We start from the raw sequence: 54,787 nt of genomic DNA, 5'->3' as shown, positions 1-54,787 counted from the left end.
TAGAAAACAGGCCGGCTTTCGGGCAAAAATTTTTTGGCCCGGGCCCGGCCCAAATATACATTTTCCATTTCCCTAAGCCCGTATATTTTGAAAATATTTTTTATTTTTATTTTAAAATTTTTAATTTTTAATTTTTATATTTCAAATTTCAAATTTTAATTTTAATTATTAGTATTGTTAAATTTGTTGATATGATATTTCATGGGCAAGAGTTCTACTCTAAAATAAAAATAAAAATTCTTTTTTTTTAACTCTTTATAATTTATAAAATTTTAAAATAGTAATGGTAAAATTACACTTTGCCCCTCAAATGACAAAAAAGTTACTTTAATCTTTTAAAAACGGGCCAGACTCGGGCTTAGTATTTTTTCCCCGGGCTGAGCCTGGACAAAATTTCAGACCCATATTTCGGGCTGGGCCGAGGCCTAGAAAGTGGACTGAAATTTTTTCTGAACCCTACCCGGCCAGACCCATAATCACCTCTAGATCAAGGTCCCTGCAACCCCCTTAACATCGTATTACCATCTGTTCTTATTCTTACAATTCGACCCAATAATCGTTGGAGCATATTCCCTCTTATCACGGACTACATAAATTTTATGATTATTTTGTATGATGCTTAAATAATTTTACATAAATTTTGATATATTAATATGTATATTTTTTTATTTCATGTAAATAAATGAATTTTACTCGACTTATTATCGAAAATACATCAAAGAATCAATTTGATGGGTGTACACATGGTTATAGGAAGTTTCTGAGAATTGAATTGAAAATAAATATATTTTTCTAAAAAGCAGAGAATATAATATAAAGAAGAAAATGTAATGGAACAAAAGTATGAAAGCTGATCAGCCATGTTCCTTTAATTTTTAAAATATAATAATATCACGCAAAATTTAAAAGATTAATTTTATATCAAATTGATACAGACAAAGCCAAGCTGTTTAATTGTACCTAATGCTATGCTCGCCATGATTGTCGCTGTATAACATATATGCTTTCTAATGCTAAAATATATATAAATATGAATTATTGATATGAAAATGTACATAAATATAATATATTATGGAGTCGAATTATATTGTATTGTCTTTACTTAAAAAATAAGTAAATTAATCATTGTACATTAGATTAAATAGTAAATCGATATTCTAATAAAAGTTTCATTCATTTGGATTGGGTAGGAATTATGGGTAATTCTAGGTATTGTGTCAAAAAGTGCAAATATGATCTGAACTTATAATGAGATTGTTTAAAAAAAAAGTTTCATTCATTTCTACTTTAAAAACCGATCTCATGTGTATCTATCTGATTATTTTGTTATCTACACCAATTTTAAAAGTAAAATGAAAAATATATTAAATAAAAAGAATAATTTACTCTTTGATCTAATATATAAAAGATTAATTTGCATATCTTTGAGTAAAGATGCAAAATATAATACGACTCTTGGTATAAAGCGCTGTGGTACTTTTACCTATACTTTACATCCTTATATAATAGCATAAATGTAAATATAGTTTATACTAATTATGAATTAAGAGAGTAAACAAGATCAAATTATCTAATGATTTTCGTAATACTTTATTTAATTTAAACTTGTTTGAATTTGAGCATAAATACTCGAGCCTCAAGTTGAGTATAAAATTAAATTATTTTTACTAAAAAGCGATTAGAGAAAACATAAATTGACTTATTCCTAGTACATTTATATCAAATTTGAATCTTAAAATAATCATTTTTAGGAGAATTTTATTTGAATATCCTCTTCGACTCGAAGGACTAAATGAGCATAACTGAACGAGATCAAGCAACTTAATCTTTATGATTCGAACTCAAAACTTTTAAAATACAACTTAATTAAATTCAAGTAATGGAGTTTTAATATTTTATTTTATTTAAATAAATTTGAACATTTTACTACTATACTCGATTTGGCTCAAATTGCCGCTAAAAGAATGCACATGGTGGCCATAGCTGAAAAGTGAGAACAAAGTCCCGCGTTTCCCGGCAACAGAGAAAAAGAGCAGAGACATGAGGCGCACCACGTGACTTTTCTCCTTTATCACCAACATTACACCCCCTCTCAATTTGTCTATAGCCATATGCGCGATTTTTCTTCCACCACATTTATTAACTTATAGTTATTACAATAAATGATTTCTGCCATAAAAAAATTAGTTTTTAGTATCTATAAATTACATTCAATATCATTAAACTATTAGTAAATTTATGTTTTAGTTATTTGACTTCAAATAGTTATAAAATGGTTATTAAATTATTCAAAAATTTTTATTTAAATCACGGACCTATTTAGAAGTTTTTATTTAAGTCACAGGGTCATTAAGTCTTTTTTTTTAAGTTCAACTTGTGAGCTCCAAGCAACAGTTCGATGATCGATATAGTAGACGACTAATAAAAGAACATACATTAGATCCAACTCGATATGGTGGTCAGTGTCAAAGATTAAAGAATAAAATTGTTTAAATTTTAGTTCAAAAATTCGTGACGTTCAAAGTTGTTTCATAAAAAATTTAAACTGTGGAAGAGAATAGGGAGGAGAGCTTTCGATTGATGCAAGTTGTGCGAATAAAAAAGGGCATACAACGTCGATTTTAACATGCTATTGACTTATATGAAAATTTTAGAATAGTTCAATATTTATTTTATAACTATTTATAGTCATTACTTGTGGTCTTATTCTTGTGTTTAGGGAATATGTCCTAACTTTATACAATAGGACGAGACATGATTAAAATGTGTTAATGTAACACTCCTAACCCACATCCGTCACCAGAATAGGGTTTCGCAACATTACTAAAAATTTACCGATCAAATAGACATAAATTTCCAAGCATTTCATATCATATAATTTTCAAATCAGAACCAATTAAATTCATACATATTGTCCCTTATTCAAGTCATCGAAGCCCAAAATACGCATTAGAAACAAATTTAGACTAATTCGGAAATTCACAGAATTTTTCGAAAAAATATTAAAATTTTCAAAGCTGTAGGGTTCACATGGCCGTGTGAGCATTCGAAGTAGGGACACACGGCCGTGTCCCAGCCCGTGTTTGTACCCGTGTAACTCTCTGATTTGGGTCACACGGCCAAGTCACACGCCCGTGTGCCAGACCGTATGCCCTTTCTAAATGGCCTCACACCCCCGTGTGGACTCAAAATGTACCTTAAATAACAAGTTTACCATTCCCTACAAGCTTGAACACAAAGCAACTCAAAATTTACTCATTTAACCAATTCAAAACACGATCAAACACATTCAAAATATGTCAAAACAATCATCCTAGGTACCTAACCAATGTACCCTCATTGGTACCACAATTATGTTATCAATACAAAACATCAAAGCATCATTCAAATCCGAATTTCAAACATACCAAATTCAATCCACTTTTGCCTAATTCATAAGCACCTAATCATCAACTTAATTTCACATGATTATATATTTAACTAACATTATATTTATAACCTCATTTACAATCAATTCACAAAATAATTAATAGTCCTAGGTACATATCGACACAAAAGAGTAAATATTACCACGTTTGAGTTTGGGATCGTTGTTGGATGTTGGATCGGTGATCAAAATTGAAGTACCTAATCTGCACACGAAAAACAAAACCGTATGCTGAGTAAAACACAGTAGTATTTCTATAATTCGAATATTTAAACATAAAAAGATTTCAAATGTATAATTAAAATATAAACACATATTAATATTTAAATATTACAACAACCATATTCCAACTCTTTGAATTCATACATATCATATTTAATTTGTTTCACAAATATCTCAATTCTCAACACTTGCTATATAAATAACTTTTCATAATTTAATTCACATTTCATTTATTAACTCAAAATTATAAATACAACAATTATAATTTTCCTTTTAGTATTAACTCAAAATACAAGAATTAATAATTAGATTCAGATTATAGAAATATAAATCGAAATTCGAGCTATTCCTCGTCGACTTTATATTTTCCTTTTTAGTCGAGGATTCCAATACGATGTTAGCTACGGAATTAAATCATTTAAAATTCATCAATACAACACAATTTGATCTCATATTTAATATTTCAATTTTTACACAATATTTACCTAAATTCCAATTTAGTCCCTAAATCGATACTAACTTTATTTCTTTACATTTAATTCTATATTTTCATTTAATTTCCACTTTAAACTAGATTTAACTCCTATTTTTCTTAAATCCCTAAATTTCAAATTTTCATAATTTAGTCCCTACTACTCAAAATTTACAATTTATTCTACAATTTAATCCTTTTCATTTCTAACTTAAAACCTATCAATTTAATCTCTAATACTAAATTTATTCAATATTAACAACATTTAAAAACTAAAAAGCTTCTAAAATTTCAACATGGGTCGGGTAGTATTGTCACAGCCTATTTTCAGTGAAATCAGAATAGTGGTTTCAGGACCACAAATCCGAGTTAGAAAGAAAATTTATTTTTGCTAGGAAAGACGTATGAAAATTTTGATAATTTTTCTTACCAATTTTATGTTTAATTAGGAGGAAATGACCAGATTGCATAAAGTGCAAAAGTTGAATTCTAGTAGCTAAAAGGATTAAATAGCTATGGAATTCAAAATTTGATGTCCTTATATGACAATTAGACCATTAAATGGAGTTAGTAGATATTGATGATGATTCATCCATGGAAATTTAAGATAAGAGAAGGACTAAATTAGAAAGATAAATAAATAAAAGATGATATTTGAATTAAATAGAAAATATCATCATTTTATATCATCTTCCCAAAATGTTCTTCTTATCATTATAATATAATATATATACTTAAATATTAAGTAAATCTATTATAATATATATTTTAACTTTAAATTTTATATTAATTTTTACTTTATGTAGCCTCATTTTAAGACAATGGCATAATTCCTTCTTTAGTCCATTTAATTTTTCTTTAATCTATAATTTAACTTTCACCCTTTATGCAATTTAGTCATCATACCTAATTACTCTTAATTCATGCAAATTCACTTAACCAAAACTTAATTAACTACACAATTAGCGTCGTAAATATTTTTAATAAATATTTACGAATTCGATTTATGAAAACGAAATCCTAAAAATGTACTTTACAATACTCATGACTATTGGATCGTTACAATTAAAAGGTTTGATATAGGATTACGAGCGGAAGCTGAGATGGTGGGTAAATGAACGCATTTAATGTGATATGATTGGTGGTTAAACAAGTATTGTTGTTGTAATGGATTGACCTACTGAATCGAAATATAATGATTCAATCAATTCGGCTAATAATATATAATATAATCATATCTAAAGTAGAACACTATAAATCAATAAAAAAGGTAAAATAGGGAAAAAATTGAATCTATTGAATCGATTATAAGAATTATTATTAACTTTTATTTAATTATTTTAAAATAATTATTTCATTGATTAAATTAGTTGTATGAAAAATTGATGTAGGTCTATCACTAAAAATAACGATTATCTGGGGTGAAGTCAAAAAATTTATTTAGGGTCGAAATTAAATTGTAATTTTATAATAGTAAAATGCAATTTCACTATTTTAATAGCCTATATCTTTATAATTTTTAAATGATTAAATCAAATTTTATGATTTTTATAGGGCTAAAGTACAATTTTACTTTTACTAAATGAAAATTTTAAAAGACTTAAATAAAAAAAATCATTTTAGGTGGCCAAGCCCTTACCAACCCCTAGCTATGCCTTGCGATTATATTTATGAATACAAGGTTAAAGGTGTTGGAGAATAAATATATTTTATTAATGAATAGTACATAAATAAATAAACACTAGAGTATTTTAAACTTGTCCCAATGATAATGATAAACTAAAGATTTTATAATTCGGAATTTGGTAAATGAATTATAAAAAATGGGTAAATTAATTCTTTTACGTTAGATCAAATAGTAAAATAATCATTTTATTAAAAATTTCACCTATTTTTACGATTAAAAACTTATCCCTGTACCTCAGCATAAATTACACGTGGCACATCATGTTAGAGGTGCTCATGGGTTGAGCTAGGTTCGGGTGAGCCTATGCATGATATTAACACACTTTATACTTGTTCAAGTCTAGTTCGGCTCGACTTAAAATATGTGTCTAAACTTTTGCTCAAGCCTATCCATATTTATAAATGGCTAACACAAGCCCATTTTAGGCTCGCCCATATTTAAAAAAAATAAAAAAAATATTATTTTCAATTTAATATTTAATAATATTTATATTTTTTATTTATTAAAATTTGTTATTTAGTCACCTTAATAATTTTTAGTGTTTATATCATAGTAGTATATAATACTACTATAAAAATAACATAACATAAAATATTATTAACTTAAAAACGGATTGGGTTTGGACCCTAAATGTTCAAACCTAAGCCTGACTCATATTTTAAATGGACCTAATCTTTTTACCTAGACTCTTTTCCGAGCCTAATATTTTTGCTCAAATCCTCCCAAATTTCAAGCAGGCCTTCGAGCTCGGGCAGGTAGTTCGACCCATGGACAAGTCTACATCATATGTAATTATCCAATTATTTCATCAGCTACGCTGGTTTTTAACAATGGAAATTGATGAATTTTTTAACAAAAAAGTCTAGTTTTCTATTAATTTACCCATTTTTTGAGTAAATGGGGGTAAATTAATGCAATTTGACTCTTGGTACAAGGCCTCCATAATACTTTTACCTTCAAAATTTTGAATATAAAACTAGAGTAATTTAAATTCAAAATGTTTAAATATATTTATTAATTTTTTTTTAAAAAAGGCTTAATTTACGATTTAGCTCCTAAAGTATACCCATTTTCTCACTTTGCTCCCTAAATTGTTTTTGTCGCAATTTGGTAACTAAAGTATGCCTCTATTATACTTTATAGTCTATTTTTCACAGATGTTAAAAATTCTTATAGCTAATCACAAAGCATCACATTGCCCTTAATGTAAAAACAAATATTTTCTTTTATTAAATGTATATATATTAAAATAAAAAATAAAAAATAAAATTAGAATAGAACATATAGATTGTAGAAAATTATAAAAATAAAATTTACAAAAAATACCATAATTGAAAATAAATTAGTTGGAATTAAAATATTATTACAAAATTGTAAAATGGTTTAAAAATAAAATTTTATAAAATTTAAAAGGTATTTAAATTTCAAGTTACTTTTTGCAATTACTTGAAATTTAAATATATATTTTAATTTTATAACATTTTTAATTTTATATATTATTTTGACTTTTAAAATTTATAATTATATATTTTAGAACTTTATAAAAATATTATTTTTTAAAATTACCTATTATATGTGATTTTTATATTTTTAATCGATATGATATATATAATACTAAAAATAAATAAAGGGACACAAAACATGTTCTAATAGCACTTCGTGGATGGTCAACGGTCAATCAACTGATCAGCCAAAGTTAAAATTTTTTAATATTTAAGTATTTAATATTATAATTTCTTATTTATATTTAAATATAACATTTTTAATTTAAATAAATCTAATTGCCATGTGGCATTTTTTCATTGATCAAAACATGTCAAGTGGCATTTTTCATTGGTAAAAGTTACTTAACAATTTCTTTTAATGTCAAGTGAACAAAAATATAAGAAATTGATACTTTAGATATCAAATTAAAATAAAAAAATTAAATACTTAAGTGTGAAAATGAATATATTTTAAAGATTATACCGTGAATTAACTTTAAAAATTATTATAAATATTTTTGAAACCTAAAATTCCGATCCAGATTCGGGCCCAACATAGAGTAACCGAGAATGGGTTAGTCACGTGAGTCAATTTGGAGTATGATGTTCGGGGAAATCTAGGGTGGGGCTGATGGGCAGCTGGCTACGACCTACCTTCACATGTTATGTGAAGTGGCACAAAGTAGAACAATCTCTGTGCCTAGTCTTAGCCTATCCCTTAATAGATCCAGACTTTACAAGAATGGGCACCATATGATCACATACAAGGTTAATTACATTGCATATTTGAATCGTAACGAGGAAGCTAGACAAAGATGTCTCTACGATTACGAGCCTATTGGTGGTACTTTAGCGGTTTTGGTATGCTTGTAATTTGGAGATTACCCAAAGCAAGGTGATAGTCGCACAGGATGCACTGATTAGGGTGCGGACGTTGCAAAAGGACTCTAAGGTGAATAACTTGTTACATGTGCCAATGCTACCTATCCACTCCTTTGTTATGAAATGGGAAGCACTCATTGGAGACATGCTTAAGCTTAATGCGGATGCTGCTTGGAGATTGATTGGGAGGCAAGGTGTTTGTGGTGTGAATGTGCATGGCTCAGAAGTCATGGTGTGAGTTGGTTGTGCTAGTCTTATGGCTCATGCCTTTATCCTCTTTCTATAAAGGTTAATATAATTGTCGAGGAACTTCTTTTACTAGAAATCACGACTTTCGTCAATTTATTATTGAGAGTAATAGTTATTCTCTTATTTCTAGATTTAATATTCAATCTTTGGATTTAACTTTGTATGACAAAATCTTTGAGGTTGTCGATGGCCATTGTGTTGATTTTAATTTTGTTTATTTTTATTACATTCCTAATCTTCAGACCAATCGATAGAATTACTTATAAGTTTGTCGTGCATTAATCTCTAGATGAAATTTATTCTCTTGATTTTGGTTTCAACTATCCAAATGCCATTCAACAATTAGTATTAGATGACACTAGTGTAGTTTAAGTTATGAGTTTTTTCTTAAGAAAAATTCACATCCCAAAAGCCGACTTCATCATACATAGAATTTGATTTATTTTAATTAAATAATAATTTGTTGTTATATCTATTTTCCTAAAAAAATCATATTTATAAAAAACCCATATTTTTACTCCACCAAATAAACAAATAATAAAAATTTAATCGGGATTGCCAAAAACATTAAAAAAATTATAAATAAAAATGCATAAATATTATTAAAATCATTGAGTTCCATGATCCATAGAATGCCACACCAAATTACCCAAAAAAATAAATATTTAAAAAATTCAAATGAGGCCGTCAACTTTTAGCCTTACCGTCGTTAACCCAGCCGCAACGCCGTTACTTCAACGCCGTTAACAAAACCAGTCTATATTAGTATATAAAAAGAATTAAAAACGCGAAAAAAAGTATATGAAAGGAGAAAAGAGCAACCGAGAGGTTTTCATTTTACTACGAACACAAAAAAACCTCGTAATTAGCTCAAATTGATTCGAATTAAAAGACTCAGTTGCTGCATTGTTACACGATTATTGAAATCGTTGGTTCAAATCTTTCATTTCGCTGAAAATTCCAGGTTGAAGTAGTTTTAGTTCAGATCAAAGCAGGTACGTAGTTCATTTTTGTTTTTGTTTTTGTTTTTTGCTGCTATTGTTTGAATTAGTTAGCTAAATTTTATGTATAATTGAATTTCATTTTAGCTTTTTTAGTTGAGTTTTTTTTGTTCTTAATTTGTGAAATTTTTGTGGTGGTATTCGGTCAGTTAAACGAGTGGAGAAGATCTCTCGGAGCAGTATTTTGTCGAATTTTCTCGAGGAAATTTTCTGGAATCTGAAGTCGATTGTTTGAAAAGCTTTCGGAATTTGAATGCTATGTTAATGTGGCTCCGATCTCAGCTGTAGGCCGGAAATTTTCCCGTCGGAAATCACTTTCTCGAAGTGTAGTGGATCTGATAAAGCAATACGGATTGAAGAATTTTCCCTTTTTCGTTTTCCTCCTTCAAATTCTACAGCTCAAGCACTTCAAAAATTCATTGAATTGCTGTATACTTTTGAATTTCGCTATATTTTCTAATCCAAAGTTTCACAGTCAAAAGAAAACAAAAAAACACTGAAGTCATAGATGGAGCTTCCTCAATCCTGGCCATTGGGAGCAGAAGGTAATTTACTTTACTACGCCGTTTATATATATGATTTACTTTCACTTTACGAGATATAAAATTCACAAGAAATTTATTAAAAACAAGTGTGAATTAAATACTTTGATTAATAATTGTGAAAATAATAGATTTGGTTTTGAAGAACAGGAAGGAAACCGACGCATGATTTTCTGTCACTATACAGTCATTCAAGCGTCCTACAAGATCCAAGGCCACCTGCTCAAGGTGATTCTCTTGTTCTTACTTTCAAGATCCCAAGAAAAATAATAGTTAAATAGTATCCTCTCTCAACTTTTTTTTCTTTTCAATTCTTCCCTAATTTTCATTTATATTAATATTAATATTATTTTTATTTCAAAGTAATTAAAAAGAGACATCAAAATAAAATGAAAATTATTTTAGCCATAGACAGTATAATATTTAGATTTTATAATTAATATTAATAATATAAAAAATATATTTCAGAAATATTAACTAAAAAGAATATAAGATAATTTGATTGCTTTCTTAATTTTTTTGTTCAGGATTTATTTCTTAATCAATGAAATAAAAAGTTACCGTTAATAAAAGAACTAGTTCAATATTATATATAAAACCTCTTTTCGCTTTACAGTTTGTTTTTTATGTTATTATTAGAGTGTTTCCGCCATCTTTAGAGTTTTATTACGGATCTGGATGTGGAGTGGTGCACGTGACTGCCTTTTTTCGCGAACGAATGGGCCAATTGATAGTTTATTTTTGACCCATAAATTAAATTAAATATTTGGTAACTGTTCCTATGTTATATTTGAGTTCGGTTTTTTATTCTTCATCATTATATTTTATATCAATTTGATTCTATGTTATAGTGGTTGGAATATGTATTTTTATAGTTATATTATTAGGTAAATTTAGAGTTTTTAAACCCAAATTGAATTATGAAAAAAGTCAAAAGATATTTTCATTATGTATTACATTATTTTCAGGGTAAAAATATTAATATTAATATTAATATTAATTTTAAACAATTTTTATATGGTAATTTTGTATTTTTGGAGCTAAAGTACTTACCCTTAAATTCATTGGCTGTATTATGCTAGTGAAAATACTTTATTTGTATTATAATAGTAACACTTTAAAAATTATAATATTCATCAACCTAAATTTTTAAAAATTAATACTTTAATAATTTGATTATTCATTTTAGCAATAAAATTATACTAGTTATGCAGGTGAAATTTCGAAAATATTTGATATATTTATAGATATTAATTAAAACAATATTTTTACTATATGAAATATAACGTTTAATTTATTAAAATATAAACACTATAAAATAGAATATACATAATAGTATAGACTTTCAATTGTGTTTCCTTATCCTAAATTTGCTTGCTTTGGTTTCTAAATGAGCAGATGGGTATCGTAAAACTCATGACTTCCTACAACTGGAAGCATTAGGGAAGGCAATTGCCAAGGAAGAAACAACAGCTGAGGAAGCAATGGCTGAAAAGCCACTGCCACCACCACCGCCGGCACCGCCACCTCGTTCTGCGGAACATGTTCTTCCGGGTGGAATTGGAACTTACAGTATAAGCCATATTTCCACTAGAGCAGAGGGAGCATTATTCACCGTAGCTCGAAGGAGTATTAGTGAGAGGAATGATGAAACCTCCAACAGCAGTTCTTATACTGGAAGTGGTTTCACTTTGTGGGAAGAATCTGCAGCAAAGAAGGGAAAGACAGGGAAGGAGAATACCGGCGAAACACTGGCTGTGAGAGGTAACAATTTTCTTATGGTATTGCAACACTTAATAGTTCATTTACCGGTGATGACTATCAATCGAGTCTGAAATCAATCGTGAATTTATTAAAAGAACTCTTTTATACAGAATAATAAGTATTGAAATCAATCGTGAATTTATTAAGAAAACTCTTTTATACAGAATAATAAATATTATATATTTTGAGTGTATTTTTATTTTTAATATCAAATTATATATATATGATGAGTAAAAGTAATGTCATTATAGTAGAAATCAAATTGTATTTTATATTATTTATTTATAAAATAGGTAAATTAATTCCTAAATGTTAGATCAAAGATTAAATTAAGTTTTTTGTAAAAATATTATATTTGTACTGTTAAAAACTAGCGATTAAGAAAATAATCAAACAATGACAAATAGCGTGTCATATGTACCTCATGTTTATGTACATAATTAATTTTAACAGTAAAAATAAATAATTTTTTAATAGAATAATCAGTTTATTCTTTGATTTATCGTACAAATACTAATTTATCTTTTTCAAGTGGAAAAACAAAATACAATCCATTTCTTAATACAAAGAATTTTATGATATTTTTATTATATATAATGATATTTGAAGTTAAAATATCATAATTTTTAATTATTAATTTTACTATTTTGGGCTTATATCAAAATTTTAAATACATTTATTACATAATTTTTACCATAGATATACTCTAATCTAATAAGTAGTAATGGACATACTCGTTATGTTAGAGTTGCTATTTATCGTAATAGCATTTATCGCAAAGAAATGCCCGATAAATGCGATGTGGTTGAATTAATCCTTTCTGCATGCATGGCTAACATGCGCTTGCATTACAGTTTATGGACTTTAGGTTAAGTAATGACCTTACGCTTGTAGTAATCATAAAGGCGGCTAAGTTTAAGTCGTACTTCAGTCATTCGAAAAAGTTGTTTATTAATTAGTTTTCTTTGTTTTATAAAAACCATAATAATAGTTAATATTTGCAAAAAAGAATTTAAATTATAAGTTAACATTGAGGTTTGAACTTTAGTAATCAAGACAGCCATGAAGGTTTTATCCAGCCCTGCCCATTCGGCATAAAAGCCGTTGTGTTCGTTCAACTGAATGTAATTTTGGCGGCTACTTTTGACAGAAGCAGCGGGGAAGGAGAGGCAATGGGCCACATCATCGTTGGAGAGACCATCGCAGTCATCATCAACAAACAACCACCGCAACAGTTTCAGCTCTCTCTCTTCATCTCGGTTAGTCAGTTTCCATTTCGTTTATTTTATTACTTTATTTCTAGGTTAAAAATTAAGAGTATATTTGTGATCTCATCAACAGGCCATCATCAAAGCAGAAAAGCTTCATGGAAATGATGAAATCTGCCCAATATAGTGATTTTGAAGAAGATGAAGATTTCAATCTCAAGAAAGAGAGTTCTACTACTACCCGTAGTAAAGGTATAATCTTTCTTTTTGGATTACACTACTACATATGTTGTATCTATGTATCCCATTCTTATTTCTTTTTTGGAACCATTTTTGAATATTATGTCCGAATAACATTGTGCTGCATATTATTGTAAATATATACTGACCTTAAATAAAAGTGTTCTTGGTTTTGTAAAGGGTATTAGGAATCGGGGCAGTAATAAATTTTGATGGTTTTGCGAGAGTTACTGTAAAATTTCGATGGCCTTATTATTGTTGTTGATTCTTTTTGCAGGAGAATTGAGAGTAAAAGTGGATGGAAAGAGTGCGGCCAATCAGAAGGCTAACACCTCAAGATCAAAACATTCTGCCACTGAGCAGCGGCGGCGGAGTAAAATAAATGACAGGCAATAACTATAACTTTTTTTTTTTTAATCAGCAAATACAATATTATTGAGTAGCAAGTCCCATCAAACTACAATAAGACGTCCATACAGCAACTGAAGTGCACATAAGTAATAACACGGTAAACACCAGTGCACATCAGGGAAAAAACATAGTGAAACAGATACACGCCAACACAGCCAAATGTGCACATAGAACAATATATCAGACACAAGTGCACATCAGTGAACATCAGAACTATAACCTGCTTCACATTTAATATTCTTGAAATACTTTGACAACCATGTTTGAATCATGATTGGATGAAAGTATAGACATATTTATGAGCATCATAAATACTAAATCGTCATTGGATACTAAAATCCAGCAATTCTTTTGCAGATTTCAAAGGTTAAGAGGTATCATTCCTAATAGTGATCAAAAGAAAGATAAGGCCTCGTTCTTATTAGAGGTACCTAAATTTCTTATAATAGTTATGATTTATTCTTTTCCGATCTACAAAATTTTCAAAACTTTTAATAAATGGTGTGTTCAATCTACTCGCAGGTTATCGAGTACATTCAGTTTTTACAAGAAAAAGTACACAAACATGAGGGAGCATATCAAGGATGGAATCATGAACCATCAAAATTGATGCCATGGGTAAATTTTGGTACTTAACTCTATTAACTAAGAATTGCTCTCAATGACTGACCATCGACCTAATCTGAAACAGAGAAACAACGAAACACCCACAGAAAATCATGCCGATCAATCTCGAGCTATAAATAGCATGTCGACTCCTTCTGCCTTGGTTTTTTCCGTCGCCCCAAACATTCCTGGAACTGCAATGAACCCTGTAGACTCTGATATGAGCACAGCTACTACGTTGAGACCAGTAGACCTTGGTCCTGCAATGATGAATAAGACAATGCCCTTTGCGATGTCACCACAGACAAACTCCATTACCTCTGCCCAGAGTACACCCTTGTTGCCATCTGATGCAGAAACCAATGGTGCTCTTCCTATTAAAAAGCTGAAAGAACAAGAGTTGACAGTTGAAGGTGGAACGATTAGCATCTCAAGTGTATATTCCCAAGGGTAAGCTTTTACTTACTTTTTATTTGATGAATGATCTAATAATTCTTTTTAAATGCTTTGTTCCGCATGTTTTTGGTTTTCAACTGCTTCTATAGGTACAATTAAGGCTCTTATATTAAGAGTTAGATTACATTTCATCATTTTATTCAAAAAACAAGTAAATTAATTTTTGTACGTCAGATCAAAGAGTTATTTGGTCCTTTGATTTAATGCATTATACCACGTGCACTTCATTTTAACGTACAAGAATCAGTTTTTAATAGTAGAAACGAATAAAAATTTTAATAAAAAAATAATTTACCCTTTGATCTAATGTATAAAGACTAATTTATCTAATTTTGAGAGAATAGATCAAAATGCAATCTGACGTCTGATACAAAAGTAGCCATTGTACTTTTACCCTGCTTCTTTTCATATTCAAGTGAAATGACCATATTTATCACCTATTCATATCAAGCTATTTCTCCCTGATTTTTACTCACCATTTCTTGATCTTTCCTTTTGTGAATGAGGGGTTAACCTATGTTATTTGGATCTTAATGTGAGTAGCCGACATGGGTATATTTAATAATTGATCATGATGTTCGACAGGTTGTTGAATACACTAACGCAGGCACTGCAGGCATCTGGAGTGGACTTGTCACATGCTAGCCTCTCGGTGCAAATTGAGCTTGGGAAGCAATCTAGTACTGGTTATACTGCTCCAACTTCCACACTTAAAGGTTGTTTTCATTGCCTTTGCCGTCTTTTTCCTCTTATGTTATCCGGTCTCACGTGTTGGATATGGGTACGAATATGACATAAATATACTTCATTCTTGTTTAATTTTTTCATATATTTGACAAATCATATTTTTAAGATATGTGTTTGAAGCAATAATCGTACACATAATCAACTTAGTTTATATATAGAGAGAAAAGTACACACTCTGACTTTCATATTTGTATGATGAAAAGTTTGGATTAATAGAGCTTTCCTTTTCATACTGCATTTTGTCATCTTTACTAAAAGATAAGAAATTAATTTTGTATCTTAAATTAAAGAGTAAACTGGTCTTTTGTTAAAAAACTTATCCATTTTATTGTAAAACCTTGCTCATGTATATTAGCATGAGGTACATGTGACACTCCATCCATCACTATTTGATTATTCTATTAGCTATGTTAGTTTTTTACAGTAGAATTGGATGGAATTTTTAATATACAGAACCAATTTGCTCATTTGATCTATTGCACAATGATTAATATGTTTATTTTTTGAGTAGAGAAGGCAAAATGCAATCTAACACCCAGTACAAGAGTCTCTATGGTATTTTTACCTATTTAATTTTAATATTTTAATAGTAACCAATGAAACTTTGGAAAACGAAGGTTTTGGATATTTAAGTTCGAGTTCATGTAAAGATTTTGTTAGAAATTTTTTGTTATTATCTGGTTTTTTTTCATACTTGAAACTAATTTAATTTTATATTGTAATTACTTTGTATTAATATTATATTTGTGAATATACTCTATTTGTAATAGTAAAAAAAAAGCCCGAATAAATTTAACCTAATTCTTCACTATTTTACTCTGCTCCAGGGCAAGGAGATTCCATCCACAATTCAAGGGGCAACACATTTAAGCGTTGGGTTTGTTGATGATTCTGATCGACCTATAAAGAAACTTAAGACCTAAAGAAAAATTAAGGTATAACTTACACATTTTAACAATATTATTGTTCATTTTATTAATTAATTATTTTTTTAGAGTAGTCTGCCTTTGTTAACTTTAGATTTAGATATTGAAATAAATATGTTGAATACAAATATATATTCTATATGAACATATAAAAATCATACACTTGTGTCTAAAATAACAGATTATGTATTGTTTAGCAGTAAAATTTTCAATATCACAGATTTCACCACTATTTTTACAAGGAAAAAGAATTAATCTTTTGATAAGTTATCATATCTTATGTCTTGTATTATAACTATTTCTGATCATGCTGTGCATCAAATAATTATCATTGAAAACAAACTATTTAAGTGAATCCTTGTTTGCTAACTGATCTGGCTGAAACAAAATTAGCTTATTAATGAACATGTAAAATGCCTTTCAATATTAATATATACTAATCATTGTACTTATAATCCATATTAAAATGGTTTTTTCTTTACAAAAAATAAAAGATAATCAAAATTCTATGGTCATATAATTTGACAACTTGATGAAAAACTTGAAATTGTTTTTCAATCTAATTTGGTCGCACATTTCACCACTACGTGAAATTGATTCATTGATCTAAATTGTCAATCTACTATCTTTGTACTACTTATATTGTTTACTTTTTCAATTATTTGAAATTGAGTTATTTTAAGTTAGAAATTTTTTAATTTAATTTAAAAAAATATTTATACCCAACTCAATTTAAAACCATTACTTAGGTCTACAAAATTATGTTTAAATTTATACATACAGAACTTAATTAATCACGATGTTTTATAAATTTACATTCATTTCGTTTTATCATTTTCACAATCAAAATAATAAAAATATTAAATTGATTTAAAATTTTACAAGAATAATTAGTTTAATAAAATTAAAATTTGAGAAAGCCTTGTTATCTAATGATATGGGACAGAATGCTGCTTTACAACAATGGTCCACCTTTTAATTTACTGTTTTGACAACTGTTTTTGGTTGTTACCTTGTAGTACAAGGCTTGTACCCATCTTTTGTCTCTATTTGAGTTAGATTACTTTTTATTCAAAAAAACAAGTAAATTAGTTTTTGTACGTCAGATCAAAGAGTTATCTGGTCCTTTGATTTAATGCATTATGCCACGTGTACTTCATTTTGACGTACAAGAACCAATTTTTAATAGTAGAAACGAATAAAAATTTTAATAAAAAAAATAGTTTGCCCTTTGATCTAATGTATAAAGACTAATTTATCTAATTTTGAGAGAATAGATCAAAATGCAATATGACTACTGATACAAAAGTAGCTGTAACACCCCTTACCTGAGACCGTTGCCGGAGTCGAGCATGTGGCATTACCTAACTTAACTTGTTGGTTCGGAGCATAAAAATTTGCTTTTAAAATTAATTCACTCACGTTCATTCAATATGTCCCTAAAAAGGAATCTCAATACCCTAAATTATGCAATAGAAATGGTTCGGGTCTAAACCGGGAACATTAATAATTTTCTAAATACTAAAACAAATCAAAACAATTCATTTCACTATTCACAATAAAACTGTCCACCTGCGCAATAGTCACTAATTTAATTATAACTCAAGTTACAAAACTCAAAATTTAGATTCGTAAATTTTCCCTAGAACTAAACTTATGTATCTTATTACCATAAAATTTTTAGAATTTTTGGTTTAGTCAATTAGTACAGTTTATTCTTTAAATTATTCCCTGTTTCACTATTCGATAGCTCGACCCTCTTCACTAAAAATTAATTATCTCAATGTACAGAATTTGGATAACATTATCATTTGTTTCTATTGAAAATAGACTCACTAAGGAATCTAAAATATAAATTATAACTCCCAATTCTGTTTGTACAATTTTTAATGTTTTTCTAAATTCAGAATAGGGATTTTAAAAGCTATTCGATCCTATCTCACTAAAATTCAAATATCTAAAATATACAACTCTTTTGCTCATCTATTTCTTTCATGTGAAAATAGACTCATCCAAATTTAATTCTATATCTTATTCACTCTCTAATTCAATTTCCATCATTTTGGTGATTTTTCAAAATCATGTCAATGTTGCTGTCCAAAAACTGTTCCATTGCAAATTTTTACTCTTTTATAATTTCTTTGTATTAACTATCATTTAAGCATACACAACACCAAATCATGTTCTTATATAACCAATTCAATAGTTAATCATTATAAAAAATTTACTTGCTACTCCTTAGCCATATCATAAGAATACACACAAAACGACCAAGTCCCAATACATGCCATATAAATCAAAAAGTTGTTTAACAAAATCTACCGGAGTAAATCTGGATAGTGTGATCGTTGATGTAGATCCGATCCTCCGAATATATATATATATATATATATCAATCTACAAGAAACAATAAACACACACAAGTAAGCTTACAGAAAGCTTAGTAAGTTCATAGGCTCATAATAAAATTTTACCAAAATTTCATTAAAAATATATATAATCAAATAAAAATTCAACATTTCCTGCCAACCACAATCTTAAACAATGAATTTATTCAATCGAGCTCAATATCAGATGTCAACTTATATTCCAACATTTAGCTTCAATTTCATTTTTAAATACTTGTCTAAAATAAGGATCATCTTACGGATTTGAGTACATCGTTTGCCCGGTGCCACAATTTGCTTGAATATTTTACAATGCTATAACTCAGTATAGTTTCCTTCACTGAAATACCATACCTACTTTTCATAACTCAGTATGGTTTTCTTTACCGAAACACTATACCTACTTTTCACAACTCAGTATGGTTTTCTTCAATGAAACACCATACCTACTTTTCACGATTTGCCATGGATTCACCATGGACTTATTCGCCAATTCATCGTTGATTACCGAACGTATGTACTCAATCCTGCATATCCCTTAATTTGAACTAACAATCTCATTTTTTTTCTCATTTTTACCATAGTCATAATTCAACAAAAATATACGAATTGATGCAATATATCATTCCCACATTAACAATTAATCATAAAAATTCAGCCGTATGAACTTACCTGGGCCAATTTGTAGGAGTTGTAAAAGTTTAGAGACTAGTTTGATACTTTCTCTTTTCCGCGTTTTTCTTCAGATTCCCGATCTATAATATAAATTTTTCCACTCATTAGCATATAATTCAATAATAACTCATTTCACAATTTATGCCCTTCAATTTTTGAAATTACACTTTTACCATAAAATTTATAATTTTTACAAATTAGTCCCTACTTAATTAACACTTTAATTGAACAAATTTTTCCTCAAATAACACTTTATATAATCATTTTAGACTACTATAAAGCCTTTGATATTCATAATTTCAGTACAAAACCCCAATTCCTAACTCTTTCACGATTAGGTCCTAAAAATCATTTTATGCTAAAATCACTTAATAAAATCATAATATAATGAAATTAAAACTTAAAATATATATTAATTCATCATAAACTTCAGAAATTATTCATAGCAACTTACAAAATCACCCATGGAATCAAAAACTAATTAATTCAATAGTTGGACCTAGTTGTAAAAGTCACAAAACATAAAAATTTCAAAGAAAAAGAAAGAATTGAACTCACATGGTATAAAAATATGAAAACAATCTTGTTTCAGACATCCTATGGCATAAATCTCTTGATTTTTCACTTTTATCTTTGTTTTATATATATAATTTGCAAAATTTCTAATTTTGCCCTTGTTTCTCCTTACTTTCTTGCTGATTTTTCTTGCGCAAACCGTCCAGCCCATATATCTTAGGCCTAATTTCATTTTAAATCCCTCTTTATTAGTCACTTAAGCTATTTAATCACAATTTAACAAATTTTGCACTATTTTTAATTTAGTCCTTTTTAATTAATTGACTATCCAAACGTTAAAGTTTTCTAATGAAACTTTTATACTAACTCAATGACACTCCATAAAAATATTTATGGCTCAGCTTATGAACTCAAGGTCTTGATACCTCGTTTTGAACCCAATTTACCTATTAATTTTTTTTAAATCACAAAATTCAACAAATCACAAAATTCACTAATTCAAAAATTCTTCTAAATTCACACTTGACCCATAATTATTAATTTATTAAATTTTAAGACTCACTGGTCAGATTTAGTGGTCTCGAATCACTGTTTCCGACACTACTGGAAATTACGCTGTTACAGTAGCTATTGTACTTTTACCCTGCTTCTTTTCATATTCTAGTGACCATATTTATCACCTATTCATATCAAGCTATTTCTCCCTTATTTTTACTCACCATTTCTTGATCTTTCCTTTTGTGAATGAGGGGTTAACCTATGTTATTTGGATATTATAATCCATATTAAAAATGGTTTTTTTCTTTAAAAAAAAGGCAAACTACAAAAAGAGTCACTTTTGTTTGCCTCAAATTACATTTTAGTCACTTATATTTGAAATGTTATGTTTTAGTCACTTACGTTATCATTTTGTTACGAAGTAGTCATTCCGCCATTAAACTCCATTACCTCTCTAACAACAATCCTATGTGGCAGTCCAAATGGGTTATAAATGCCAACTTGGATGTCCAACTAGGATGAAAATAGTTTTTTTAGTCAAAATGGAAAAGAAAACTAAAAAAAAAAGAGGCGAACAGTTTTTCTTTTCCAGTCCAGGGTGTAATTAATTTAAAATTTTAATTAATTAAATTTATTTAATTAAAAACCTATTCTCGTCCCAGTTGGTCATCCAAGTTAGCATTTAAAACCTATTTAGATTACGACGTAGGATTGCCATAAGAGAGGTAATGGAGCTTAACGACGAAGTGACAGCTTCGTAACAAAATGATAACGTAAATGACTAAAACATAACATTTCAAACATAAGTGACTAAAATGTAATCTGAGACAAACAAAAGTGACTATTTTTATAGTTTACGCTTAAAAAAATAAAAGATAATCAAAATTCTATGGTCATATAATTTGACAACTTGATGAAAAACTTGAAATTGTTTTTTCAATCTAATTTGATCACATATTTCACCACTACGTGAAATTGATTCATTGATCTAAATTGTCAATCTACTATCTTTGTACTTTTCCAATTATTTGAAATTGAGCTATTATAAGTTAGAAGTATTTTTTAATTGAATCCCCAAAAAATATTTATACCCAACTCAATTTAAAAACCATTACTTAGGTCTGCAAAATTATGTTTAAAATTTAGACATACAGAGCTTAATCATGATGTTTTTATAAATTTACATTCATTTTGTTTTATTATTTTCATAATCAAAATAATAAAAATATTAAATTGATTTAAAATTTTACAAGAATAATTAGTATAATTATATTAATAAAATTAAATACGGCAAACAAATGTTTTTCCATCCACGCACAAAAGTTGAAATTTAAATGTCTTTAGCTTTTAACTTTTGTTTGAAATTGAAAATTATCAAAATATCTTTATTAATGTACCATTATATTAAATTGAAAATTACCAATTTGTTTACTTTCTAAATATTCCAAGCCCAACAATTTTAAGTTATTAGAAGAAGAATGGCTTGAACACTTATTTCCTTTTCAAATATATAAAAGTCACATGAGATTACTGAATTTACATTTCATAATAATCTGATAATTCAATGCTACAAAATCACAATTAGACATTTCTTTGGACTCTTTGATAACTGCAATAATTGGTTGCGGACTTTCCTTTTCTCTGCCGTAGTAGTCAGACGATCCGTACTGATTATTATGAGCCTTTCCAGAACCATTGCATTATCCAACAAATAACTAACCATTTCAATCATATATGTGTCAATGCATGAAATTTCAATCTCAATCTCCTTGAGGTGAAATGACAAACAAGAAGGAATTTTTATACATAAAGCCTTCCATCGAGCTCCTGCGTCTTTCTGAACTCATGAAAAAATAATAAAAGTTATTCAATTCGTACTAGAATTTAGGTGATCTCAAACATGCTTTCGATTTTTTTTAAGTATAGTAATTGTGGACTGACACTAAAACGATCAGTTGTAATGAATACATGTACTTAGACAAAGACTTCATACCTGATATTTGAGGATAAGTTTCTTTAGATTAGGCACACAATGTAGAAACTCCACAAAACAAATGTCTCCGTGAAATTCGAGTTCAATAAGGTTATAAAATATAGGAAGCCGACTTGTTGGGAAAATCTGCGCACACAAAAACTTGGAGCTATTTTATAATGTTAAAAAGGAAAAAAAAAACACATGAATACTAAGTTTACTTACCTCTTTTGAAATTTTTAATGTTAAAGACCGTACATTGCAAATTCCTTGGATAAGATAAGATGCACTTGTTTCGGAACCAAACAAGTTGCAAAAGGCTTTTTCTAGGGACTTCATGTTACTCAAAGGATGAACTTTAACTATTTCACCTTCATATTGAAAATAAACAAGATTTGGAGCATTAATCACCACCACATGGTCTATGTTCGGATTAAAATATGAAAGTGTCAATTCCTTAAGCAAAGGACTTTGGATATTAAGCTCACTTGCATTCCCAAAAGAACAATCAAGAAAAACCAAATCTTCTAAGACATGACAATTCGAAATTAACCTATTAATGGAATCACAGACAACTACCGATTCTATAAGGTAGAAAGTCTTCAGATTCCCTAAACAAACGTCAGATGGGACCTCAATCTTGGAATCTACTGCATCCAATGTCAGATTCACCAGTGAGTGGCAAGTGAAGAAAACAGGTAGAACATTTCCAAAATTATATAATCGCAAATCAATTTCCTTAACACCACGGCACAGTGCAGCACATATCCAACCAGAAACATCAAAATCATGATCTCCATCATTCCATGAAGAAATCCCATCACGTAGCCTAAAGCAATCTAAACTTACTTGATCGGGGCATTTCAGCAACCTATCAACAAAGTTCTTGAAGCTGTCAATGTTTCTGTCAGTCAAACGACGCAGTAAATCACCATCAAATTCAATGATAGAAATTGAAGCAAAGAGGTTTCTCCACTTGGTTGAAATAATAGAGGTTCGAACTGCTTCTTTAATGGGAAGGAAAGACAAAATATGACAAAGAATATGATCCGAAAATTTACTGATCCTGTCTTCGACACACATCGCCATAAGATAAGAAAACTACAGACCGGTGCGGCGATTGGCGATAGGAATTGGAAGTTTTTTGCTTCTGTTTTGTGGTTCGACTTCACTAGTTTATGTCTGGCTTCGGAGCAAACCTTGGAGACTTGAGAATAGAGGAGATCCAAGAAGCTGAGCTGAGAACACTGACGGCAGACGTGGGTGGCGGTGACAGCCACCGGATCGGATTTGTGGAAGGAAGGAAGAGAAAGTTCTTTGGTCGCTTAACTTTTACTCATGATATAGAATGGGGGAGGGGAGAGTCTCTATTTATAGTTCGACAGTCAAATTATAAAATCAAATCGTATCAAATTACAAAATCAAATCTTATCAAATTATATATCTTCTAAAATTAATAAATATAAAAAAAACTAAATTAAGATTTTATACTAATAAATACTAAATCTACTAGAAAAAATATAATTTATTTAATTTAACTTGCAAACAATCTATTTAAATCCAATTCCACATAAATTATATTCATTCATCAAATTTAGAAAACCAGTTTTATATAAAAGAAAAATAATTAAAACAACATTAACCCACTCAATTGACCCTTTTGATCATCTTCCGTCTACTTTCTTTAGATTTTTAATTTTTTAAAAAATACCAATATAAAAATGCATGGGCTTTTCTGAAACTAATATTAAAGTCCCATATTTACCATAGAAAATACTATATTTCTAACATAGGAATAATATCTTAACTTTCAAAGTTCAAATAGAATTAAAATTGCGTTACCTTAATTTGAAATTCAAATTAATCCTTTTAAAATCCTAACTTCAAATTACTCCTATTTAAATCCTAATAGAATTTATCTTTCTTATTTCGAATTTCCCATTTGTTATGTTATGATTTTTAATATTCCATAACCGAATAATTTTGATAATGTTCAATCTTAATCCCAAGTCTTGCCTTGCCACGGCATGACCCTGACTCTGATTTTCCCTATGCCTGCAGCCACCAAGATTCTGACCATTAACCGACTAAAATAATATTTCCATTCCAATATATAAGAGCTGTTCTTCCCCTTCCTCTTCCTTGTCTTTTCATTTTTTTCCTCCTCTATATTTTGTGACGCAAATCTCTGTAAATCTTCCGTCTTAAATTACTTTTATCTCATCTCATATATCCTATTGCTTTCCAACGAAGAAAAAAAACAATCGACTTGTTATTTTTATTGCACCCATGATTCACATTGCTCTGCTTTCAAGCCTCTGTTTTGCTGAAGACCCTTATGTCCTGTATGATTTTAAACTATCATACATCACTGTCTTCCCTCTCGGTGTTCCTCAACAGGTCACTTTTCAGTGCTCTCTCTTTACTTCCGTTCTTTCTTTTGACTGCTACTGCTGCTTTTACCCCGCTTAGGCTTAATTTTTTATGCTTTCCGCAATGGAAGGCGTTTTCGTTACGTTTAGTGTAACTTCCGCTTTATTACGTACAGTGAAGGACTGGGATTCATATTCCATATAGATCATCTGATGCATGCATTTACTAACTGTTTTTAAATCTGCCACTCTTTGGTTAACTCTGTGAGGCGTCAGTTTCATTCCTTGCTGGTTTTCAACTGTTAAAGCATATGACTTTGGACAGAGGGGTTGTCTCTGTGCTAACAAGTAACTAATGTTGCGCAGGCATTCATATTTGATGTTCTTAGTGGTGGCTTTTTATTTCTTAGCTTCGTTGAATCAAATGTTTGGTTTAGAAGCTCAATTAGTATTCTTACATTTTTTTTTTCAAATAATGGCAACCGGGGTGGTACGTTTGGATTTGATGCAGCTTTATTGATAATTATGACATTCTTTTCAATCTTCTTTTACGAGCCTTGTACTAATAATCTGTCAAATTCGGTCGAAGCAGAGGCCATGATATGAAAATGGCGGCTGGTAAAGGTTCAATTTACCTTACGTTTCATTCTTTAATGGGGAATTGCCTGCCCAAGTTGTTAATGCCACAACTAATTACAATGTGGCTATTGATGTTCTCAATCAATCGGACGAAAATCTTTTGATGACTTGGTAGGTTTTAAGATGAAACTTTTTGGATCTGATTTGTCGAAACTTGTGAAATTTCTGACTTACGGTGTTTACAGGCCAGGAATTCAAATGCAGCGAAATTCATGGCAGAATGGTGTTTTAGGTGCAAATTGTCATATTCAACCTAAAAAGAATTTTGCTTACCAATTTCAAGTTAAGGATCAGATTGGGAGCTTTTCCCACTTTCCCTCGCTCAATTTTCAAAGAGCGTCTGGTGGTTTTGGTGCCATTATTATTAATAACCGGAATGTTATTGCAATTCCTTTTGCTCTACCAGATGGTCACATTGTCATCTTGATTGGTGACTGGTATACTCAAAACCCCACGGTTAGTAACGAAAGAAGGGTTGCAATTTTTTTTTGTTTTTTGTGCATCCAAGTTCTTTATTTGCAGTTGAAATAGAATAATTGGCACGCTCTTCTTTCAGGCATTGAGAACAATTCTTGGCTCTGGTGGAGTTCTCATCAATGGCAAGGGACCTTATCGGTATAACACAACTCTTGTACCTGCTGGCATTGAATATGAATCCATTAATGTTGATCCAGGTATACATTTCTTTCGCTGTGATGGCAAAAAGTTTTGTAAGGTGTGATTTTTGTTATTGTTCAAACATGTCCATTTATTTTTCTTATCATTTGTATATATGCTTATTTAAGTTGAGTGATTCTAATCTTTTGCACATATACTCTTAAGTTGCAGGTTTGATATCTACCTTCAATTATAGATACTATTTCATGCAACGCCAACTTCTAATATGCAATGACATTATGCTTTGCAGCCAAAACTTACCGATTTCGTGTGCATCTACTGGTTTGAATTTTAGAATTCAGGGACATAAACTGCTCTTAGTGCAAACTGAGGGACATTATACGACCCAACAAAATTTCACCAGCTTTGATATTCATGTGGGACAGTCATATTCATTTTTAGTTACGATGGATCAGAATGCAACTACAGATTACTACATAGTGGCTAGTGCTAGGTTTCTGAATGAATCAGCTTGGGAAAGAGTCACCGGCGTGGCCATCTCGCATATTCCAATTCAAAAGGACCAGCAACTGGCCCTTTGCCTCTTCCACCAAGTGATATTTACGACACAATGGTCAGCAATGAACCAGCCGAGGGCCATCAGGTTTGTGCTCAATTTTCCTTTACTTGAGAATACTACCGCCTAATCATTGGTTCATTCCCTTTGGGAACTTGCAACCAGATCTTTTTTAAAACTTATGCTCTGAGTATAACCGTATAGGTTTTGCAACCACTCCACGCATGTTCAACCTATAAGAAGTTCCCCTTTACTAAAACTGAAAACTTTGCAGAATCTGTCTCAAATAAACTCTATTTTTCAATAATTAGGCAAAACACTACTCCAAGTGGTGATCGCCCGAATCCTCAAGGCTCTTTTCACTATGGTTCAATTGAAGTGACTGACACGTATGTGTTACGGAGCTTGCCTCCAGTTATGATTGATGGGAAGCTTCCTGCTATACTGAATGATATCTCTTTTGTGGGTTTTTTTTTATCTAAATATATTTTTAAAAAAATTAAATACCAAAATAGGTTGTCAGCTAGATTATTTACTAAAATGGTATACTTTTTGGGTCGCGCCTATCTGAAAGGCACAACCCCTTTTTTTAAATTAAAATATTTTTTTGTTTAATAAAATATTATTATTTTATTTTTATTAAAAATAATTACATTTATATACAGGTAAAAATACGGTCAACGGGTCAAAATACATGTAAAAATATCCGAAACAGATCGCGCCTGTCAAGTAGGTGCGACTGCCACGTCAACTCCCCATTTGCCTTCTTTATATTGACTATTTGTGTGTATTTTTATATTGACTATTCTAATTTTTTTTTTCTCACAACTCTTAATTGCAATGTTATGGAGAATTCAACGGTGAGAAAATCGGTTCAAATCAATTAAATCGATAGAAAAGAAATAATTTAATCAATTTGGAAAATCAATTAAAACATTTCGGTTTCAAAATCTAAAATTGAATTAGTCGACTTAATAGATTTTAAAAATATCTATTAAATTTATATATTTTAAAAGGTAAATAATCTAATTAGCCACTAAACTTGTACCGTGTTTTTATTTTGATCATTGGACTATGGAAATTTTCAAATTAATTACAAAACTAATTGAATTGTTCTTTTTAGTCCCTATGTTGTTAAGTTTGAAACGATTGGATGTCATGGTCATTTATTTATCAGATAAACTACATAAATAGTCACTCAATCATGAGAGTGTTTTTGTTTTGGTCACCCAACAATAAAATTTTTCGATTTAGCCAAGAAGATTATCGAAATTAGATTTTTTTAGTTACCATGTTGTCAAGTTGATATATAAAGTTTGACACCTAATAACAAATTTTACCTTTCAATATTTATACATTCTATCAATTTAGTCTTAATTTTTAAAAAATTACTAAATTTAATCTTCATATTTACACAAAACTAATTTAAATTCAAAACTATCCCGAATTTAAAACAACTTAAAATCTAACTCGAATAGGCAACTTTCAATTACCTAAACCTAAAGTAATTAGAAGTTGTTGGTGTTTAGTTTAGCAGAGGGCAGTAGCAGAGGCCACCACGCAGGGCGCAGGGGGGAGCTAACGTGGCAGTTGTGCCTACCTATCAAGCACGACCTGTTTTGAGTATTTTGACTTGTTGGCCGTATTTTTACATGTATATAAATTTAAATATTTTTAATAAAAATAAAATAATAATATTTTATTAAACAAAAAATATTTTAATATAAAAAAGCGGTTATGCCTGTCAGGTAGGCAGATAGGCGCGACCTAAAAAAGTATACCATTTTAGAAAATAATCCAACTGACAACCTACTTTGGTATTTTTTATTATTATTATATTTAGGTAAAAAAACCGAATCCTCAAGGCTCCTTTTCACTATGGTTCAATTAAAATGACTGACACGTATATGTTACAAAACTTGACTCCAGTTATGATTGATGGGAAGCTTCATGCTATACTGAATGGTATCTCTTTTGTCAACCCTGATACACCAATCAGACTAGCTGAAATGCACAATGTAAAAGGTGCTTATAAGCTGGATTTAATCATGCTGTGCATCAAATAATTATCATTGAAAACCAACTATTTAAGTGAATCTCTTGTTTACTAACTGAACTGGCTGAAACAAAATTAGCTTACTAATGAACATGTAAAATGCCTTTCAATATAATCAATATTAAAAATGGTTTTTTTCTTTAAAAAAAAGCAAAAGATAATCAAAATTCTATAGTCATATAATTTGACAACTTGATGAAAAACTTGAAATTGTTTTTCAATCTAATTTGGTCACATATATCACCGCTACGTGAAATTGATTCATTGATCTAAATTGTCACTACTATCTTTGTTTACTTTTCCAATTATTTGAAATTGAGCTATTTTAAGTTAAAAGTATTTTTAATTGAATCCAAAAAATTATTTATACCCAACTCAATTTAAAACCATTACTAAGGTCTACAAAATTATGTTTAAAATTTATACATACAGAGCCTAATCATGATGTTTTTATAAATTTACATTCATTTCGTTTTATTTTTTCACATTCAAAATAATAAAATATGAAATTGATTTAAAATTTTACAAGAATAATAAGTATAATTATATTAATAAAATTAAATATGGTAAAATTTATTAACAGTTTAACAACCTTAAATATAATTTACTGTTATTTTAATAAAAAGAAATAGACATTAATCTCAAATTGAGACTAATTTGGTCACATATTTCACCACTAGGTGAAATAAAATTAAATACCGTAAATAAATGTTTTTCCATCCACGCACAAAAGTTCAATTTTAAATGTCTTTAGCTTTTAACTTTTGTTTGAAATTGAAAATTACCAATTTGTTTCCTTTCCAAATATTCCAAGCACAACAATTCTAAGTTATTAGAAGAAGACTGGCTTAAACACTTATTTCCTTTTCAAATATATAAAAGTTACTTGAGATCACTGAATTTACATTTCACAATAATCTGATAATTCAATACTACAAAATAATAATTAGACATTTCTTTGAACTCTTTAATAACTGCAATAATTGGTTGCGGACTTTCCTTTTCTCTGTTGTAGTAGTCAAACGATTCGTACTTATTATTATGAGCCTTTCCAGAACCATTGCATTATTCAGCAAATAACTAATCATTTCAATCATGTGTGTGTCAATGCGTGAAGTTTCAATCTCAATCTCCTTGAGGTGAAATGTCAAACAAGAAGGAATTTCTATATATAAAGCCTTCCATTGAGTTCCCGCGTAATTCTAAACTCATGAAAAAAAATAAAAGTTATTCAATTTGTACTAAGAAACACTAAAACGATCAGTTGTAATGAATACATGTACTTAGACAAAGACTTCATACCAGATATTTGAGGATAAGTTTCTTTAGATTAGGCATACAATGTAGAATCTCCACAAAACAAATGTCTCCGTGAAATTCGAGTTCAATAAGGTTATGAAATATAGGAAGTCGACTTGTTGGGAAAATCTGCGCACACAAAAACCTGGAGCTATTATATAATGTTAAAAGGTAAAAGAACACATCAATACTAAGTTTACTTACCTCTTTTGAAATTTGTAATGTTAGAGACCGTATATTGCAAATTCCTTGGTATAGATGAGCTGCATTTGTTTCGGAACCAAACCAGATGTAAATCTGGGCTTTTTCTAGGGACTTCATGTTACCCAAAGGATAAACTCTAACTATGTCACCTCCATATCGAAAATAAACAAGATTTGGAGCATTAATCACCACCGAGTGGACCGAGTGGTCTATGTCTGGCGGATCAAAATAAAGTGTCAATTCCTTAAGCGAAGGACTTTGGATATTAAGCTCACTTGCATTCGCAACAGAACAATACATAAAAGTCAAATCCTCTAAGACATGACAATTCGAAATTAACCTATTAATGGAATCACAGACAAATACCGATTCAAGGTAGAAAGTCTTCAGATTCCCTAAACAAACGTCAGATGGGACCTCAATCTTAAAACCTAATGCAACCAATGTCAGATTCACCAGTGAGTGGCAAGTGAATAAAACAGGTGGAACATCAGGTGGAACATCCCCAAGATTATATAATTTCAAATCAATTTCCTTAACACCACGGCACAGTGCAGCACATATCCAACCAGAAACATCAAAATCATGATCTCCATCAATCCATGAAGAAATCCCATCATTCCATGAAGAAATCCCATCATGTAGCCTAAAGCAATCTAAACTTACTTGATCGGGGAATTTCAACAACCTATCAACAAAGTTCTTGAAGCTGTCAATGTTTCTGTCAGTCAAACGACGCAGTAAATCACCATCAAATTCAATGATAGAAATTGAAGCAAAGAGGTTTCTCCACTTGGTTGAAATAATAGAGGTTCGAACTGCTTCTTTAATGGGAAGGAAAGACAAAATATGACAAAGAATATGATCCGAAAATTTACTGATCCTGTCTTCGACACACATCGCCATAAGATAAGAAAACTACAGACCGGTGCGACGATTGGCGATAGTAATTGGAAGTTTTTTGCTTCTGTACTTGTGGTTCGACTTCACTAGCTTATGTCTGGCTTCCTAGCAAACCTTGGAGACTTGAGAATAGAAGAGGTCCAAGAAGCTGAGCTGAGAACACTGACGGCGGGCTTGGGTGGAGGTGACAGCCACCGGATCGGATTTGTGGAAGGAAGGAAGAGAAAGTTATTTGGTCGCTTAACTTTTACTCAAAAGAACAGAATAATCATGAAATAGAATGGGCGAGGGGAGAGTCTCTATTTATAGTTCGACAGTCAAAGTATACAAAATCAAATTATAAAATCAAACCGTATCAAATTACAAAATCAAATCTTATCAAATTATATATTTTCTAAAATTAATAAATGTAAAAAAAACTAAATTAAGATTTTATACTAATAAATACTAAATCTACTAGAAAAAATATAATTTATTTAATTTAATTTGCAAACAATCTATTTAAATCTAATTCCACAGAAAATATATTCATTCATCAAATTTAGAAAAACCAGCTGAAAAATAATTAAAAGCAACATTAACCCACTCAATTGGCCATTTTGATCATCTTCCGTCTACTTTCTTTAGATTTTTAATTTTTTTTAAAAATACCAATATAAAATGCATGGGCTTTTTCTGAAACTAATATTAAAGTCCCATATTTACCATAGAAAATACTATATTTCTAACATAGGAAAAATATCTTAACTTTCAAAATTCAAATAGAATTAAAATTGCATTATCTTTTAACTGCTTATCTTAATTCGAAATTCAAATTAATCCTTTTGAAATCCTAACTTCAAATTACTCCTATTTAAATCCTAATATAATATATCTTTCTTATTTCTATTTATTATTTATTATTTATTATTTCTCATTTCTTATGTTATGATTTTTAATATTCCATAACCTAATAATCGTTAGAACATGCCTAGAAACAAAATTTACAAGTGTGAAACATGTAAATTTACAAAATTTACCCCTGCATCTTAAATTTGAGAAACAAAATGCTTAGAAATTGACACGGACAAAGACACGGGCGTGTGACTTAGCTGTGTGACCCCTGCACCTAAATAATTTTCAAGTCAGAGAGTTACAAGGTTTAGGGACATGGGCATATATGCTCTACTTAAGTATCACACGGCCTAAGATATTGGCGTGTCATTTGGTCGTGTGAGCTACACGGCTTGACCACACAGGCGTATGTGTAACACCCCATATCAAGTTCAACTAAAGGAACCTGATATAGAAATATTACATTTGGTGCCAAAGTAATTCTTGGCTAATCACTAATATATTAGAACATAAAACGGACAAATAATAAATTTAAATAAAATATAATTTAGCCCTTACTACTATTTGGAATATACTTGATTTTTTCCTAAGTATATGACATTCTATTTAAAATTTTAAAACGTATCCTCTTATTGCTTGAAGATGTGATGAGATGGAAGCTCGTAATCTCAAATACAGCTCTTCAAAATTTCTGTACCTAATCTGCGTACAGAAACAACTCGTACCACTATTTACCTTATCACTCTTTAAAATTTCTGTACCTAATCTCAAATACACTCAGTGGTATTACTATAATTCAAATACTTAAAGTAAAAACAGTAAATATGTACAATTTACCTTACCACTATTTTACTTTCAATAAATCATTCATACATTTAAAACTTTAAATTTTCTTAATAATATGTATCTTAAATAGCTTTTCTTCATTTTAATTTATATGTAATATTCATGTAATGCATTTCATCAATAACCCATAAATATAATTGCACATGATTGACTTTGAACTTGGGTATCAAAACATCCCTCACATTATGCTTTGATTTTTTATACAGATACCTAGAATTACCTATAATTTCTTTCAACCTTTAAACAATATTGATACCAATCAATTAATATTCAATCTACATGCTTTAATTATTAAATAGATTAATTTAATTTTATATTATTGTAAAGAATAAAATAATTTTTATTTAAAATATTTATAAAAATAGTTTATTTAGAAACATAAATCAACTAAATATGATTTGATGGTGTATTTTGTACATGATTTATTTAGCTCGAATCAAGTTGAAAATTAAGTCACGACCCTAAGCACGTACATGTAATTTCGTTTACGAAATAGGGTTAATTCGGTAATTGCATGCCATTTTATTTCTAGAAGATATATGCAAAACAATATTTGTAAAGACAATAGCTCAAATTCTTCTGTGCTTTATTCAACAAATTGGGTTTTCATTTTTTTGGAGCGAAAGTTGCTGTGAGCAATGCAAGACACCCACTCGATCGGAGGTGGCCGTATACTCAGCGGCGGAGGAGGAGTCGGTTACGGCAGGTTACGGCCGCAGCACCACCAAGCACTCCAGTGTCCCCGCTGCGACTCTCTCAATACAAAATTCTGTTACTACAACAACTACAACCTCTCTCAGCTACGTTATTTCTGTAAGAGCTGCCGTCGTTACTGGACGAAAGGTGGCGTACTTCGAAACGTCCCCGTCGGCGGCGGTTGTCGTAAAGCAAGGCACTCGAAAATCAAACCATCCGCAACCATCACAGTCGCCGCCGCCGCTGTACAGCCACAGCTCCTCCAGAAGCAGCACTGTAATCAACTTAAAGAGAATACTCATTCCAGCAGCGAGAGTTCCAGTCTCACCGCAACCAATTTTAACGTACCAGCAACGAATAACAATAATAACTCCGGCGGCAGCACCGCCGAAGCGGCGCCGGCGGTAACGTCTCATTCGAGCTTGATAAACTTAAGCGATTCGAAACTTTACGAAAATCCTAATGATTTAGGGTTTACGGAGATGGAGAGTTTTACGAGCTTGATCACTTGGTCGAACAATGAAACGGTGCCGTTTGGTTTCGGTAATGTATTCAGTGAGCAAGGACAATGGCAGCAACTGCAACAGCAGCCAAAAATGGTGAGCACGGGAGTGGAGGAACTCACAATGGGATTGCTTGATCCAACGGTAGAGATTGAGTTAGCAAATTTGGATAATAGATCTAAGGGTGGAGATTGTGGAGGATTTCGACCGTTGGATTGGGAAGGGGGTGGAGATCAAGGGACGACGTTGCTTGATCTTTCTAATGGTGATCAGACGTATTGGAATCAAAATCAGTGGACTGATCAGGATCCTCCTACACTCTATCTCCCGTAAATTATATCTTTTACCTTCTTAATTTCCGTAAAAGTTATTTATTAACTACACAAATTAAAAAAATTAAAAAGTACTTCTTTTTTTTTTGTATATTTAGAATTTAGTGTAACTTTTATTCAAAATAATATTTAATTTTGAATTTAAAATATAAATTTAATTTTTAATATTATTAAAATTATTTTGTTAAATTTAGATTCATTATAAGTCAATTTATTTGTTACATGAATAACAAATGATTTATTTTTATGATAGATTTACCATTTGATTCCTTAAAATTTTATGAAATTACATGTTGGTATAATAGTAAATTGCATAATAGTTTCTAATAATTTATGATTTATCTGTACTCTGTAGCTCTTCTAAGCAATTTTTTACTTTTTCCTTACAAAAGAATTACAATATTAACCATTAGACATAAATTTTAAAATCTAAAAATAAAATAAGAATATAAAAATAGAGAAATTTGGAAAATACTTGAAAAAAAACTCACACACAGGATATATGAATGTGGTTGTTTCTTGTTTTATAAACATTTTTCAATATTATTATTTATTTACTTATGATTTTACAAGATATTTCTAGTTTGTTCATATGCGACCAACTTTCATGTTGGCTATTTTTCAGATTTTGTTCACATAAAATGGTTTTTAGGACTTTTATAGCGTGCAATTCCCGGTTGAATCGAAAAGTAAAAAGAATTGAATAAATATTAATTCATAATTGAAATAATTATATAAATTGGTTTAGTTGGATCAATTCTATCGGTTATCTTGATTAATTGCCCTAAATGTATTTATATTTAGAGATTATAAAATAAATACAGAAGAAACTACAATTATATATACATAACTTTTTAGAAGTTGATTAAGTCTTAAATAATTTTATTTTCTTTTTTAAACTAAATTGCAATCCACAAGTCTAACTATTAGGCAGAAGAGTCTAACTAAATTGCTCCTATTCTATCTATGCTATAATTACTTCACATCGATTTCAAATTAAAGTTAAATTTCATTTTAAATTCTAAATTAAAATCAAAATCAAATTACTCCAGTTTGCTTATTTAAGTTGATTTACCTAATAATTCTTTCACATAATAAAGGTAGACTATTAAAATATATCTAAATAATAACAAAAGATAACACCGAAAGTAAAGACATAAGACGAATATACAAAACATGTATCAAATAAGATAAAAGTACTATTAAGGTCCTTGTTCTAGAAGTTAAATTACATTTTGCTCATTCTACTCAAAAAATGGGCAAACTGATCCTTTTGTTAAAATTTTTATGAGCATTTCTACAGTTAAAAACCAATTCTTAAACATCAACATGAGGTACACATGGCACGTCATGTGGTTATTCTATCAATCAAGTCAGTTTTTAACAATACAAATAGATAAAATTTTTAACCGAAAAGACCAACTTATTCTTGATCTAATGTACATGGACTAATTTATCCATTTTTTGAGTAGATGGAACAAAATGAGTAACATTATGATATTTTGCAAATTACTTAATTCTTTTCTTTAAATAGGTACTATAAGATTTTTTTTTATTTTTTATTTTAACTTTGAAAAGCATAAAACTCATTTTGAATAAAATATAAATTATATATTTTCTTAAACAAAGTATTAGTTGTTGTCTCTGACATGTTCTGAATGTATCTCTCATTCGTTTCGATCATCGAGATGGATGAGGTGTATTACAAAATATAATCTGATTCTTATTGTGAAGCTTTTCATAGTATTTTTACATTAAATTTATATAAAAATATATAATAAAAAGAAGTAGAAAGACACAAAAACAAATTTTGGTGTGTCCTATTGACTTGATAGACAATAGGGAAGATCAACTAAAGATCTAGATGCAATGTGGACCATGATGTGTTGAAAGATTTGGCAATGGGCATGGACGAAGGCGACAATAAGGAATGGACCGCGACTGAAAATTGGCACCTCAAAGTTGGGCACATGGTCGTGGTCCTTGACTCTTTGTTGAGTAGTCTTAGCCTTAGCCATCCCACCCTTAACTTTTTCCTAGCACTGATTGATGTGTGCAGTTGGCTTGGCTACCCAATAATGCTTGTCCAACGAGTCTTCCATTTTGGGTTTCCACCAAAATGTTTTAAAATGGGTTCGGTAGGGTTGCCAACGATAGGTTTTTTTTTTTTTTAAATTGAGTTTGAATTATAAATTTTTAATATAGTTCAAAATATAATTTTATTATATTAATATAAAATTTTATAAATTTTAAGGGATTAAGTTATAATATTTTTTATTTTTAGAAAGGGTATATTTGAGTTTTAAATTTTAAGCGGTTGCTGAAATACAATTTTACAATTAAATTAACTTAAAACTTTACAATAGTCAGGAGATTAAAAGAGTAGGGTCATTGCCGCCCAATTAGCTTCACCCGAGAACAAAAGCTAAAAAAATTCATAAACTAATTACTTTATTGTTGGAATTGAACTAGACTAGTTGATCATATTGGTTGGGTCAAAAATAGATTGATATATTGGTTGATCATACTAACATTTGAATGAATTACTTGGAATCAATAAAAAATTAAAAACTGAGACAAAAAATCAATAGTTGAATCGGTTAAACTTATTTATATTTTTTATTTTTATGAATTTTTAATTGTTTGTTTAATTATTATTGGACCGGTGGTTGAACTGACAATAGTTTGACCAGTTCAACCATATGGTCGATTTTTAAAACATTACTCTATACTATTTTTTTTTAATTTCGAACTGAGTTAGTATCACCTATCAACCAAATTCCAACCTGGTTAGAAAATGATTTATAAAAAATTTATTTTATATAGTTATCTTACTATGAAGATGTTTTTGTCTTTTTTTATTTATATAAAATTAATTAAAAAACACATAATGAGATCGACCCGAGACACCATAGTATGTAACTTTACGACTTAAATTTGATATCATTTTTCGAGGTATTTGATTCATAGAGTATAAAATTATTAACATATTATTGAATATATTACATTAACCTTTTGGTTCACAAAAAAGAAAAGAAAATGTAACTGACAAAGAGGTGTGACAATATATATGAGTAGAGAGGCGAAGTCAAAAGATATTTTTAAAAGGTTGAATTAAATTGTATAATTTTACTCCAATAAAAATATAATTTCACCAATTTAATAATTTATATTTTATAATTTTTAAAAGGAATTTCACCCAAAAATAGAATCTCTCTATTATATGACCAAGTTAACTCACTATAAAAATACTTTAAGATATATGTAAATCCCAAGGCTAAACAGCCTATGAGTGAAAGATAAGTGGATTAATATTCTGATTTACTTATTTATTTTACTTCATTTCGATTATCTTTCAGTCATCTTCAATAATATCCAATTTAAATCATCAACTAATTTTCATTTGAAATTGCTGCATCAAGATGGTCATGTTGATATATAATTATTTGATTTCACTTATCCACACATCATCACATCATCATATGAGATTTCATCATCTATTTTAAAGTATTTTTATGGTAAAATTATCATAAAATCTCGGCTAAATTATATTTTGTCCCGTTACTTATAAAATAAGTGAATTAATATCTATATATTAAATTAAAAGTAAATTGGTCTTTTGTGTTAAATTTTTTTTTATCTATTTCTACTATTAAAAATTGACGTTAGACTTGATCATGGACCGGGTCATCCATTTAGGCCCGAAGGCCCACCCGAAAAAGTAAGAGAGTTGGACAAAAATATATGCTTGAAAAATGGGCTTGGACAAAAAATAAGGTATGTTTTCTAAACGGACCGAGCCTCAGGTAAGTTTTTTTTGGTCTGAGCCCAACTCGGTCCCAATCTGGCTAATTTTTTTAACTGTCATTTTGCTATTATATTACTACTATTTTGTTATTATTGTTTGAATATTATATAATTCTTATTTTATTGTTAATTTTACTACTATTTTGGAGGCATTGGCTTGCTAAGTTACAACTATCTTAGTGTTGTTTAAGTATAATATTTTAATGTATTTTCAATTCTTGGGGAATATTTATTTTAATGTTTTTAGTCTGTTTGATGTATTATATTTTTTAAAATTTTTTATATAAAAAAATTAATGTGGGCTGGGTTCGGGTTTAGCATTTTTCAAACCCGAGCTTACAAAATGGCCTAAAATTTTGCATCAACCCAAGATCAGGTCTAACTGGTGTAAGTCATGTATACGTTATGCTGACATAGATGAACTAGTCTTTAATAGTAAAATGGATAGAATTGTTAACACAATGACCAATTAGCTCTTTAATCTAATATATAATGACTAATTTGCTCATTTTTATAAGTAGAGGGACAAAATCTAATCTAACTCCGGATACAATTCCTCCATGATACTTTCACCTAAACTAGTGTAAAATATAATTTTTACTTAACGATAATTTATTTCATATGTGAAAATGTTATAAAATAAAAAAATAGTTGAAAATAAAACAATTGTATAAATATCATGAAATAAAATTATATTGAATCTTACATTAGTGAAGAATAACTAGAATTGAGATAACCTTTTCTATAATTTGAAATCTTGACATGTAAAATTACTTGTTCAAGAACTTTTATGAACCAAATATCGTAACGACATATCATAACATAAAATCACTCATGAAAATGTAAAATGACTAACTAATTTAAATAATTATTTTATTATTACCCATATAGTTGATGAACAAAATATAATGCCTATAATTTATGGATAATCATTTGATACACCTCATGAAAATAAATGGGACATATGTCTTTGATAAAAAATCATCACATATCTTTAATTGATATTTTAAAATACAAAATAAATAAATAAATGGTAAATTGCATCCAAAGTTATTAAACTATTAGTAAGTTTACATTTTGGTCACTTAATTTCAAAAAGTTACAAAATAGTCATTGAACTATTCTAAAGTTTTTATTTAAATCACTGGATTGTTAAAATTGTTGTTGTATGGCCTTTTTCGTTCACACTACTTGTATCAATCGAAACCGTTCCTTTCCTCTTCTCATCAACACTTTCGTTTTTCTTTTCATTAAACAACTTTAAACTACATGAATCTGCAAGTTAAACTCCCTTATTTGGTTTCCGACATTTACAAGTCAACTTGGTTCTAAGGTATGTTCTTTTACTCATCAATGGGTACTGATCCACCGTATTGATTGTCGAATTGTCGTGGCTTTGAAAAAAAAACTTAACAATCTCATTATAGGTACTGATCATACTTGCTCTATTTGACTCAATACTTAGAACTATCCATAGCTTCTTCTCAACCCATAAATAGGAAGATAATATGTTTTAATGCACTCGAAACCACGTATTACTACATTGATAACAATGCCTATACCAATCAAGTTAAGACTCAATCAACAAACATATATTTAAATTAATAAACTACACCATTAATATACTTAATAAATAATCCACAATTTAAATACTATTGCTTAATCCTTACCCAAATCAAATGGATAGTCACTTCTAATGTAATAAATAACTCAAAATTTTTTTATGTTTTCCTATAATCTAAACAGATAGTTGATGCCCACTAAGTTTTGGTGTATTTTTTATTTAAAAAACAAAATAAAGATTAATTACAAAAATGCAAGTAAATCACAAAAATGTACAACAAAACTAATTTTTCCCTAAAGTAACTTAGGGGTACCTTAGTAATATCATAATGTACCTTTAACTTAAAGTTTGCAGAAAATTCGTTGTAACCTAAAAAGGAAACAAAATAAACGATTTTTTTCAAAAAGAAAAAAAAAACGCCATTGTTAACTGCTGCAACTTCTTCATTTCTTCACTATCACTTTCAAGCTCTTCAGTTCTTTATTTTCAAATTCTTTGAATTTTAGAAGAAAAAAAACAGTGAAAGAAAATGTTTGAGCCGCAACATTTGTTAGATTTACAAGAAAATTCAGGTTTTGGAACTTGGCTTTCAGGGGATAACAGTAACTCGTCCCCGACTCATCGTCGAGTTGAGTCCTCACTCGTTCATTCAGCCCCTGGCGATGTGGATCGTGTCCTCTACAAGGATCTCGTTGAGATGATCCCTCTTGTTCAGTCCCTCATTGTAATCTTTCCCTCTTTTTTTACTGTAATTTTCATTTTTTTTCAGTTTTTGTTTGAAATTAATGAAAAATGGAAGGAAATGAAGAAAATAGTTTATTTGCACTTCCGATAACTTGAAATAAATTTTAATTTATTATCATTTCGTAAACTTGGAATTTGATTTAGGAGCGTAAAGCAAACAGTTCATTTACAAGGCGTGGATCGATGATATATACCAAGACACCTTCAAGGGAATCCCTATCTCGTAAAGTATGTTCATAAATCCTTGCTTGTTTTAGTTTAATTTGTTGATTTCACTTGCGGTTTGTTTGGTTAAATGACTAAAAAACTGGATTTCGTTGTCTATATAAATTGTGTGAATGAAATGCATATACTATATATAAATTAGTTAAGATTCAATATTATTATATATTTGAAAAGTATATATAAGAATATGAATTTTAAATTCACAAATATTTATTTTTGAAATCCAAATTTCCGATAACGTGGTTGAAATTTTGTGGAATTATGTATTTCTTGCCTTATGATTTCCTTGTAAGCTTATACTGACAGTGATAGTGAACTAGAGCTTGCTGTTTCATCATTAGTAACATTTAAAAAATTACTGATGGGGAGCAATTTTGTAATTTGCTAGTGGGATATGTAACTATATATATATGCTCTTATTCAATTAAATCATTATATTTATAGTATATAACTGGTTATATTTTGCCAATTTCGGTTATCTAGTTTATTACTACCTTATTCTTGACTTTTTATATTTGTGTTCAACGTATTTTCAGACGTGGGTACGGAGCTTTTGACCCTTGAATGACCCTTCAAGTACATGAAAAACTTAGTAAATAAATAAATAAACATTCCCATCTTGTATACCTAGCGTTATTTGATACTCATATCCGAGTCCAATAAACATAGGTTTATTAGTCATTTTGATGACTATAAACAATTGTTTCCTTTCTTTATTGGTTAGCGATTGTTCGTAATTTCTTGATTGAAGTGGTAATCTTATTATAGTATGCATAATTGACTCTTTATTAGACATTTGTCTGGAGCAAATATATCAAAATATAAAACATCCAGTGTTTAATAGGTTTTAATTACAAATCCCATGATTTTTAACATGCAATTCTTTTTCCTATCATTTTTTCTCACTTTCCTGGATTTAATCTAATAGCTTTTCTTTTTGAGATTTTTTTTTGTTTTTAATAATTTCTTCATATAAATTTATGATGTTGCTCTTTTTGTTTATAAAGACTACGGATGTAAAAGGAAGGAATACAGGTTTGGCTATTCCAGTGAAAAAGAAAAAGGATCAAGTAGACAAGAATGGTGATAGTTTACCAATCTTTTCCTCGAGGGATTTGATAACAGAAAAGGAAAATGAGGAGTTAATTGCACTGAGAGGACAAGTGGAGGATCTGCAAAAAAAGTTGTTGGAGAAAGAGGACCTTCTAAAATCTGTAGAGATTTCAAAGAACCATATTAATGATGTTCAAGCAGAACTTGAGCAACTGAATCGACATGCTGCAGAAAAGGACTCTTTAATCAAGTCCATTCAGCTGCATCTCTCTGATGCTAAGGTATACATTTCTCATGTTTTCCTGCTAGAATATTCTTATGTTTCTCTAACTCTTCGTTTTTCTTGAAGTATCATTTTTTGAAACTTATGTATGATTCGTTTCCATACGTGGATATGGGGCTATGACCCTCTAAGGACCCTCCAAATACTTGGAAAAAATTGAACATATCCGTGTTAGAGACATACTTATTCTAACATTCATACCCGAACCTGATTATCATAGATTTTGTATAATATTTAGTGCATTATAATTAACTGTATTGCCTGAAATTTTGATTGATTTTGCAAGTATTGTTTGTTTAATTGACATAAAAAGGATGCCTCAATAGTGATAGAAGAAGAGGTTACAAATGCTAGGATTCAAATCCCATATTTGCTTAATGCTGCCTCATAAGATGGCTGTATGAACCGAGTTAATCTCCGTGGTCTTTATTCCTTTATTGTTATTTTTGTGGTAGAAAGGAGAGGTAGCAGAGGTTGGGATTGAAATCCCAGATGTACTCAATACCACTTTTTAACATAACTGCATCAGGGGAGAAGCCAGAAAATTACTTTAGGAGGGGCCAAAGATGAATTATAAATTTTTAATAAATTTTTGGGAGTCAAATTGCAATTTTACCATTATATGAACATGTCATTTCATAAAATTTTAAAGGGCTAAAGGGCAAATCTACCATTTTGGGGGGCCAAGGCAACTGCCTGCCCCCCTTTGCCTTCGCCACTGTCTGAATACACGAACCGAGTTAAATACTGAGCTTCTTGTTTCCTTATTGTTATTGATTCACATGCTTTTTTCTCTTTAGATTAAGCTAGCAGACAAGCAGGCGGCCTTAGAAAAGACACAATGGGAAGCAATGACATCTAAACAAACGTTGGAGAAGCTGCAAAATGATATAGACTCCATGCAAGGAGAATTTTCATCATTTATGCTGTTATTAAATGGCTTGACAAAGAAAAATCGCACTGCATATGCTGAAGATTATGATGTAGCACCATACCATTCGGAGCATTTCCCTCACCTAGTAACCTCACTATCCTTTGCCTAATCAACTTATTTAAATTCGAGTTTTCCTGGCTTTTGCTTGCTTTTTGCTGCTCCCTCTTTTCATTTTTCTTGGTATCCTTACCCAACAAAATCCAGACATAGGTATGGAAAAATCTTTGAAAAAATTGACCATACCCATCTTGAATGCATATCTGTATCTTACATTCACACAAAATCCGGGTAACATAGTTAATTGCAAATTGCACCATTTGAAAATATCGAATGATTGAACATGATAGAAGAGAATATTAGTCCAAATATTTGTTGTGCATTGCTTGGAAATAGCATTTATAAGGGTTTGTTTTTGCAATATATGGCTCTTTATTCTTTTGGAAGAATCTGTATTTTAAGCACTTTCCAATCTCAATGGTAAACTGAGCTTAAGTGTGGTTTTCCTATTTTGTTTCGGTTTTGGTATAAACAGGATGATGTAGATGACAAGGAGATGCCGAAAATGGAAGAAGCAAGGCAAGCTTATGTCGCCGCTCTCGATGCTGCCAAAGAGAAGCAAGACGAAGAATCCCTTGCCGCTGCAGCCAGTGCAAGGCTACATCTTCAATCCTTTCTTTTCAAATCCGAAGGTGCGTTAGAAAAGTAATATAAATATTTCATAAGTTCGAAGCATTTTTTCAAACGAACTTATTGATGAATTGGCATTACCAAAGTTTACTTGTTATATATTTCACTATTGTACGCTTGTATGGTTTCTTTTTGTGTTCTTAATTGTCTAGTAAAAGTCCATGGATGTTTCATATGCACAGGTAAAATCTCTATGGAACAGCCTGAGTTCGGTATCAGATTTTCCGAAAACCCGTGTTGAATCATCTTATGTTGCTTCAACTCTTTTTTTTTTCTTCTTTTTTTGAAAGAACGAACATACAAATATTGAACACATACTCGTATTGGACATTCTTGTCAAAACCATCAATTTCTAGTCTCTTAGATTTTTCTTATTAGGGAGCATATTGAGCAAACTAATTATTAAGTGTAGTTGTAACACACATTGCACTTCTAAGGGAGAAGGCAAGTTCGAATTTTAGAGATGATATTATTGGGAGAGAGAGTCATATATTCTCAAATCTTCATAGACCATAAAATGGATATGAAGGAAATCTTGATTATACAAAAAAGTATAACTTAACAAATAATTTGTAACCAAATTTATCAATAAAAGCTCATTCTTTTTATGAAGTTGTTAGTATAAAAGTTGTCTTTTCATTAAAATAAACAGATTTGATACTAGGACAACATAATTTTTTCAATTTTTTTTATAAATATATTTGTTATATAATTTTTTATTATTTGTAAAAGAATAGTCATAGATTACTAGTGGAAACCGACAATCAAAATCTAAAACATTGAAAATACACAAAATGGTTCTTGTTCTTCCTTGTGCCAATGCCTTTCTTCCTTGGCATTGGCACACAATGGGCCTTGTTCTTGCTTGGGGTAATGCCTTCCGGCATTGGCATTCTCATTGGACTTCCAATCCAATCCAACTCTAATCTGCAACAATATCCATCAAAAAATAGAGTTAGATTTGTTTCTGTTCTTCATTTTATTTAAAATATTTGTATTCAGGTCTCGTATCCTTTTGGGTTTAAACTAATTTGATCGAGTTTAAAACAAAATAGATAGTTCTATATCCAATACATTCAAAAACGGATTTGTTCAAATATTATTGGATACATAAATATCTGACACCCCTCGAAAATCTAAGCAACATAGAAACAAAAATTTCCTTTTGCACACTTACACAGGAAAGGTAAAGGATCCAGTGCTACCATCAGATTCATATGAGTCCCTTGATTCTGCTAATCTCCTTAAGCTACCTGAAGCTAGTCCCGTGCTACCATCAAATTGATAAGAGTCTCTTGATTCTTCTAATCTTTTCAAGCTACTTGAAGCGAACACTACTTCACAGCAAGTCATGGCCCTTTCTCCATTACCCTATATGGTAAACCAAAACCATTACGCGAATTTTTCCTTTTAAAAAATATATATATTTATATTCTATGCACATTCAAAAATATATTCAGATATGATTCTTCGAATATGTGAAAAATAAATTTACTAGACACTCTTCGAATATCTTCAAAGATAAATTTCACTTCCTATATAATAGTTAAGCGACCTCGGAGAATTTCAAAAAATAAAAATAAAAAAAATTGTAAACCCATATTTCTTGAAAGACAAGCCTTGTGGCTATCTAAAACGAAAATGAGTTCTTTGAGTTTTATGAATATTAAACTATGCAAATTTCCACTACCTAAGCATTTCCGACATATTCAAACGTAAGTTTGAGCATAGATACGAAAATCAGGTAAGTCCGTCTCAAACACACATCACATTCAATACCCATTCGAAGGTTTCTTCAAAGACAAGTCTCATAGGTATCTAACATGGAAATGATCTTTGGATCTCTATAGGTACAAAACTATGCTAAATTTCATTAAACGTGACAACTTCCGATAAATAATTCTCCAAATTTACGAAAAATATTGCTAACTCGTATAAGACATCCATATTCGACAAAATTGACAATAATCATAAACAAATGTTTCAAAAGAAATCATAGGCTCACCTGTTCTTTAGTAGCATTGGCCTCTCCTTCACTCGCGTCTTCATTTGATCTTCCTTCATCACTGCTCAGTTCATCTCTTTCGGCGTCCTCGGTAGAATCAATCTGTTTCGGTACAAATCGTTCAGTTCGGATACGGGTATTTGTCCAAAACAGATATATTTAGTTTTTTGTTGTATTCAGAAAGGTGTGGTGTTTGTCTTTCGGTCCGTTCATTTAAATATTAACCGAAAATTGAACCGACTTACGTTAGCCGGTTTGGTCAGTGAATCAGTTAACCGATGTCAACCGGAACTGAGCTATTTTTAATCAAGTTTTTGTCACCCTTATTTGTTGGGTTCTTAGAACGTCATATGTTGGTGCTCGTGTTAGAAACAAGTTTCAGACACAAATACTTCAAGTAAAATAAAGAGTCAAAGGAATATAATTAACCTTTCTATTAACCAACCATAAACTTCTTTCGGATTGATTTGATTCTTCTGATTTGTTTGATTCTATCGTAACATCATAAGCTCCGTCTTCTTTAATACAAAAAACTACGTATTCTTCATCAGGGAGACATACCCAGCTCGAGTTTTCGCTTTCCTTGTCCACTGAAACAATGCTTTTCGACATTGTCCGACTGTGGTCCCGCTGTCGTCTATTTTTGTCACTAATCTTCTCATCTCCCGTATTGTTTTTCGTTTCGGAAACAACGTGTCCTGTCGAATGTTTCGCCGACGGAGACGGATTCATCTCTGCCTGTTTCTCTTCTGTAATTCAACAAATACATTGAAAACACAATAAAATATACCATCACAATCAATTACAATAAGTATAGTAGTAACATCAAAATAGTTCATAACAAAACAAAATTACCATAATGACTCCAACACAAACAAAAATCATAGCATAACAAATACATGAAAAAAATCACTTTTTTACGTAAGAAAATTACTGGCGAATGTGCAAGCCAAGAAACATGAAGCAAATGCCCGAACACTCCATCTAACAAGCCTACTTAATATCGATGGAGTAAACATTTTCTTTTTCGAATTTTCTTTGGTTTTCTTTTTGAGGGATTTTGAATTTGAAAGCTATGAAGAGAAGATGCAACGAAATAATAGTAACTGAGAGAGAGAGGGTTGATAGTGGAGAAGACATTGCATGAATGATCATATGTATATATGTATAAGGGCGGGTTATGATTTTGCACGCAATGGTTAAAAAGAAAAAAAGGAAAACATAAAGAGATAATTTATTACTAACAAAATATTTGATTTTTTCCTTTTATAATAATCTATACATCTACATATAAAAAAAACTTTTTAAAGGAAAGTTGAGTGAAGTTTTAACAATCTTGTGTGATTATTGAAAAAAATATATGTTACTAAAATTTCATAAAAAATCAAACATTTAATTACATAAGATTCGCTTTTATCTTACAACTTTACTTTTCTTGAAAGAAACTAATAATTTTAATTTATTAATGTTGACTAACTTCCTTTTATAGATTGATAGTATATTTTCATTGATTTTTTTAAATAAATCTAATAAGTTTGTTTAGTAAAAAATATGCGACAAAGAGTCTGAATGGTACGGAAACTCTTGAGCACTTGTTTCGGGATTGTATCACTACGGTAGAAGTATGGAACAAATTAAATATTTACTGGCATTTGGAGTTCTCTTTTATTATTTTTCAGGATTGGCTTGATAATTTATTTTCTACCTTATCTAACCAGATTTGGAGGATGGTGGGGTGCAACCTTTGGGTGTTATGGACTAAACGAATGGGATTAAAATCAGGCTCAAGCAATAATAGAAAGGATTAAAGCTTAATTAGAAGAATTAGATGCCTTAAACAAACTATTACCAGAGTTGAGCTTGTAAGATGGGGCCTTTAGAGAATGCTTTCATAAAGATAAATTTTGATGGGGCTTTTCAAACTCATTACCTGAAATTATGTTTGGGGATTGTTATTAGGAATCAAAGGGGGAGTTTTGGGGTCAACAACAATTATTAATAATCACATACCAACGGGGTTTGTTGCGGAAGCTATTGCATGTCTCTGTAAGCAGTTCGATTGGGCATTGATTTGGGGTTTCAAGAGGTGGTGATTGAAGGCGATTCGCTTACGGTGATAAAAAACTACAGGCAAACAGGGAAGACAATTCGTGCATCAATGCTTACGTTTTAGATCTAAATTCTTTGAGGAAGAGATTTAAAAGCTGTGTATTCTCGCATATTCAGAGGCAGGGGAACCAAGTGGCTCATCTTTTGGCCAATGAAGGATTAAGGGGGGAAATGAATGCTTATCTTCTTGACGGATTTTTCTCACTAGGGAACGCATTGAGCAAACTAATTATTAAGTGTAGCGGTAAGGCACATTGCACTCTTAATAGAGAAGGCAAGTTCGAACTTTGGAGACGATAATATTGGGAGAGAGAGTCAGACATTCTCAAATCTTCATGGACCATAAAACAGACGTGAAGGAAACCTTGATTATACAAAAAAGTATAACTTGGTAAATAATTTGTACCCAAATTTATCAATAAAAACCATGGAGGAGTACTCGGAGTTCCACTAAAAAAGATAAAAACAAGACAAGAGGATGAATGTTGTACAATACAAAAGAAACATCTCAGTTACAATCTTCTTTGTGGCCCTGCAGGGACCTTTTCAAAGGAAGCATGTCAACTGCATATCAATTTTGAATCTTCTATCCAAATTCAATCCTCAATGATACCCAATTCCACTCCATCTTGTAGCATTTGGTGCTTCAATTCTGGTAACACAAACCACAAGGTTATCACCAGTGACAGCAAAAAACTATGCTGCTCGGACTCTTCCCATGCATATCCCAACACAAATATGAAGAAAATCTTGAAAAAAATATTTAAAAAGTAACCACATCGGATACAAACATGAGTCTGAGCAAACTATTAGCTCCATATATAGAAATTCTGGTGAGGAGCAAATTCTCCAATGAATAGAAAACAAAGTGAATAATGTTAAACAACAAAGTGAAAAGGGATTTAAAAGATATATATATTTCTACACAAAAGCCTAAACGTAAGTCTCCTTTTAAGTTTAAACACACCTAAGTTAATCTTCAGTATCAACAATTACCAGCAATCAAAGTACTTAGTACTGGAACCTACAAGGAAGAAAGAGTGAGGAGGAGATAATAGGCAACCCGATTCTAAGAGCCGGAAATATTTGGATTATTAATTAGGAAATGGGGGTTTTTTTATTTAATTACTATACTCCAGCGTTGTGTTATTTAAGCTATGTAATAATTAAGATCTAAAATAAATTCTTTTTTATTTACAAGTCATTTTAGAGAAGAAAAGTAATTGTACACGATTATTATTAAAGCTAAAGAAATTTAATTAGACTCTTAAATGTAATATAATAACATATATTTTCTTTGCTGAATCAACATCATAAATGAAGGGTTACTCACCTTATCAGTCTACAGGTTCCTACTCCTTTCCGAAGCCATCTTAGCAAGGCGATTTTTTCCTCTTGGTTCTATAGTTCGTATTAATTCATATATGCCATGGAGAAACATGGTATTATATATATGTTTATTTAGAGTAAATTTATTGAAATGTTTTAATAAATTAATTTAAAAATTAAGTATTCAAAATTTCAATAACAAAAGGCAAACGTGATTAATATATTTCTAAATAATGAGTAAATATATTAATTTAAAACTTTTTAAAAACTTAACCATATTTAAAATTGATTGTGTAAAATATGTTTAAATTTATTCCATTATTTAATTCAACTCTTTGTCTTTAATGGTGTTAAAAAAATTCGACTGCCATGTGACGCCAATAAAAAATTGTCATGTGCGTAACATAGTTTAATTGCAAATTGCAACATTCGAAATTATCGAATGATTGGGCATGATAGAAGAGAATATTAGTCCAAATATTTGTTGTGCATTACTTGGCAATAGCAATAGTTATAAGGGTTTGTTTTTGCGATATATGGCTCTTTATTCTTTTCGAATTGCCGTATAGGGGAAGTTGCTCCAAAGAATCCGTATTTTAAGCACTTTCCAATCTTAATGGCAAGCGGAACTTTAAGTGTGGTTTTTCTATTTTGTTTCGGTTTTGGTATAAACAGAATGATGTAGATGACAAGGAGATGCGGAAAATGGAAGAAGCAAGGCAAGCTTACGACGCCGCTCTCAATGCTGCCAAAGAGAAGCAAGATGAAGAATCCCTTGCCGCTGCAGTGAGTGCAAGGCTACATCTTCAATCCTTTCTTTTCAAATCCGAAGTTGCGTGAGAAAAGTGATATAAAGATTACCCAATTTTACTAATTACATACGTCACTATTGTATTCTTGTACGGCTTCTTTTTGTGTTCTTAATTGTCTAGTAAAAGTCCATGGATGTTTTCATATGCACAAGTAAAATCTCTATGAAACGGCCCGAGTTCGGTAGCTGATTTTCCGAAAACCTGTCTTGAGTCTTATGTTGCTTCAACTCTTTTTTTTTTTTTTTGTTTCTTCCTTCTTTTTTTATTGGATATTCTTGTCAAAACCATCCATTTCTAATCTCTTGGATTTTTCTCTTGAGCAAACTAGTTAACTAATTATTAAATATAATGGTAAGGCACATTAAACTTCTAAAGAAGGCGGCAAGAATTTTAGAAACGATATTTTTGAGAGAGATAATTATATATTCCCAAACATTTCATGGATCATAAAACAAGAATAAAAGAAACATTGATTGTACAAAAAAGTATAACTTAACAAATAATTAGTACTTGAATTTATCAATAAAAGTTCATTCTTTTTACAAAGTAGTAAGAAATATTATTATCAAAGTAGTATTTTCAAAAAAAATACAGATTTGATACTAAGACAACATAATTTTAAAATTTTCTTTTATAAATATATTTGTTACATAATTTTTTCATCATTGTAAAAGAATAGACATAAATTACTAGTATTTTCCTAAAATCTTCTACCAGACAAAAATTTAAACGACTATCAAAATAAAAAACATTGAAAAAACACACAATGGACCTTATTCTTCCTTGTGCTAATGCCTTTTGATGTTGGCATTGGCACACAATGGACATTATTCTTCCTTGTGCTAATTCCTTCTCATGTTGGCATTGGCACACAATGGACCTAATGGACCTTGTACTTCCTTGTGCTAATGCCTTCTCATGTTGGCATTGACATCAAAAAGCATTAGGCCAATGCCAACCTCAGAAGGTATTAACACAAGGAAGACTAAGGTCCATTGTGTACCAATGCCAACATCAGAAGGCATTAGCACAAGGAAGAACAAAGCCCATTGTGTGTTTTTTCAATGTGTTAGATTCGGATTGTCAGTTTCCTTGCGCTAATGCCTTCTAATGTTGGCATTGGCACACAATGAGTCTTGTTCTTTCTTTTATTAATACCTTCTGATGCTGGCATTGGCATTCTCACTGGACTTCCCATCGATTCCCATCTTAATCTGTAACAATATTCATCAAAAAATAAAGTTAGATTTGTTTCCATTCTTCATTTTCTTTAAAATATTTGTATTCGATTCTTATATCCTTTTGGGTTTAAAAATATTCGATCAAGAATAGATAGTTGTATATTCAATACATTCAAGAACAAGTTTGTTGAAATATTATCTGATACATAAATATCCGACACTCACCCCTCGAAAATCCGAGCAACATAGAAACAAAAATTTCTTTTTGCACACTTACACAGGAAAAGTAAAGGATCCGGTGCTACCATCAGATTGACACGAGTCTCTTGATTCTTCTGATCTCTTTAAGCTAGCTGAAACTAACTCTACTTCCCAACAAATGCTGCCCCTTTTTTCATCACCCTATATGTAAAACCAAAATCGTTACCCGAAAATTTTCTTTTAAAAATATATATATTTGTATTCAGTGCACGTTCAAAAACAGGTTCAGATATGATTCTCCAAAGATGTGAAAAAAGATTTAGTAAACACTCTTTGGGGATTTCTACAAAGATACATTTCACTTCTAATAGTTAAACAACTTCAGAGCATGATTTTCAAAAAATATATATATATATATAAATTGTAAACGCACATGCTTATATCCAACACTTCTCAAAGATTTCTTGAAAGACAAACCTTGTGGCTATCTAACAGGAAAATGACTTCTTTGAGCTTTAGGGATACTAAACTAAGCAAATTTCCACTACCTAAGCATTTCCGACATATTCAAACATAAGTTTGAGCATAGATAAGAAAATCGGACAAACTCGTTTCAAACACACATCACATACGATACCCATCCGAGGGTTTCTTCAAAGTCAAGTCTAATAGGTATCTAACATGGAAATGATCTTTGGACCTCTATAGGTACAAAACTATGCTAAATTTCGTTAAACGTAACAACTTCCAATAAATAATTCTCTAAATATTCGAAAAAATTGTCAATAATCGTAAACCAATGTTTCAAAGAAATCATAGGCTCACGGCTCACCAGTTCTTTAGTAGCATTGGCCTCTCCTTCACTCGCGTCTTCATTTGATCTTCCTTCATCACTGCTCAGCTCATCTCTTTCGGCGTCCTCGGTAGAATCAATCTGTTCCAGTACAAATCGTTCAGTTTGGATATATTTAGTTTTTTGTTGTATTCAGAAAGGTGTGGTGTTTGTCTTTTCGGTCCGTTCATCTAAAAGAAATAACGAAAACGCGCATAACTAACCGCCTATAAATATTAACCGAAAATTGAACCGACTTAGGTTAGTCGGTTTGGTCAGTGAATCAGTTAACCCATGTCAACCGGAACTGAGCTATTTTTAACCGAGTTTTTTTCACCCCTATTTGTAGGGTTCTTAGAATGTCACATGTCCATGCCTATGTTAGAAACGGGTTTCAGACATGAATACTTCAAGTAATCAATGGAACATAATTAACCTTTCTATTAACCCGCCATGAACTTCTTTCGGATCTGTTCGATTCTATCATAACATCAAAAGCTCCATCTTCTTTAAAGCAAAAAACTATGTATTCTTCATCAGGAAGACATATCCAGCTCGAGTTTTCGCTTTCATTGTCCACTGAAACTATGCTTTTCGATATTGTCCGACTGTGGTTCCGCCGTTTTCTATTTTTGTCACTAATCTTCCTATCTCCCGTGTTGTCTTTCGTTTCGGCGACAATGTGTCCCATCGGATGTTTCAACGACGGAGACGGATTCATCTCTGCCGGTTTCTCTTCTACAATCCACCAAATACATTGAAAACACAATAAAATATACTATCACAATCAATTACAATAACAATGGAAGTAAACTCGAAAAATCAATTTCTGCAAATACATTAAAAACATAAAATATGCTATCGCAATCAAGTATAATGAATATTGTAACGATTCCGAAGCTTTAATAACAAAACAAAATTACCATAATGATTCCAACACAAACAAAAATCATAGAACAACAAATATGAAAAACAAATCATAACAAATACGATAAATATGGAAGGCAAACCTGAAGCATAAAGAGATTAAAAAGTTCACTTTTTACGTAAGAAAATTACCAGGGAATCTGCGAGCCAAGAAACATGAAGCAAACTCCCTAACACTCCAACTAACAAGCACCGTGAATATTGATGGAGTACACATCTTCTTTTTCAAATTTTCTTTGGTTGAGGAGTTTTGAATTTGAAAGATATGAAGAGAAGATGCAATGAAATAATAATAACTGAGAGAGAGAGAGAAGCCATTGAATGAATGATAATAAATATAAGGGCCGGTTATGATTTTGTACGCAATGGTTAAAAAGAATAAAAGGGAAACATAAAGAGATATTTATTACTAACAAATATTTTTTTTCTTTTTTATAATAATCTATATATCTATATATAAAAATATATTTTTAAGGAAGTTGGGTGAAGTTTTAACAATCTTGTGTGATTATTGAAAATATATATATATATGTTACTAAAATTTTATAGAAAATCAAACATTATGTTCACTTTTATCTTACAACTTTACTTTTCTTGTAAGAAACTAATAATTTTAATTTATTAATGTTGACTAACTTCCTTTTATAGATTGATAGTATATTTTCATTGATTTTCTTTAAATAAATCTAATAAGCAGGAGATTTCAAGTTAAATAGGTGAGAGTCGGTTGAGTCCTAACTCGATTGGAATAGACATTGTTGTCAATGTTGGAGAACGTGAATTTGAGTGTACTGAAGTGCATTATGAGTTAGAAGAGGCTATGAATAATTTTAGGCATCGTGTAAAAAAAAGAATAGATATAATCAATTTATTAAAAAAGTTAAAAAGGGTGAGATTTAAGCTATAAACGTGGAATTTTTATATATACATAAACAAATTATATGTAATAATTAAGATACGTTTGAATGTAAAGTATTGCCCATTATAGAAAAGAAAAGTAATAAATATAATTTATATATGTACACAATTAATATTAAAGCTAAAGAAATTTAAACTATTTAAATACGTTTTAATGTAAAATAAATCTCTTTTTCTATAATGAACCCATAATTATAGCCAATAATTTAAACTATTAAATATAATATAATAAGATTTTCTTTTTTTGTGAATAAACACAAATTAACTATATTAAGCTATCATCAATGAAGGGTTTTATCAATCCCCAAGGTCGGCTAGCTACGAGCTCCTTAGGTGGGCTTACAAGCACTTGTACGTTCGTGCTCCTTTCCGAAGTCATCTTAATAAGACTATCAACAACTTAATTTTTCTCCTTTAGAATATACTTGATTTGCCATTGTTTCATGGTCCGTGTTAATTAAATTAACAATACATTGTTAAAATTTATATCCATATGTATCATGAAGAAATAAATATTGTAATATGTTTATTTAAAGTAAAATTATTGAAATGCTTTAACAATTTGTTTTAAATAAATTTAAAATTTTAAGTATTCCATATTTCCATAATACACAATGGTAAATGTAATTAATATATTTGTAAATAACGAGTAAATATATTAATTTAAAACTTTTAAAATTGATTAAGTAAAATATAATGCCATATATTTTAAAATTCAATTTTAATTAAATGGTTAAACTAATACCTTTTACGATATTAGGTGCGTTTGCACATGATTTTATGTATTTATTTTTTAATTTATTAAATAATATATATTTACTAATTAAATGAGAAAAGTCAATAAATATTGGAAAATAATTAAAAATAAAATAATATTTAGCACAATATTTAAAAAGGGTAATTTGAAAATCGTAGTTTAAATGATAGACATGTTTAAGGAAGGCCT

The 54,787-nt window shown here is 30.1% G+C and overlaps 7 protein-coding genes and 1 pseudogene across 8 annotated transcripts; 4 read left to right on the top strand and 4 right to left on the bottom strand.

Moving 5' to 3' along the window:
* Positions 1-9,227: 9,227 nt before the first annotated feature.
* Positions 9,228-16,504, top strand: LOC105800807 (transcription factor BIM1). Of its 2 annotated transcripts, none has more exons than XM_012632146.2 (12): positions 9,228-9,418; positions 9,574-9,969; positions 10,117-10,194; positions 11,365-11,730; positions 12,881-12,989; positions 13,072-13,190; positions 13,456-13,567; positions 13,947-14,016; positions 14,112-14,207; positions 14,281-14,645; positions 15,237-15,367; positions 16,226-16,504. In XM_012632146.2, the coding sequence occupies exons 2-12, from the start codon at positions 9,933-9,935 to the stop codon at positions 16,282-16,284; spliced, it is 1,542 nt and encodes a 513-aa protein (XP_012487600.1). In that variant the 5' UTR covers positions 9,228-9,418; positions 9,574-9,932; the 3' UTR covers positions 16,285-16,504. The 2 variants fall into 2 exon arrangements, with proteins under 2 accessions (XP_012487600.1, XP_052477397.1); XM_052621437.1 differs by having other exon boundaries at positions 10,112-10,194.
* A 5,463-nt stretch (positions 16,505-21,967) lies between these two features.
* LOC105797790 (F-box/LRR-repeat protein At3g58900) lies at positions 21,968-23,455 on the bottom strand. Its single transcript, XM_052621315.1, has 3 exons — positions 22,598-23,455; positions 22,394-22,519; positions 21,968-22,237 (listed from the first exon to the last, which is right to left on the bottom strand). Exons 1-3 carry the CDS (start codon positions 23,453-23,455, stop codon positions 21,968-21,970), a joined length of 1,254 nt encoding a protein of 417 aa, XP_052477275.1.
* A 1,206-nt stretch (positions 23,456-24,661) lies between these two features.
* Positions 24,662-28,623, top strand: LOC105797789 (monocopper oxidase-like protein SKS2; annotated as a pseudogene).
* Positions 28,624-29,909: 1,286 nt separating this feature from the next.
* LOC105800806 (F-box protein At4g22280) lies at positions 29,910-31,256 on the bottom strand. Its single transcript, XM_012632143.2, has 2 exons — positions 30,117-31,256; positions 29,910-30,041 (listed from the first exon to the last, which is right to left on the bottom strand). The coding sequence occupies exons 1-2, from the start codon at positions 31,020-31,022 to the stop codon at positions 29,910-29,912; spliced, it is 1,038 nt and encodes a 345-aa protein (XP_012487597.2). The 5' UTR covers positions 31,023-31,256.
* A 2,018-nt stretch (positions 31,257-33,274) lies between these two features.
* Positions 33,275-34,313, top strand: LOC105800805 (dof zinc finger protein DOF5.4). The gene has a single exon (XM_012632142.2). It carries the CDS (start codon positions 33,338-33,340, stop codon positions 34,229-34,231), a length of 894 nt encoding a protein of 297 aa, XP_012487596.1. The 5' UTR covers positions 33,275-33,337; the 3' UTR covers positions 34,232-34,313.
* Positions 34,314-39,967: 5,654 nt separating this feature from the next.
* On the top strand, positions 39,968-43,901 carry LOC105800803 (protein MICROTUBULE BINDING PROTEIN 2C). Its single transcript, XM_052620543.1, has 6 exons — positions 39,968-40,325; positions 40,490-40,573; positions 41,578-41,904; positions 42,707-42,925; positions 43,373-43,529; positions 43,710-43,901. The coding sequence occupies exons 1-6, from the start codon at positions 40,131-40,133 to the stop codon at positions 43,766-43,768; spliced, it is 1,041 nt and encodes a 346-aa protein (XP_052476503.1). The 5' UTR covers positions 39,968-40,130; the 3' UTR covers positions 43,769-43,901.
* Positions 43,902-44,133: 232 nt separating this feature from the next.
* LOC105798004 (protein BREAKING OF ASYMMETRY IN THE STOMATAL LINEAGE) lies at positions 44,134-46,551 on the bottom strand. The gene is made up of 5 exons (XM_012627867.2): positions 46,467-46,551; positions 45,962-46,281; positions 45,533-45,634; positions 44,705-44,898; positions 44,134-44,454 (listed from the first exon to the last, which is right to left on the bottom strand). The coding sequence occupies exons 1-5, from the start codon at positions 46,549-46,551 to the stop codon at positions 44,292-44,294; spliced, it is 864 nt and encodes a 287-aa protein (XP_012483321.1). The 3' UTR covers positions 44,134-44,291.
* Positions 46,552-50,481: 3,930 nt separating this feature from the next.
* On the bottom strand, positions 50,482-53,188 carry LOC105800801 (protein BREAKING OF ASYMMETRY IN THE STOMATAL LINEAGE). The gene is made up of 5 exons (XM_012632137.2): positions 53,056-53,188; positions 52,433-52,734; positions 51,997-52,098; positions 51,241-51,365; positions 50,482-50,996 (listed from the first exon to the last, which is right to left on the bottom strand). Exons 1-5 carry the CDS (start codon positions 53,138-53,140, stop codon positions 50,852-50,854), a joined length of 759 nt encoding a protein of 252 aa, XP_012487591.1. The 5' UTR covers positions 53,141-53,188; the 3' UTR covers positions 50,482-50,851.
* Positions 53,189-54,787: the final 1,599 nt, after the last annotated feature.

This window comes from Gossypium raimondii, chromosome 9, assembly GCF_025698545.1.
Source record: "Gossypium raimondii isolate GPD5lz chromosome 9, ASM2569854v1, whole genome shotgun sequence".
NCBI classification, from domain to species: Eukaryota; Viridiplantae; Streptophyta; class Magnoliopsida; order Malvales; family Malvaceae; genus Gossypium; species Gossypium raimondii.
This window is presented reverse-complemented; position numbering and strand designations above follow the sequence as displayed.

Coding starts and splice junctions, on each gene's coding strand:
- LOC105800807 (XM_012632146.2), top strand. CDS start 9,933: ATGGAGCTTCCTCAATCCTGGCCATTGGGAGCAGAAG. Junction 13,568..13,946: donor CGGAGTAAAATAAATGACAG/GCAATAACTATA, acceptor ATTCTTTTGCAG/ATTTCAAAGGTTAAGAGGTA. Junction 14,017..14,111: donor AGGCCTCGTTCTTATTAGAG/GTACCTAAATTT, acceptor ATCTACTCGCAG/GTTATCGAGTACATTCAGTT.
- LOC105797790 (XM_052621315.1), bottom strand. CDS start 23,455: ATGTGTGTCGAAGACAGGATCAGTAAATTTTCGGATCATATTCTTTGT. Junction 22,520..22,597: donor CATTAAAAATTTCAAAAGAG/GTAAGTAAACTT, acceptor TTGTGTGCGCAG/ATTTTCCCAACAAGTCGGCT. Junction 22,238..22,393: donor AACTTATCCTCAAATATCAG/GTATGAAGTCTT, acceptor TCATGAGTTCAG/AAAGACGCAGGAGCTCGATG.
- LOC105800806 (XM_012632143.2), bottom strand. CDS start 31,022: ATGGCGATGTGTGTCGAAGACAGGATCAGTAAATTTTCGGATCATATT. Junction 30,042..30,116: donor CATTACAAATTTCAAAAGAG/GTAAGTAAACTT, acceptor TTGTGTGCGCAG/ATTTTCCCAACAAGTCGACT.
- LOC105800805 (XM_012632142.2), top strand. CDS start 33,338: ATGCAAGACACCCACTCGATCGGAGGTGGCCGTATACTCAGCGGCGGA.
- LOC105800803 (XM_052620543.1), top strand. CDS start 40,131: ATGTTTGAGCCGCAACATTTGTTAGATTTACAAGAAAATTCAGGTTTT. Junction 40,326..40,489: donor CTCTTGTTCAGTCCCTCATT/GTAATCTTTCCC, acceptor AATTTGATTTAG/GAGCGTAAAGCAAACAGTTC. Junction 43,530..43,709: donor CTTTCTTTTCAAATCCGAAG/GTGCGTTAGAAA, acceptor TCATATGCACAG/GTAAAATCTCTATGGAACAG.
- LOC105798004 (XM_012627867.2), bottom strand. CDS start 46,551: ATGTTTACTCCATCGATATTAAGTAGGCTTGTTAGATGGAGTGTTCGG. Junction 45,635..45,961: donor TATGGTTGGTTAATAGAAAG/GTTAATTATATT, acceptor GTACCGAAACAG/ATTGATTCTACCGAGGACGC. Junction 44,899..45,532: donor CCAATGCTACTAAAGAACAG/GTGAGCCTATGA, acceptor TTTACCATATAG/GGTAATGGAGAAAGGGCCAT.
- LOC105800801 (XM_012632137.2), bottom strand. CDS start 53,140: ATGTGTACTCCATCAATATTCACGGTGCTTGTTAGTTGGAGTGTTAGG. Junction 52,735..53,055: donor CTTGGCTCGCAGATTCCCTG/GTAATTTTCTTA, acceptor GGTGGATTGTAG/AAGAGAAACCGGCAGAGATG. Junction 52,099..52,432: donor CATGGCGGGTTAATAGAAAG/GTTAATTATGTT, acceptor GTACTGGAACAG/ATTGATTCTACCGAGGACGC.